This window comes from Trachymyrmex cornetzi, unplaced genomic scaffold (genome assembly GCF_001594075.2).
Source record: "Trachymyrmex cornetzi isolate Tcor2-1 unplaced genomic scaffold, Tcor1.1 scaffold16, whole genome shotgun sequence".
Lineage (NCBI taxonomy): Eukaryota > Metazoa > Arthropoda > Insecta > Hymenoptera > Formicidae > Trachymyrmex > Trachymyrmex cornetzi.
In genome coordinates this window covers 5,736,312-5,798,098 of record NW_017296201.1, presented here as the reverse complement: position 1 = coordinate 5,798,098, position 61,787 = coordinate 5,736,312, and the positions used below count along the sequence as shown (strand labels likewise).

At 32.3% G+C, this 61,787-nt stretch overlaps 2 protein-coding genes across 4 annotated transcripts; one reads left to right on the top strand and one right to left on the bottom strand.

The window, feature by feature from the left end:
- The first annotated feature begins 16,807 nt into the window (after positions 1 to 16,807).
- On the top strand, positions 16,808 to 24,509 carry LOC108758665 (UDP-glucuronosyltransferase 2B17-like). 3 transcript variants are annotated; one of them, XM_018503718.1, is made up of 6 exons: positions 16,808 to 16,853; positions 20,090 to 20,571; positions 22,883 to 23,253; positions 23,418 to 23,637; positions 23,730 to 23,949; positions 24,215 to 24,509. In XM_018503718.1, the coding sequence occupies exons 2-6, from the start codon at positions 20,094 to 20,096 to the stop codon at positions 24,507 to 24,509; spliced, it is 1,584 nt and encodes a 527-aa protein (XP_018359220.1). In that variant the 5' UTR covers positions 16,808 to 16,853; positions 20,090 to 20,093. The 3 variants fall into 3 exon arrangements, with proteins under 3 accessions (XP_018359220.1, XP_018359218.1, XP_018359219.1); XM_018503716.1 differs by lacking the exon at positions 16,808 to 16,853 and adding an exon at positions 18,094 to 18,207; XM_018503717.1 differs by lacking the exon at positions 16,808 to 16,853 and adding an exon at positions 19,545 to 19,571.
- Positions 24,510 to 31,533: 7,024 nt separating this feature from the next.
- LOC108758865 (myrosinase 1) lies at positions 31,534 to 34,701 on the bottom strand. Its single transcript, XM_018504057.1, has 7 exons — positions 34,508 to 34,701; positions 34,220 to 34,353; positions 33,736 to 34,069; positions 33,309 to 33,651; positions 32,823 to 32,973; positions 32,056 to 32,297; positions 31,534 to 31,982 (listed from the first exon to the last, which is right to left on the bottom strand). Exons 1-7 carry the CDS (start codon positions 34,659 to 34,661, stop codon positions 31,841 to 31,843), a joined length of 1,500 nt encoding a protein of 499 aa, XP_018359559.1. The 5' UTR covers positions 34,662 to 34,701; the 3' UTR covers positions 31,534 to 31,840.
- Between the last annotated feature and the right edge of the window lie 27,086 nt (positions 34,702 to 61,787).

Here is a 61,787-nt window from a genome sequence, read left to right as displayed (position 1 = left end):
TGTGTGTGTGTGTGTGTGTGTGTGTGTGTGTGTGTGTGTGTGTGTGTGTGTGTGTGTGATTAAGTCCATATCCATGATATTCTCAAATACTAATAAATTGGAAAATAATGTTATTAATAGTGATTTTAATTGGGGCGTAAAAATACCTTAACTGTAAAAAATTATTAGGTGATTACTTCCAAATTAAATTATTCCTAATCTGTCACTAATAATTAGATATATAACTAGGTATAAAATATTATCATTTTGTTGTCGATATAATTGTTATCTCGACTTTTAATTACTTGCCGTTAATTTAGAAAATCCTGTAACTATACATCATCATCAGGTATAACTATAAATTTTACGACAACTTTTAAAAACTCTATTAATATAACTTTATTAATAATACTGTATTCCCAAAATCAGATTATTAATTGGAATTATCTTCAGACGCGCGTTCATTCAAAACCCATTAAATAACACGTTGAAAATTGATTGAATTCTTTCGAATTTAATGAGATGATTCAGCTTCTAATCAATGAAGTCGTACTTTCAATACGTATACCAAATGCGAGATATCGGAAAGCCATGAGATTAATTGACAAGCGAAGCTCGCCCCGTCTCCTTCATGCCGATACATTCCTGAATTCGAATTCTGAAATACTCGCGACACACACGTATACACTGTAAATCGACGGACGGTGTGCAACGGTGTCGCGACCGGGTTCCTGTCAGCCTCTCGTATGATTTATTGCCGGCACGAACAAGCTCCTCGTAATTTACGCACCCTATTCCCCGCGTCTCTTCGTCCCCCAGCCTTCGATGTTATTTCGCGAAACGTCCAAACAGTCGCGCGGTCGTGTAACGTTGACGCGACGAAAGGAACAATTCGCCTCGCGTTCATGCCGTCGTATATCCGTTCGAGTTCGTGGTTCACGATAATTATTCCGCAAAGTTGATAATTATGACGTCTACTAGGAAACTGTCGTTCCTCTCGCAAATGATTAATAATGTTAATTTTTACATGACTGTTGAGTTTGGCACTGTTGAGATCGATTAACCGTGAACAGATATGATATCTTTAATGGACTTAATGGACATTATGCTAATATCGATGATTAAGTTCTTTATCAGCAATAACTATTATAATAATATTTATATTCGCCATATATATATCAATTATATTAATAATTAAATTTGACACATCTGATACAATAGACACGTATCTAGTTTTACTTCGAAAATGCTGTAACGGTGAAGAAAGCAACAATTCGAATTTAATGAATTTTAGGAACCATTGGCACCGGATTTCAGTATAATAGAGCTCCAAAAGTATACTCTCCTTTCCGTGATCGCCAAGGAATAGGATAAGTATCCGATAACAAAAAATCAACGATGATGATATTTTTCAGCTTCCATTACGAGATCTGGGAAACCACTTTAACTTCCGCAAATTTTTTCCGAATACTATTTACCGGAATGCTACTCATACTTGGTAAATACACACTTGTAGAATTCGCGAAGATAAACTTAGCCGTCAGAAGACACCGAATACCGTAAAGTTATAAATCGTGATAAATTGTTCTTAATGTAGGTTAACGCCAGGGTGGAAGAATTATCTGCCGAATTTACGACGAGCTTGTTGCCAAAACCGCCGTCGTAAAGAAAGAAGAATCCACCCCACTCGCCGAGAGAGGGTCGGTATCCGCGACGATAATGGACCTGTACTACCGTGGTATGGGTAGACGAGTGCAATTGAGGTGGCTAATTTAGAAAAGAGGATTGCCCCCTGAACGTTGACGTTTGTAATCTTTAACGAAGGATCACTAATACGTCGATGAACTTAGATTACAGAAGATTTTTTACGAGAAAAAAGATTGATAGAAACAAGTAATAAAATAATAATCATTAATCGTTTTATCGAATAATTTTTGTATTATTATTTCTATCGACGTAATTACTGTTGCTGTAGATGAATATTATTAAATAAAAAAAAATTATGAAAAAAAAGTATAAATCTAATTTTAATCATTTCCTACAGAGATTATATCTGAGATTATATCTCACATTTGTAAGGACAAATCATATTTGAGAATAGTCATGGGTACTTAAAATATTACATTATATTATTTATAATATAATGTAACATAAAACACATTTTGGAAAAGCTCCATACACTATATAAATATAATTAATTCAAAACCTAATTAACGCAAAAGCTTGGAGAAATCTCAATCTAAAAAGCTTCAATAATGAAATGAGCCAAATTATCTTTAAATCTGTGTGCTTAGATTTGGATTTTTTATACGCTTTTCCTTAAGATCTTTTCAAGATAATAATAACGTTATGTTTTTAGCGTTAATTTGATTATTATTCAGTCTTAGAAACATCTTGTGCAGAATAACATAGGTAGGAATAAGGTAGAAGAGAGAGATGTATTATTACTATATGTGTGTATTACTATCATATATGAATACAATTATTCATATGATGTACCGTAACTCGCATTTGTTTGTTAAGATATTTAGGTTAATGAGAAGTTAAGCTATACTATACATAGATATGCGCCTAATATACATTCCGTGTGCATTTACGTTGTATTCTACTCAGTAACGAAATGCATATTGTTACGCCATGTCAGCTTTCTGAATTACTATTCATCTTTACTGATATAGGCAGCACGTAAATCTGTTCTTGCACTATATCAAGTACATCCTAGCGGAAACTCATTTGCTTCAGGGAGATCTATTTATAATGTTATGTAACAAGATTTAACAATTTTAATTTAACAATTTAATTTTACAATTTTAATTTCTAGCTACTTATAGAAACATTCCCATCATCAAATAATTAGTCAAAATTTTTTTATTCGAATTATAATGTAAAGTTTCTCTTATTTAAAGTTGTAATAACCATATATTTTTTAATTCAACTATTTTTGTTGAGATTATCGCATCGTCATAATTCCTGCATAAATCCCAAGAATCTAGCTTTCGCGGCTTACGTAATCCAGTTTGACAATGAAATGGGGATGACTATTCACCAACGCGTCTCTCATTAAACAATCCGAGTTGGCTTCTCGTGAAATTAATTTCCAGAGCAAGATTCATCACGGCCGAATTCAATTCATCTTTTTTGCATGCATTTGTGCCCGATCACTCGCTAATTTATACCAAATGACGAAAGTGGATCTGATCAGTGACACAGCGAGAACACCGATAAAGATCGGGCAAAGACGATCTTCAGCGTAAGGTCCGTCTTTAAATTTAGAAGTGAATCCTATTTGAGTGCAATCCCTTCAATCCGCATTAGAAACGGATTATGGAGATAATTTCGCCGAGTCGTTCCTAATCAGCTTCCATTTACCACGACCTGATGAGAAATTCGCTGAATCTTTGACTTTCACGTGTCGGAAGATAGAAATCGTAAACCCTAGACGAAAATCTTCATCCTTCAAGAAATTTTCTCACGTGAACTTTCTGTTCGCTATAATTATACTAAAATTGTTAATGAAATAATACCAACTACGAATGAAAACAACACATTGGAAGAATATAGTCGGTTATATATGATAAGTACATTGTTTAACAATTCATTGACCGATATTCATAGACAGTCTTGGCATGTCATAAATCATATGGAACTGTTTTAACATCTTGAGACATTATTTAAAATGGTCCTAAAATAAGAGGATTACGGGAATATCGAAATACTAGAATACCAGCCAATGAGTCATTGAATAATGTACATAGTATGCATGTATAAATTGTATATTTCACAAATCATGATAACTCAGCAAACAACTGACATTATTTACCATCATTTTGACGTGAAATACGTCATTTTAACGTCAAAATATAAATAACTTGTAAACAGTTTGTTTGCTGAAAAGTTATTTTATTAAATGTCAAATTGTCGACTTCTCGTTTTATATAATCATAGAAAATAAGTGCTTTAATAAAATGAATGGAGCCTTTCTTCCTCTGAAACTTCCTTGCATGGCTTGTATACGCGCTTGAGCAGTTTCCGTTCGCAACATTATAAACATCGTATCGCGCGGAAACCATTACTGTGAGCAACTTGATTCTCCATAAGGTCGATATCGCTCGTTCACGGTAGAGACCCAAGCTGATCGATATTAATCGCATTCCGTCAGTGGTGACGGGTTCCTCTGATTGACGACGACAATTAATGCGGGTCGTCGGGTTATGCCTCAGATAAACCTGCCGATCCTCCGTGTGTAATGTGTGTATGTACGTGTACGTACGGTCTTGCGGAGCGTATGGACCGTATTTACGTTCGCCAATTTACATCACGCCGGAGGCGTGAGTGCACGCGAAGCTCCTCGCTACTTCATGTGCCATCACACGCGTGCAGGCACGCGTGTGCGGAACCTCCCTAAGTCGAATACGTCCAGTTGGACGAGCTGCGAACGGAATTTCCATTTCTGGTACCGTCGTTATCGCGAATCAGTCGCGCAAATCGGCCACTCGTAGTTGTACGCTGCGCCTCTCATGGCGTACGGAATCGGTTGAACGAAGAATAGATGTGAATAATTCATCGAGTTCCGACCACACTTTTGGCCATCCGCGCAGGATAACTGTTCTGTCGCACGCTTCTCTTTTGTGTTCTTTTTTGTTTTTACTTCTTTACTTTTGGAATTCATAGTTCGTTAGCGCCGGGCCAAACAGAATGCAGACGCGGCTGGCATGCATTCGCCGTTAATCGTGAATGCGCGGTAGCCGCCGTCGAGAAGAATTGCGACGCTATTGCGACGCTGCGGCAATCAGATTTAACGACGCCAGTAGCTCGACGAGGTGAAATTGACCTTTTCATAAGTTTCATAACTGGATCAATTCTTGTTCGCTCGAATAATACGATGTTTGCCGGTACTCTTCGCGAAGAATGTCGATTAGCTGTCAAATTATTTTAATGACAAACGACAGACATTTAAAGAAAGATCAAATAAAGACGAACACGATAATTGATGCAATCAGATACATACATTTCTCAACGATAAAAACTTATTACAATACTATTGATGTATTTTTTAATATTTTTATTTTGTAACCATCAAAAAGTTATTATAATTCAAATTGTAAATTTTTTCGTGTGTTATCATTTTATCTATATAAAATGATTGTATAATCGTAATTTTTCTTTCTGTCTTTTCATAACTGAATCAATTCTTATTCGGTTGTCGAATAATACGACCTTTGGTCAAAGAAGTTATACTCTGTGCAAGGAATGTCGATTAGCTGTCAAATTATTTTAATGACAAACGACAGACATTTAAAGAAAGATTTTAAATAAAGTAGAGCACGATAATTGATGCAGTCAGATACATACATTTCTCAACGATAAAAATACTTATTACAACACTATTGATGTATTTTTTAATATTTTTATTTAGTTATCATCAAAAAGTTATTATAATTCAAATTGTAAATTTTTTCGTGTGTTAACATTTATCTACATAAAATGATTGTACAATCGGTAATCTTTTCTTGCTGTCCTTTTTATAACCGAATTAATTCTTATTCAGTTGTCGAATAATACGGCCTTTAGCCGAAGAAGTTACTTTGCGCAAGAAATGTCGATTAGCTGTCAAATTATTTTAGATAACGGACTGTCATTTAAAGGAAGACTTGAATAAAGATAAGCATGATTGATGTAGTCAAGTACACATTTTTTCAATTATAAAAACGGTTATTATAACTTATCGTTTTTTTTAATATTATTTTTACTTAATATTCATCGAGAAGTTATTATAATTCAAATTGTAAACATATTCGTGTATTATAATTTATCCATATGAAATAATTGCATCGTAACCTTTTCTTGCGATATGTATATAACAATCAACATTATACTAGTAGACGATAAATAGTGTATTAATTTTATTAATAATTCTGATTAATGAGAACAAGAATCTTTTATGCATGTTAACGTCCGTTAAAAGAATAGTCTCGTATAATTGCGGATCAATGTCAAAACGTCATTAAATATTAATGACCTAGATGATTAAGCCGAAGAAAATTACAGTAAATTTGTGTGTATTTGAATGAGACCACATTAGAGCGCCATTAGCATAGCGAAGTCTAATGCTTTCCATAAGGACAGCTTCATATTTCACGCACACGCATATGAATTATTTTAATGATCCATTTTAATCACCCATCTCTCAAAAATTTCTGCCGTACTTTACTATAAAGTACTTTACTTTATATGATGCTGTAAAAATTATTTGTGACGTAATATAATAATAACAAATTTATAACTGTATGTAGAAGAACGTGTATGTGTATAATTTTCATATTCTATCAATATTTCATTCCTGCGTTTAAAAATTATTGTATTAGAAACAAAATTGCAAATAATTTAATTTCATATGATATATGCAGCGTAATTATATAAATTAACAAATTGCAATTAATATTCACAATTAATAATTTTTATATACTGGAGTAATACAAATGTAGTTTAAATAGATAAAGAAAAAGTAACTTAATTATAGTAGAATTAATCATTATCCATAATTATCTTTAAATTATTTAAAGCATCTTCTTTGTATCAAAATGTCTTCGAAGTAAATTTAAATGTAAAGATAAAATTGCGCGAATTTCTTATCGATAAGTGACTATATCGAAGTAAGAAATAGACATCTCATAATTGGAGGTCGTATAATTGGAAGTCATTAAAACTTTATACGCGGTAAAGTAATTCGCCAAGTATTACCAATTATCGATACGAATCGTTTAGTCGACATGGTTGCAATCGCTAGAAGGACGTACGAAACACGAAAGTTCGTCAAAAAGCAATTCGTTACACATCGAATTATCTTTCCCAATGCACGTAGCTATTGGCGTGGTTTGGTGCTATATACGGAACAGCTGGCGCAACCAGATACGCCGGCAAAACATTTTCACCTCGCTGAATTGTCAACGACATTGCGCGCCACGGCTTAATCCGCGTTCAGCTTTTTCCATCCGTTTCGTTTGCCCGTACGGCAGACGTATCGATTATGTTCGCCGTTTCAAAGTGGCTTCGTTTGCCGCAATCGCGAGACCGCGTGTTTTTCTCCCCAACCTAGGCGGTCCGCTATAACTGGCTTTTTTTAATGACAGTTCCGCTGAGTCGATGCCATGGTATATCGTCACGGGTCTCGTTAGCAAATTCAATGATGGCGCCTATGGTTAGCGTCATCGATCCCAAAATCTCGTTATGCTTCTCGATATGGTATCACTCAATGCGAAAAAGGCAACCACATCGCTGCGAGGTAAAATATTGTGCGGTTCTACATGGTATATTTCATACAGATAACATCGGCTTTCGTTAACCCTTTTTTTCAGGGGTCGACGACACGTCCAACTTTGATCCTTGAAAGTTAGATGAAATATAACGAACTTCATCGGCTCGTGTTCTCTTTTCAGGGAACGCGTTTATGGATATCAAATATCAAGTTGTCAGTTTCGCTTTGTTCGATGCTTAGTATATAGTGCTACACGTAAATAAATAGTTTGTATTTATTTCTTTAAAAATCATTTTTTTTAGAATTTCTTTTCCCCCCCCCCCCCCCCCCCTCCCCGGCCCAAAGGATTAGAAGAAGAAGTGATTTTCTTCCATAAGTATACGATAGCATAGATAATTTTTAATTATACACATTGTGATCATTCTTATCTATAAATAATTTCTCATCGCCAGCAAAACTATATATAACAAAATAATTTGCATTGAGATTGACGGTTTTATATATAATGAAATCGATAAGTTGGACGTTGCCGCCTGATCGGCGATCTCGGTGAAAAATCGAATGCACAAAAATCCAACTACAATCGGCCGTTATCGAGCTCTTGCACGTTAGCTCTTTGGACGGCTGATTTTAATCCGTTAAATGCCATTTCCTTGTACACGTCAGCTGCGAACCGATGAGCTTCGGAGGCATCGAATGTCCGGTGCTTCGCCAGCCATTTACCGCCGGGAGGTAGAGCTCGCTGCTCTCGAGTGCTCTCTTATGCTATTCTGTGCCGATTGCATCGAATTCGCGTTTGTGTGCGCTTATACGCAGTATGTCGCTCGTATCTGCACTAAAGTGCCAAAGCCCAAACGCTGCGAGTGCATTCGGTCGGATACGAGCGGCGAAGATGAAGGAAAAATTGGAATTGCGAAAATTTCGTTCGACCAGTTGAAAATATGCGTATCGCAAAATCATAGCGGAGCGTGTAGAATTTTCTATAACTATGTTTCGGGATATGTTCGTCGTACGCTCTTATATATAGATATCACGTTTCGTATTCACATTGCTCATCTCATTTTAAATGACTTATCATAAACGCTCGTCCATGTATGAATATGATAAGAGTTTTAATTAAAATTTTGTCTATAAAACGTGATACACATTTGTAAATGACGTTATGGCGCGTCTATACCGAGCGAGTCTTCGATGTCTCGTAGAATTACGAGAAAAGAATAAAACTGCATTTATTCGCTCATAACTCACACGGTGTACATCGCCAAGTATCCCATTCTCGCTGCGTACATGCACGTCAGATGACAATCCCGGGACGGAATGCGACGGGATAATATTTCGTAGTTTATCCACCGATGGACTCACGTTGGTTGGAAAAGCTCCGAAGGTCGTTCATTACGTTTGCGCGGACTGTTTGGACTATCCGCGAGATATTGCGTCACGCCGGCAAAAAGAGAGGTAGAGAGATAGCTAGAGAAAGAAAGAAAGAGAGAAAGAGAGAGGGAGAGAGAGAGAGAGGGAGGTAAAGAGAAAAGAAAAGGTAGATGCGAACAAAAAGGGAAAAAAGGGAATATTCGAGAGCGAATACGACCGAACACCCTCTGGATCTCCATCCGCAAAGCTCGTAAATTCTACCGTTGTACGTTCGTAAACTCGTTTCATCGTGGTCGAGGCGTGACGCTGCGTTATAATTAACATAGGCTGATGCGTGGTATAAATTACAATTATACATGATTTACAGGATGCGATAGCCGCGGTTTGGTCTCTCTGACTCCCTTCGCATCTCTTCTCCTCTTCTCATTCACCACCACACCCATGCACCTTTAAAGCTTCCTCAACCCTCAGGTGGTATCGTCGTCTATTTCCGCATACCCGGGATGACCCTCTTCAGGGTGAACTACTAAATAAACATGTCCGTACTAAACCGCAACGCGTTGCGTGTGCTGTCATATTAAAGGCGATGTTAAGAGTCTCGCTTGTAATACCTCTGCATTCTCACGTTGCACCAGCATACCACGCAGCGTTGACTGGTGCACCCTTAATGCCTTTGCGCATCGTGCATTTCTAACCCCATCATCCCACCATCTGCGAAGCATTTTGACTGCTTGCGCGACGCGAAATTCGTGCGTCACGAAACTTTAATGTATTCGCGTAACCAGAAGTTGCGTATACACGGGAAGAATGATTTACTGTATCTAAAAATAGTTTATAAAAATTTAACTAGATACAGATCTGAAAATAACTTTGCTGAACCATCAAAAAAATTGTAGGAATCTCAATGAGAAATAATGCTGGAAAAGGTTTTGACATTCTAGCAACCAGTTTAAAATTTATATAACTTTGATGGTTCAATAAAATTATTTTTAGATCTGTAGCTAGTTAAATTTTTAAATGCTTTAGCAAACAACTATCTTTTTGTGTAATATTTTTTCAAACATAAACATAGCGTATATATTTTATGTGTTATATTCAGAGAGCGAATATTCTCGAACGTGTAAAAAATATAAAAATAAACACGGGAAAGTACCTTGAACTCGAGAATATTACAGAGCTAATCAGCATTTCTCTAGAGATAGAATTTTTTTTCCTAAAAATAATTTCATTTAGAAATTTAAAGATTTTATTTTTTTTTTCCTTTCTAAATGAACAACCGACACGACAAAAATTTAAGCGAATGCACGAAAGCTCTTCCAATTTTGCGGAGAAACTCCTGACGGTCTATCCTATAATGCAAATTCGTAACTAGATCCAGATAGCCGAGTAAAGCCGAACCTAAGACACGTCGTCAGTTTCACAGCGTCGGTTTGCATGTCTGTAAATGTATGTGCCAGGCCGTACCGAGGTCGAGTCACGTGCTAGTCAACGACAGCGGGAGTCCTCTTAATTATGCCACCCAGTTCTGCACGAGACACAATATGGGAGTTGCGGTTAATAATTTCAGCTTTGCTGAAACGTACGCCAAACTTCTAGAAGAATTTAGGTGGTACCAGGAATGCCTTCAGGTTGTGTTGTTACCACGCTAAGTGTAAGTAATTGCCTCTGCATATATAGTTTCGTTGCATATTATATGTTTCTTTATCACAACCAAACTACACACAAAATATCATGGATATCACTATACGATAAAATCTAATTTTTTTTTATAAGGTATAAATCGTGTTTTTGTTTACTGAACACAAATTCGTTATCGAAATTCGATCCTCAAAATGGAATTTTGAGTAGAATAATGTCAAAAACAATTATTTTGAAGATTTTTATGATGTTGCAGTACCTACAGCAAATTTTTTCTGAATTTCGTTCATACCACGTAAAAGTATCAACTTTTAGCTTTATAATGCGGAAGTGAGTATTCGTACACCGAGGGAGTAATCGCTGAAATATTATCCCGCAGATTACATAATTTTATATGATTTCATCTGATTACAAATAATTTTTTTCACTATATATGAAGTAATTTGGTAAAATATACGATTTTATTAATTAATTTTAATATTATATAATGATTTCTCGTGATTGCATATGTAATTATCGGATTATACGTAGAGATTTCATATGAATTTTATAATGATTTCGAGGACTCTGTCCCACGATTACATTAAGTGATTACCCCTTCGTCGTACACGAGAAAAAAAATGATATCGCGTTATATATTGGAAACAAAACTTATCGTAATTTTAATTTATTCCTTCAGACTATAAGTACATGTATTGTACATAATTATGACTGTATTCTAATGTATCTTTTATTATATGAATTAGTCTAAAAATTTGCAATATGTGCACTGGAAAGTTTTACTTTCTGTGAAGTAAGACGGTCGATGTAAAAGCTTAATTTAAAGGCAGAATTTACTTTAGGCGTATGATTCTTGTAATTGTCGAAAATCGTTTTGCGAAGAAATGTCTATCTACCAGGCGCGTCTACCGATCGTTCTCGTCAATTCGCAACAGTCACGCACAGCGGTGGTGCTATCGCGGACAATATCAACGTTTTTATTATGACAGCTGGTGACCCGATCGGTAAACTCCGAGAGCGGACGTGCCATTACGCGTTTAAAGCAATTTCCGGAAATCCCTCGTGACGTTCGACAAATGGACTGGAGTCATAAATAGTTCCGCAATTCTGGGCTGAAGCACGACGAGCGACCATGCCATTCAATATCCTTCTCTCTCTCTCTCTCTCTCTCTCTCTCTCTCTCCCTCTCTCACTCGCTTTCCTCTCCCCTTCCTTGACTGTTCCGTGAAAGATTAATGTGAATTTTATTATTACGACTCTTATATGTACGACACTAACTCAGAAAAGATCACCTTCCATAACATTTCCATCGTTATTATCGAACTTATCGTCGGGTTGTCAGAATTATGAAACCTTCATAATGTCGCAAAGTTACAAAAATTCTGTAACTTCCGAAGTGCTATATATTTTTTATATAGGCATCCATCATCATCACGAATAAAACTGTCTATTCCTTATTGTAATTACAGATGGCACACACAAAGAGTCGTAATATCTATTATAATTAAAAGCGCACTTATTGCAGAAAGTGATATAAATATAAAAGAGAAAAAAGTACATATTATTTATTTAGTGCATCCTTTGCATGCTTGATTGTACGATTAATTTAAATAAATGCAAAAAGTCATAACTATAAAGAAATAAAGACATACGCGCTGCTGAAAAGTAATTTCTTGATATTAAATATGGATTCACATCAGGTAAGATTAAAATTCGATATTCGTTACTATGATAGATTTTCTGTTTCAAGTAATCTTATGAGTTTCCGATCCATTAAGGATGAAATCACACGGTGTGGAATAGGACTGCGGAATAGAGAATGTCATTGAAGCAACCAATCAGTACTATTCCGCACTTTTCCATCACGCAAGTTTTGTGTACTATGTTCACATAGCGCGTCAAAGATGCATCCAGGATGAATATCATTTAATCACTACTAACTTTATATATATGTTAATAATTTGCTTATTAAAATAAAATATAATTTATCAAATTGTAAAAATAATTATCACTGTTGTAATATTTAATATTTTACAATTAATATTTACAATCTCATAACAATTTTTTTAACTGCTTTAACGCATTTATTATCATTTTTCTGCATCATGTGAACAGGGTACGCTGAAATCGCACGTAATGCGTCATTGTTTTTTTATCTTAATATCTATATTTACGCACTTAGATTTTGTCATTTTGCTTCATTCGTCTTCTCAACATTACGTGATTCCATTATATCAATCAGCATCAAATTATTTTAACCTCTCAAAATACGACGGTTTATTACAAAAACACGGTTTAGGTGACTTTACGGTTTAGGACACAATGACGCACTCTATTCCGCAGTCCTATTCCGCACCGTGTGATTTCACTCATCTCAGATTAAATCATTGCTTAGTTTCAGCTAGGCCGGTATTCATAGTTGAATTTTATATTCAAGACCGTCTCAAGTACAGTCTTAAGAAGTCGCGAACCAATCAGAGGGCAGTATTAGTGTGTTAAGATATTACTTAAGACAGTCTTGAAATAAGAATGGACTATGAATATCGGCCCTAGAGATTCTTAAGTAAGAATATAATCAACCATATTCAGGATGGTGTTTAATTGTACTCTCTAACTTTTAGAGTAATGCCTAAATTCTAAGCAGAATCGTAAGACTCGTAACATATTCCTGTAAGACTTGTAAGAATTTTTAAATGCTTACACCTTTATATTAGGTGTTAAACTTAATTCCTACCGTTTTTCGTCTCCAAAATTGATTTGTTTCGAAGGGATATACTTTAATCAAAGTATTATTAATAAAGTATTATTAATTATTAATAAAGTAGAAAATGGAGGAAATTACTTTGATTAAGGTATTCATTCATCTTCCCTTCGAAACAAATCAATTTTGGAGACGAAAAACGGAATTAAGTTTAACACCTAATACAATACTTTTACAGGCAGCTTCTTACTAGCCATAAAATTTATAAGAAATCGTAGATATTTACGAATAATTGTACGGCTTACGATACGTACGCATAAAATTAGAATGCTAGTCATAAGTTCTTACAAGTTTTACGAGAACACGTAGATTTTGCTTAGAATTGTCCATAAATTTCACTGTGAAGAATGAAATCTCACTCTTAAAAATTGAAAAAACATTTTCAAGACTGGCTTAATTTTTATTCTTTATGTTGAGATTCTACCACGAAGAATTTAGAAAGTAAGATAGAATGAGAAATAGATTGTGCATAAGATACATGTTCCAGCAAAATATCTTGTAACGGATTTAAGAGAGATGAAAACGCGATGAAAAAGAGGGAAGGAGTAGTACGAGGCGATTAGAGTGCAGAAATATTTGAAATGTTTTAGACTTTTGATAAGAGCAGAAGCAACCGGAGCTGACCCCGGTCAAAGCGAAGAGACACAAACAATCTAAAAATACCGATCTATTTTTCTTCCCTACTACATAACTCTGACGAATAGCAAGAGAGTCCGGTCCGACAAGGTGATCTTTTGGATCTCATCATCAGCTGCAGAATCTGTAAAATTTGAGACCCCTTTCACAACGAAGAGATGAAATTGGCCGGAGAATCCAGGCTCACATTTCCATAGGGAATGAGGCGAAAATAGTCGAGAAAGCTATCGGCGGCTTTTGGACCGACTACGTCATCACTAGCGCCCATGAGAGGCATCAGCAGCTGCTCAGTCTTGAGACGTAGCCTTGTCTCTTTCTCTTTCTTTCTCCGGTGATCCGTAAATTATATATTTTCTAATTTAAAAATTTGCGGCATTCTATTAAACACTTTCGTATGTATTCAACGTAGCAATACTATCAAGACGTCTCTCGATCATCAAACGTGTAAATTTTTTATTATACTATGTATAGTAATAATTTGTATAACTTTATTTCTATTTTGCCCTGTCTTTATCGGTCTCTATTCCTGCTTCATGTCCATCATTCTCGATTCGATACGATACATATCCGGCAATGTCAAAATACCGCATTTAAAAAAATATTAATTTATGACATTCTCGTTCCAATACACCTGAATATGATAAAGTATTCTTGATGAGTAATATGTAGATCATACATTTTTAAACGCTTTAGAAGAGGGAAGTATATAAGATTTGAAGTTATTGATCTACGTAGAAATATGAAAGTGACGATTATTTTAAGAATTGTATTCAAAAACAGTATTAACTTGTTATTATCGATGAATACGAGGAACATATCTTATAAAATAAATTTTTATCTTAGAGCTACTAATTTTAATGTTTTATCAAGTCGATTTTTTCACCAAATAAAAACTCTAACTAAGAACATTTATTTTCGTAACTTTCTTATTCAAGATATTGTATACTTTATTATTTTATTTCTTTCTCTTTGTAAGATATATAACATATCAATATATATCATATTAATAATTTTAAAGTCTATCTATCAAAAAAATACATAATAAGTTTGGTTAATGTGATATAATTAATTTCATACAAACTACTATCATTTTACAATTTTATTAAAGACTTGAATTTTTTTCAGTTATAATTATCTTTAATTAACATGCTTTTGCTGGAATTGCGATACTAAACTTTATTACAAACTATTGTTCCGTGTTATAGCAACAAGAAACAGTCAGATTTCACTTTCTTGTGATGAAAAGAAAAACAAGACTTGGTCCGTGTGGTCAGATAGAGAAATAGGCACGTTGAAAAATAAAAATGACGAAGAATGAAAGAACTGAACCTCCACAGTTTCGGTTCATCTATTCAGCGAGTTTTTACAATCTGTCACGGTCCATCGAATATATACGCGGAATGTATATCATCGGTTTCAAGCGAATTTCACTTTTCACCCAAACACGGATTGATCATGACTCGAAGTCATGTAGCGATAGAAAAGTTTAAGAAAATATTCTTTTTTAACATACAATGAGTGACTGAGCGAAAAATATTTTTAGTATGACAAAATTAAAGATTATTTGTAATAGGTAAATACGCTTTATTATAAACAATCTTTAACTTTGCCACACTAAAAATATTTTCGTTTAGTCATTCATTGTATCTTGTCTTATTATGACTATGTCTTGACAGTATTTATTTTTAAAACATTTTTTTAATATTTATATAATCCAAATACATATATATACCTACATTAGACTGTGAAGGAAAAAAGAAAATATTTTTTTTAATCAGTCTCTCAGCTCAAAAGCTTCCATTTTATGCTAAAAGAACCACCCTAAATTTTTATCAAAAAATATTAAGATTTAGAGGTCGCTAGTGAACGATTCTTAAATCGAAGTTTTGATTTTTCTTAGTACATGTTTGATTTGATACAAAAATGGTTTAAACCAGATTTTTAATGTGGTATTGTATGTTTTTTGGTAGATGAACACGATGCAATAATTCATTTAGCTCTACGATGTACGCCTTAAGAAATATACAGCCCGATTAATGTGAAAAAATAACTTTCAAGTTCAAGGTTGATTTCAGCAAAGTTCCAAACGTTCAAATGGGTCATTACTCCCCTTAAATTATAGGTCTGTCCACTCAGAACAAGATCCAATTGAAATTTTCCCGGGACTTCCTACAGGGCCTTTAAAAGTTGCATTTAACTAGATTATAAATGTTTTTAAGGGGATGCTAAACCTATTACCCAACTCGATCAAGGTCAATAGTACAGACTTTTTCAATTCCAAATTCGATAATAGCGGTAACATCTTTGATTTAGTTTTTACATTACATTATATAATATATATCATTCTGTCTTACTCAAAGGTATACATCTGTCTATCTAACATATGCCAGCACCATCTATCGCAAAACTTGTAACATCTTTGATTTAGTTTTTACATTACATTATATAATATATATCATTCTGTCTTACTCAAACGTATACATCTGTCTATCTAACATATGCCAGCACCATCTATCGCAAGACCACGCAACTACTGCTACACGGAATTTCGGCTCTGTTGACAGTCCCAGTCTTCGCAAAGCACCTGTATACACGTATTTTCTATTCGGTGGAAATATTTCTATTCTAGACTTTCAGTCTTAGTTCTATATACAAACTCGGTATTGTTCGTTTCAATAATGTGGTCTCAGCTGCACGCTTATCAAGATGGACTCTAAAACTCTTATATCAAGCAAATATATATCTGAGGTGACAACTGTACGAGCCAGAAGTAAGTGAATTTTTAACGAATTTTAAACTTTTTTTCGATTTTCTCATGAAATCCAGTGCAGCTGAGGTCCTGTTTGTGAGTACTTTAATTTAAGTAATAATACTTTTGCAATCCGTACATCGAATATGGAGATTTTTCACCGAATGGAAATGTAATAAAACAGGAAGCTTTACAATCCAGTTAAATGCAACTTTTAAAGGCCCTGTAGGAGATCCCGGGAAAATTCCAATTGGATTTTGTTCTAAACAGATCTACAATTTGACATGAGTAACGACCCATTTGAAGTGCCGGCCATACCGGAAAATATAATATAAAGCAACGAATTATTGCAGCATGTGCAACAATTAGTCTGGAAATGTTATGAAGTGTACGTGCTTCAGAAATTCAACGATTGCAGCGTTGCATTGATGTAAACGGACATCACTTCGAGCACTTCTTGTGACGTAAGAATCATTGTTTTACTTCTTTATTTAATGACGAATGACCTTTTATTATAGGTCGTTAAAATCGTCTAAATACCCGCTATTACACTAAGGTTAAAAAAGTACAGCATGCTATTTAAAAAAATGAAGGTGATCTTGAAATCTCCGAAGCGCTTCCATCTGGAAAAATTATTACCAGCATATATTATGATCCCCTTGATACTGTACAGCTTTTGTAATTACAATATTTTCATATTTCTAAAAATAGCGGAGATATTCGAAATGGACGAAATTATTTTCTCACCCTGTACAATCATAAAGCATATAGAAAACTTTTACTTAAAACATCTTTTCATATATCTTATTGTTTCGACAATAATTACTTACGCATATGTGCACGGATAGAATATATACGGAAGCGTTTATAATTAATTCTCCGATCTGATTTCCTGATTCGATCTTCCCTGCTCTACGATTCTGACGAATAGCAAGAGAGTCCGACAAAGTGATCCTTTGTATCAGCCTCAGCCGTAGAATTTGTAAAATTTGTGACTCCTTTCACAAGAGAGAGGTGAAATTAGTTGGAGAATCAAGGATCACATTTCTGTAAAAAATGAGGCGAAAATAGTTGAGAAAATTATGAGCGGCTTTTAGCGGCTGACTACTCATTACTTCGAGCGCTTACGAGAGGCATCAGTAGCGTCCCTCAATCAAAGATACGCCCTCATTTTTTCTCTTTTTTTCTCTCGTCGCTCGTCCATTATTGTTTCATTTAAAAAATTTGCGGTATTGTATATCCAACACTTTCGTATGTATATATATTTAATGTAATAGTACTATCAAGATATCTCTCATCATATACGTGCAAATTTGTTATTATATTATAATTATAATTAATTATATATAATTATAATTCGAGTATAACTTTATTTCTTTTTTTACTCTATCTTTATCGGACTCTATTCCTGCTTCATATCCATCATATATCCTCGATTCGATACAATATATATTCGATATATGACGGCAATTAAAAATATCGTATTAAAAAAAAAATTAGTTAATGACGTTCTCGTTCTAATGCATCTGAATACGATAAATATTCTAACATTATTGACGTGTGACGTGTAGCTCATACATTTTTAAACGTTTTAGAAGAGGGGAGTACGATAAGATTGATTCGAAATTAAAATAATCTACGTAGAAATTTAAAAGCGACGATAATTTAAAAAATTATATTTAAGAACAGTACTGACTTGTTATTATCTTGGTACTGGTCAACGAATTACAAGGAGCGTACTTTTTTTGTAAATAAGTTTACCTTAAAACTACTGATTTTAATGTTTTATCAAATTGATTCTTTAATCAAATAAAATCTGTAAGTAAAAAACATTTATTTTTATTTCGTAACTTTCTTACGAGATATTGTATACTTTGTCATTCTATCTTTTTCTCTTTGTTAGATATATGTATATATCATATTAAATACACATCATATCAATAATTTTAAAGTTCTCTGTCGCGTCGAAGAAATAACATATAAGTTTGGTTAATGTAATGCAAACAATTTTTTGTTTTCATATGTATGGTCTAATATAATTTTTATTATTATTATTTGTAATTAATTTCATACAAACTATTATTACTATTTTAAAATTTTATTAAAGACTCGATTTTTTTAGTTATAATTATTAATTAATATGCTTTTGCTGGAATTGCACTAGTAAACTCTACTACAAATTATTATTCCGTGTTATCGCGCAACAAGAAATATCCAGATTTCACTTTCTTGCGACGAAGACTGAAAGAAATGAATCTCCACAGTTTTGGTTCATCTAATACATGAGTTTTCACAGTTTGTCACAGTCAATATTGTAATTTTTAACAAAGTTACACTCTCTTAAAAATTACTTACTTTGGAAGACATAATAGATAATTTCTTAAAAATTCAGCTACACAGTTGCGACAGAATTTTACATTTTAAGTCTTACAAATTGTTACATGCATCAATTATTGGTTAAATATTTGTAATATATTTTTGCGCGCGTTTCATATTTGCGAATTGTAAATTGAATTGTTTCTATAAGTCTGTTAGATAGTAATGAGACATTATTCATAAAGTTTGACTTTAATTATGATAGACATTCAATAATTTTCATGTAAGCACTGAGGATGACCTGAGATAGGTCGAAACGTATGATTGAATAAACATATGTATTTATAATTTATTGTTTTTTGGTGCGTGGCTCTGATATAATAATTTGTGTTTTCGAAACTTTATTTTGATCATCCGTTGTCACAAGTATACTTGTATGTTGTCAGTTCAAATTTATTTGCGTATGCGCAGTTATACAAATATACCTGGCACGTGTCAATTGCGATACATTTGGTGAGAAACAAATTTGTATTATTGATTATTAACCGACTGTCGAAATGACAAGACAAGTATTGTTTTCGAAGTTATTTTAAAAAATTTGACGATAATTTATAATATATTAACGAGTTACAAAATATTGCATAAGAAAGATTCATTGTACAGTGTAGAAGAGTGTGAACTTGAGTTCTCATTGCCACTCAGCTTTGTGAGTATGTGACTTACCTCACAAGACAGTAAACGGTTCAATTTTTGAGAGGAAAAAACGTTGGAGATATCATTTTGTCATGCAATACTCCAACCGTTGCGCTAGGGAGAAAGATTGCTGATGAAGACTCAAACCATGAGTGGAAACGTTCAAAGTTAAGGTTTATATTTTTAGTATTAAGAAAAATTGCGCTAATTGATAACCAGCGTCGACTCCTATTGCCTGTAATACATATTTTATGGTTTTATTAATTGTATTATTAATTATTTTACTAATTTGGGGGAAAAATTAATTTATGTATTTGCTATAGATCCAATAAGCATTTTTGAAGACGTAACATTACTCAGCACCTAGACATAATAAACTATTTCATATTGTACAGATTATTTATTTATTATATGCATATAAATAAATGTATAAATCCCTATTTATAGACTTATACATTTAATTGTTGTCAATAAATGCGCGCATTTATTTCTATGATTCTATAGTATATTTAATGTAAATTATGTACCAAATGCATGCATTTATCAATAAAAGCGCACTCTACACATTGGTTTTAAACTTTAAACAAATAAAAAATAGGACGATTATATAAATAAAAGAAAATATTTTGTTAAGTTGTTTCTAATGAAAATTAAGTTTGTATTAATTGTAAGTTTTACTTATTATTGACAGTAAAATGAAACCGGTTGCTGAAATTACATTTTGGATAGCGTGTTTTGTATACATTGCCACACCGATAGAAACTGCAAGGATCTTGGCGATTATTACAATACCATCTTACAGTCACAGTATTCCTTATCGACCATTATGGACCGCTTTGATCCGGAGAGGGCACGAAATCGTCGTCCTAACAACTGATCCGATGAATGATCCCAGTTTGACCAATTTGACAGAAATCAACTTCAAATCCCATTACAATATACTTTCAAGACTAGATTTCATCAAAAATATTGAGACCTATACGTGGCTAAGTACAGTAAGAGAACAATTATGGTCTGTATGTAATGAAATGACAGAAAACATTTATAAGCATCCGGAAGTACGTAAGATGTATGAACTGGATAGTGATACAAAATTCGACCTAGTAATTGCAGAAACCATAAAATCACCCGGCTTATATGCCTTAGCGCATAGATTTAATGCACCTCTTATAGGTAAGAATAATGATGTATATAAAATTGTTATAAATGTTTTATTAAAAATTTATTTTATTTTAGTGAAAATATCAAAGAGAGTAGAGATTACTTCAACTTTCAAATTTGGAATGTTTTTTATCTTCATTTTTATAAACTTACTGAGGAAAAATTAATAATAATTGTTATAGTACACTGAAAAAAAAATTATTTAATACAAGAACCATTAATTTGATTTAAGTATCATTATATTTTATTGAATAAATATTTATTTGTTCTAAATAAATGTTAACTTAGCACTATTCAAGAAATATTTACTCAGATTTAGCTAATTTTTTTTCAGTGTAATTGTAACAAAAAAAGAGAATTAGTCACAAGTACAATTTTATTAAAATATAATATTTCTTGTAACATAAGCAAAATTTGGTAAACTTTATTATTTAACAGTACAATTTTATTTAGTTACTCACATTTTGTAAATAACAATAAAAAAATTAGTTTGCAATTATAAAAGAAATTTTTTTTTATAATTTCAATAAAATGGTCTATTATGATAGAGTGAAGAATGTTTAATAGAGATTGCATACATATATGTTGTGTCTTCTCATAAAAAAGATTCTACCTGTATAAAGCGATAATATGTCCGTATTCATAGTCAGATCTTATATTTAAAGCTTTTTTAAAATCTTTAGATGCTCAGTAGCCAATAAAATAATTCGTAAAGCCCGACTATAAATATGGGCATTAAAGTTTAGAGTGCGTTCCGTTTCACGCATGATACATATGATATATTATTTCATTTTAATTAATTTTTAGCTAAAATTGCAGGAAAGGGGAGCAACCGACGATGACCTTGATCTTGACATATGCTGTCAAGGTCACGACCCTGAGCAACCACTAAAAAGTTTTAGCCGTCGCTCGTTATTCGTTAAAAAGTTATTAAAAAACAAGTTTGAAAAAATAACGTTTTATTTTTGCTTAGGGGCGCACGACCTCCACGCAAAGCAGCTTCCACCCCACTTCCCCCCTGCTTGGGGGCGCACAACTTCCACGCGAAGCGACTCTCATCCCACTTCTCCTCTGCTTGGAGGCGCACGACTTCCACGCAAAATGACTCCCATCCTACCTCCACGTTTCGCATGGAAGTCGTACGCCCTCAAACAGTGGGGGAGATGGGGTGGGAGTCACTTCGCGTGGAAGACGTGCGCTTCCCAAGCAGGGGGACAGGTGGGGTGGAAGTCGCTTCGCGTGGAAGTCATATGCCCCCAAGCAGGGGGAGGTTGGGTGGGAATTGCTTCGCGTGGAAAGTCATTACGTAAGCAAGGAAGGGTACAAGATAGTTTTTAATATTATATATATGTTATTTTTTCGAATTAATTTTTTTGTTAATAATTTTTTAACGAATAAGCGACGGTTAAAACTTGTTGCAGGTTGCTCAGGATCATAATGTTGACAACACATGTTTGCTCTCCTTTTCTGCAGTTTTACTAATTTTTAATATTCGATAAATTATAGCAAGGATAAAATGATGCATTATACGCATAAAACGGAACGCACCATAGAAACCAGTTTCGTACATTTCTCGTCATATCTTGGCCGAACATAGCGACAACCATTTTTTTTCAGGATAATTAATAACCAAACGGTCTAAATGCATATCTTTATAAAGGCAGGAAAGTTAAAACGCCTAACATAATTTCACTCTGTAGAGAGTGATATATATATATATATATATATGTATATATATATATATTATTTTTATGTAATTGTTTTGTTTCGATAATAAAATATTCTATTTTTAACCATAAAAAATCTGTAAACATTATATATTATATTATAAAACAGTTTTGTTTCGTTAAATTATTAGTTTATTTAGTAAATCAATGAATTAATATTGGCGTGGTAACCAACAGTTTAATCAGTCACAAATACCAACAAACAGTTTTTCCATCAGTAATAAAACTTCGGTTATTCATACGAAACATTTCTCTCGGTGTACATAAACTTCGTAACTAACATTCTATACAAGTTTTATGTTGGTAAAATTAATTAGAAAAATATAGTGTATCGTTATTCATTTGATTTAATGTTGAATTTAGTTCGTATTCTTCTTGCATCACTGTATACTATTATAATCTGAAAAAATAACAATTGTATTATATGTAAACAAATTGTTAGCTTAATTACTTCTCCAGTATATGTACAGCTTTTTAATGATATTATAATATTACCTTTATTTTTAATTTTCTAAACCCGAACACACCTTGTTTAAATTAATTATTCAAAAAATTTATTGTATTATCTATTATATATCTATAATATTTATTTACAGGTGTATCAACATTTGGATTGTATAATAGTGCATATTATCTACTCGGTGCACCTGTTTTGCCATCACATCCTTCGAGTTGGGAAATGGAAGATAGTGCTGATTTTAATCTGTCATTGTGGCAAAGAATTAAGAATTTTATTCGTTTATGGTACCACATATATCGTACATTAAATCATTTTTACTCTGAGCAGCAAGCCATAGCAGAAAAATATCTTGGAAAAAATATACCGGACATATGTGATATAGAAAGAAATATAAGTTTTGTTTTCCAGAATCAACAAGAAATTCTTTCATTTGTTAGACCGCATACACCAAATGTTTTGCCATTTGGAAATTTTCATATTTCAAAAAAACTCATGGTTTTACCAGAAGTAATCATTGCATTTAAACCATATATTATTGAAACTTTATTGTTTAACAAATTACATTTTTTATTCGCTTATAATTAAAATTCGGTTTCCATTTCTATATATCTATATATATATATTTTTTTTTTCGAATACAACGTATAAATAACATGATTATCATATTTCAGAATTTGAAGAAATTTATAACAGATGCACCGAATGGATTTATCTATGTGAGTTTAGGCACAAATGTTCGAATGTCATCATTACCGAAGCATGTGCAAAGCATATTTCGAGATGTATTTGCAAGCTTGCCATACAAAATTCTGTGGAAACATGACAGCGAATTACCAAATAAACCAGACAATGTCTATATTGCTAAATGGTTTCCTCAACAGAGCATTCTCGGTAAATCTATGTAGTGTCATAATTCATTCAGACTAATAAAACTATATGTTTACATATCTTTTCATTAGCAAATTCTACTTTTCGTTTTACAGCTCATCCAAATATTAAATTATTCATATATCAAGGTGGTCTTCAAAGCACAGAAGAAGCTGTTTATTATACAGTACCACTCTTAGGATTACCAGTTCTAGCTGATCAGTACGCTCAAGTTAAGAAAATGGTATCTTTAGGAGTTGCAAAACGTTTAAATATCATGGAACTATCGAGAGAAAATCTGAACGCATCTATAATTGATATTTTATATGACGAAGGGTACTGATTTTTTCATAACAATCTCTGGTGTCACGCCATTAATTATTTTCATAGATATTAAACCTAATTTAATCGATAACTAATATTAAATAATATTTAATAAGCTATCTAATTGTTATTCAACATTATTTCATATATTATACAAAATTTATTATCTATATAATTACAATCAAAATGCAATTGTAAAATAGTACATTTTCTTTCATATAATATGTATTAATTGTTAAATAATTTTTATATAACATACATTATTACTGTTTTCTAGATATAAAAAGAGAATGCTCAAAGTTAAAGAAGTTAATGAAGATAAGCCTTATGATCTTTTGGAACACGTAATTTGGTGGATTGAATTCGTCATTCGTCATAAGGGTGCTTCTCATCTTCGTACCAGTATTGCTTATGATCCTTGGTATCAAAAACACGAAATGGACGTCATAGCAATTTTATCAATTATCATATTTGTAACGTTAATTTGCATATTAATAGTTATTTATAAATTGTTAAAAATCATATTTAATCTTACAAAAATAACAGTAACAACCAAGGAAAAGATTAATTAACTTTTGATATATATAATTATATTGATAAAAAATTGAAATATTAGAAAATTATTTAAATGTTTTTATTTCATACAAATATTTTATAGATCAAGTATGAAATTTTAATGTTTATATGTCTATAAATAGTCGTAGACTGTTTCCAACAATTATAAATTTTTAGATAAAGAATTTTAAATTTTAATCAGTTATAGTTATTTATAAATTGTTAAAAATCATATTTAATCTTACAAAAATAACAGTAACAACCAAGGAAAAGATTAATTAACTTTTGATATATATAATTATATTGATAAAAAATTGAAATATTAGAAAATTATTTAAATGTTTTTATTTCATACAAATATTTTATAGATCAAGTATGAAATTTTAATGTTTATATGTCTATAAATAGTCGTAGACTGTTTCCAACAATTATAAATTTTTAGATAAAGAATTTTAAATATTAATCAGTTATATTAAAAATAATCTATAAACTTCAAGAAAATATTAAAAATTACAGAAGATGTAATAAATTATTATTCATCGTTCACCACGTTCGGTAACGTTACGAAATTGCCGCAATCGGATCGCGCAGTTTTAAATTTATATCACACACTGTCATCAATAATTGTTCGTTGAAACGTAATTCATGCTTGCTAAATAATTATATTGTCGTAGTGGAAAGTCCCTGCCTGTCTGATTTTCATATAACAATGCACAGGACAGTTATAATGGAAGAGCGATGTAAATGCATAATTAAAGGGAGCGAGAGAGACAGTGGATTGTAATAATTTTTTTAATAGGATATATTTTGTGTACGAAGGGTTATTACACATTGGTTTACTTCAAAATAGATAATGTACAGAATACTTTTTCCTTCCTTTTTTTCTGGGATTAACTTGAAAATGTCATTAAGCAAATATATTATATTTACAACTAAATTATATATCTTTACTATAAACATATATTTTATTTTATTATAATATATAATATATCGTAACATATTATATTTCACTATCTGTAAACGTTTGACAAATATTTTTTACATTATAAGCACACAGTACATTATGATATATAAATTGTATAAAACAATTGCATCCTACATACGATATAAGATAATTCGTAAATAAGGTAAAAATGGACAGTACGTATAATAAATTTTAGATATTATTTTACATACATTTAATTTTTATCATTATTAGTATTTATGTATGTGTATATATTAAATACTTATTCATATATGTATAATAATTTGCATAAAATTTTTTATTATTAATAGAATATTAAGGTCATATCATATTTGCATTAATTATACTTAAAAAGATATCTAAACATAAAAATGACGTAAGTAGCTATACACATATTCTACACTTTAGTTAGTTTAATGTTTTTAATATTTTTTCTATATTCGTAAAAAATAATGAGCAATATTTGTAGCATATTTTCTAAAAACTACATTGTGCTATATATTCGCATAATACTATTATTATATGTGAATTTGAAAAATAATATAATCTGTTGCTCTGATGACTTATGAAGCTTCATTTATTCGTAGTATATTGGTAAAGTTATATACTGTATTATAAAGTGCAAAATAAAAAATCATTTTTTAAATTGAATTTTCTCTTGTATTTTAGAATTTTAAAGAAATCTTTTATAATCTATACTCTATACAATCCATCAATAATTTTTGTGTGTGAATGTGTGCAATATGAGAAAACAAGAGAGAGAAAAGGAGAATTAATTTACCTTTTCATGAACTTTTATAAAATGTACAAACTAATATTACATTGGAACATAATAATACCAAAATAAAATTAATATATAAATATAAAGTAAACAAAACTCAGCCAAATATTGTAATAAATTATTCAAGTATTTGTAAAAACTGTAACATACAAAAGTGTAAAAATAAAATAAGTAAAAAGAAATTATGTCACAAGTAACAACAAAAATTACTTAAAATATATGAATGAAAAATATCTGTTGAGTTTTTTCATAATAATTTAAACTATATATCCAACATTACACTTGTAAAACACAATAATGTTGCGAATAATGAAAATGTATATAAAGTTTTTTTTTCAGTATAGCCTTTTTTTCCGTCTTGTTCCATTATCGGAGAGACTTCTTTTTATCATAAGGACGACATTCCCGGGAGATTATCAAAAAGTGATAGAAAAGGACATTTTCTCTTCATCGAGCGTCCTTTTGCGCTTCCTCTCTTTCCTGTACGAAACTCGCGCGTCAAGAGGCGTAATCGTTTTTGTACCCGATAACGTGTTTTATCCGCCACCTTTTCCGCGCTCCTTTCTCCCGCGATTTACCAAAGGCGGTAGCCTTTGAGAATCACGATTTCGTAGAACGATAGAAGCGTACAGTTATTTGTTAAGAGGACACGGCAAAGTCGACCCGAGGACCAAGGACAAAGGAGATCAGCGTGAAAAAAGGAGAGACGCGCGTCGCACGTTGGAAGATGCAATCTGCCATGGTATTGTTTGATGCGATTTGCCAGCAGTTATTGTTTCGTACGTCGCAGCCACGAAGTTACACAATTACGCCGACATCGTTGTACGGATTCGTCTCTCACGACGTCTTACTGGTCCCTCTCTTCCTTGGTGTTCCTCTACTATTCCCTGGAGCACAAAAGCGGTTGCAGTCGAGAGTCCGTCGTAGCATACCGACTCTGTTGGATTGTTCGGGACTCGTGGAAGATTTCTGAATAAGAGAGAGAGAGAGAGAGAGAGAGAGAGAGAGAGAGAGAGAGAATCAGGGCTTCTTATTCTCGTCACTTTTCTCGACGTTTTCGCGATATTTCCGCATTTCTCACCGAGGTGCTATCAACCTAGAATGTCGGAAGACACGAAGTGAGTAAAAATGGATAGTAAGTGGCGTATACAGAAAGTGATTCGCGGAAGTACTTCTTGATGATTAAACGCATTATGGCTGAAATCGGTTGTTTTCAAAGTAGCGTTGGAAGCACATCGTTTATCGCGAGATAGCCATTATTATTTTCTTCTCGGAAGAAAGAAAATCTTTCTGTAGTTTTCGTATCGACGCGCAAAATATTTTTACTATTTCTTTTACGACTGTTTAGTGTTCTTTTATAAGGCACTCATAAATTTAAAATATATCATAAAATATTCTGTTACTGTGAAATGGTATATTTATTATTTCCCTGATTTAAAAGGCATATCGAAGACAAGTTATTTCTTTTCAATATAAAAAAATCAATTCCTAAACATGAGAAAATCAATAGAAAAATTCTATCCAACACTTTCGTATAAGATCTAGTTATTCCTTTGGAAACGAAAGCAAAAGATACAAGAAAAAATGAATTTTAGCCAATGTAAGTATATGTATAAGCGTATGAGTATAGATGTACAGGATGATAAAAAAGTTTGACTACAAACTTTACCATTTTGAATATTAATTACTATATATATATATATATATATATATTTTTTTTTAGTATTTAATAAAGTATAACTGACACTCCATATTTATTTCTTCAATATGTAATAATTAAATTATTAACACAAAACTTTGCTATACATTGTTAAATTTATAGTATCTTTAACCTTAAGTCGTCACTGCTCTTATTAAATATATTGTTATTTTATATTAAAACGATGGTTAAATTTGACTCTGTATAGTGTCAAATTTAACTATTTTATTTTAATATAAAATAATGATATATTTAGTAGAAGCAGTGGTGATTTAAATTAGGTTAAATTTGACACACTATAAATTTAACAATGTAATTTTTAGTCACCCTGTATAGAGTACTTGTACACGTAATGCGTAAATGTATGAGTGTCCGCAGTGTATTGAGCTTGGATCCGTGGGTTTGCTAAGCTCAACTGTGCGGATTAGTCATCCCTGTGGGAAAGCTATCTCCTAAGCCCTTCATCGTTGCCATTTTCTCCTTTGTTGAAATCCATTCGAGGGATCAAATATCATTTGAACCGTTCATTTTAACCGAACCAATAAAATTAATCGTGAAAACGGCACTTCCGTATCGTCCCACCATCACAAATTTGTTCGACTCTCCGCACGGCGCGCAGCTAATCTCACCCATGGGATTCCAAGGCACGGATTTTCGGTCTACGTGCATATATTGTGCATATACAATATTTACATTAGAATGTAAACGATCTTCAAGCAGCCTTAGTTGTTGGCGCGTATCCATATTCTCGTCTAGACACCTCTTAGTACTTCGTCGAAATCGTTGAGTCGGCTCGCGCGGCCTGTTTAATATATACGAATACATAATTATCGAGTTACGGACTATGCACACGCAGACAGGTCCGCGTGTGTTTACACGGTATAATTTGATGTGCTGCGAGTTGTCCAAATTGTACCAATTATGCGTAAATTATTGTGTATGAGGATGAAGGGCAGTATACACATCACGCGGGTGCAATTAACACCCGCAGAACCGATAGCGAATAACCAAAGATGCCTAGGAATGCTGACGAATCAGTTCAGTTATTACTAGTAACATGTACACTCGATATTGGCGCCAACGTTATCTGCGTTTAACATCGAGATCGATATCATTGAGATAAACATTGAGATAAAAATACAAAGACAAACTTAAATATTAATAGAACGTATTATTTTTTTTTTTTAATTGCGTATACACCGAATATATAACATATATACCGAATAAATTGCGTATATACCAAATAATATATATAAGAATAAATCAGTGCTACAGCGATCGAAGATTTATTCTTACGTATCGCGCTTGCCTTTCGTTAGCGGGCTTTGAGTACGTTCTCCACGGAACATCGATGAACGTGATACGAGTGCACGTACAACGAGGCTCCTGGGTAATTACACGAGATTCTGCTTGCCGAAGCGCGATCTGTTATTTCCGTCCCTCCTTTTTTTTATTAGCCGACGGTGTGCATAGAAAGCTGTATAAACGAGATAGGCACCAGAAAGCATTCGCAGCATCACCCTCTCGCCGTCTCGACCCACTCGCTTTTGTTTAACGCCTTATCTCACCTACTAGCAATACGATCTATCCAGCGCAAGAGAGTAAATCTAGCATCGGATTAAACGAAGATGGACCGTTATTCTTTCTTGAATTATTACACGTTCCTCCTGCTACTCGTCGTCCTTTGGTTACTGTTTCACATTTTGAGCTACAAGAAATATATATTTTCCTCTTTATATTTATATATATATATATGTATATATAATATAAAATATTATAATTTATATATATATACATATATATATATAATATACTTACACGAATTACATGAAATTGTAGTAATAAAAAACTTTACGAATAATTTAATGAATTTGATTAGTAAAATTGACAATTGTTTAGATTTAATAAATTTACTTTGATTGCTCAGTTTATACAACATTTTTCATAATATTTAAGATAAAAATTTGTTATAATATATAAAATTTTTGTACTTATCGCAGAAATCGTTCAGAATGCGTTCCACTGAAATTCAGTAGATTGAGAAGGTGCGTGTGAATAAAAATAATAAACTGTATGCCATAATGAGTTACTTCGTTCCACTGAAAGTGCACTCGTTACTTTGCCAAGGTTTTCGCTTTGAACACGGTGAAAGATATTTCCCGAGAGTAATGGCATGCGATTACTTCTTTTTGAAAACCAGTACCTATTTCGTATATATATTATAAAAAATATTACTTGTGACATTTCAATCATTTCTATGACTATATGTATGATCGTGTACTATGACTATATGTATATTTCGTCATTTTTATTATACAATTTGGCATATAATTTAACATACAAATAATTTTGAAAATATTTTGAATAATCTAGATATAGTATAAAATAGTTAAGGTGACTCTTACAAATTCAATAACAATATAACGATAAATGAGCAAATAAGAGTCGATTTTTAAAAAAATGTGAACGTATAAATATTATTAATAAAAGTTAAATACGTACATAATAGAATCTAGAAATATTATTACATGTTTCAGCTCTTATATTGAGTCATCTTCAGATATTATCCTCCTCTCGCTTTACATTAGTTACCATCGTCAAAGAGATAAAAAACATGACGTAATGTGTTCCAATTTATGTAGCGATCTTGATGACTGTTACATGGAAGATGTCCGATACTCACAAACCATCAGATGGTCGATTATTACGGAATTTCATGATGTTCTGATGTTTCAGAAAGACAAAATTTATTCGCCAATAAATAGATAAATAATTTGATAATTCTTTAGAAAAATTGTTTTTTTTATATTTAGTAAAAAGTAAGTAAACAACATCATCTCGATGAAATAATATTTGAGACATAATAGTTTTGTATCGTATCTTAATCCTTAGTATCCATGATGATTTTTTGGTCTTTTACTCACGACGAATTATTCTTGTTCCAGATTGATTTTTACCACAAGTATATAAAAATTATTAAGTAACTCTAAGATATACTTTAAAAAGTATTTACAAAATTATATATATTACAAATTGTATATAAATGTTACAATTAATAATGTAAATATTACTTATAAAATTCAAAGAAAAAAATACGCATGTCACGACAGTCGTGTATATTAAAGATTATTAATAGTGATTTTTTTTTTCAGAGATGAGCAAATAAAAATACACAATAAATAAGAAATAATGTCTATACTGGTCAAAGCTAGATCCTGAGTGCTTTAAATTACAATTTTATGTGAATTTATTTACCACGTTTGTGGTCTCACGAATTGCGCGCTAAATTGATTTTCCGGAATTAGAAACGCATTGAATTACCATAGTAATATCACAAATTAAATTGATTAGCAATTTAATAATTTGATACTCAATTGGCATCTTTTTAAGAAAATTTTAATGTATTGAAAATCTGTAATTAACTTTAAAGTCTGTAATTAAAATAAAAATAAACACATATTATAAAATATATATATTATTACAGATATATTTGTAACGTATATATATAGTATATATATATATGTATAAAATGGTTCTGTTTGAGTTTGACTGAGGTAGAGACTGGAGGATATAGGCTTCGTAATGATTAAACTCGTCTTGATGAATAAAAAATGTCATGAGATTTATTATGTACGATATACTTTCTCTGGTAGAACGTGATTGTCTGGCTACGAAGGCGCAGTTCCACACGCTCTCTCAGTACACACTGCTATCAATCTAAATTGCACTGCGGAGCTAAAGCGCGCCAAATACAAACGCTAACCGAAAAGTGTGATGGAAAATCCTTTAGAATCAGACAAAATGTATAAATAGTTAGTCGAAGAATGTTTCAAACAAATAGTGGAATATTTATTCAAGTAATATTTTCATCTACTAAACAACATGTCCGTTTAAAAATACGATTTCAAACCATCTTTACTGTGATTTGCTCATCAATCAAAAGTTTTCCAGTCTTAATGACATTTTTAAACCAGTTCATTGATCGTTTTGGAGTTCTCGTTCGATTGGGATCCGCAAAGTTCACATATACCAGTCCAAACCGTTCTCTGTAGAACAAAATTTTATAAATGTGTTTTTTCTTAAAGAGCGCTCATAAAAACGTATGAAATAATAACTCACGTATAACCACTCTGCCATTCATAATTATCTAATAAACTCCAAACAGCATATCCTTTCACGTTACATCCATATTTCTGAATGGCGGTTAACATTTCTTTCATATAAGACTCCAAGTAGGATATTCTTGAATAATCAGTAGTACAACATTTGTCAGAGAAACCATTTTCCGTAATAAAGATAGTTGGGTTATCATATTCACGTGAAATCTTCTTAATAAGCTCTCGAAATCCAACAGGAACAACCTTAAAAATTTATAACATTTCTGCACACTCTGCATATTGACTTAAATAATATTTTATTCGCATTGAATTTACTTTCAATTTAAAAATTATACTAATTTTCTAATTACATTGTATTTAAGAAAAAGACGACATATTCAACTCAATTCATAATAAGCAAAATATTCATTACTTCGTAAAGCGTAATATTACATTTAGCAATAGTCAATTACTAATTTCTCCATAATCGATCATAATTTTACCAGTTCTGTTCGATTTAGCCGAATATGCATATTTTCTGAAATACACTCGATTCTGATTTCCAATTTATGGCGTTGAGTACAAGTTATGAATAATTCACGGAATGAATTATTCATAATAATAAGTTAAACTATCTGTACGACTTAATTGTGCCTGATGCGTTATCAGGGTCAAATTAATGAATTTCTGGGAAGTCCTATACAAACAGAAGTTTTGTGCACGCGAAAATTGATATCCGCTAATTTGATACACGCAATTAATATGCATCTTCTATACTAGCTAACTAACTCTGAGCCAATCCGAAGCACTTTTTGGCCATGATGGATCCACGCTTGCTTTTACACCAGAATAATCGTACCACGCGTGACCTTCTTTTCGTGGTACTGTTTCCACAAGTCTCGAAGTATAATGGTTTAATGCAAAGAAATCCGATGTACCTCTTTAAAAAACAAAAGAGATAATAAGAACTGAGAAATATTATCTGATATTAATTCATAATTGCTCAACAAACAAGCTGACCTTATACTTGTGACGTCAAAATGACGCCTTTAATATCATTTTGACGTAAAAATGATGACAAATAACGTTAGCTTGTTTGCTAGATAATTATAGTAACGGTATCGTATATTTTTGTGTTACAGATTTCTTACTTAATATAAAAAATACAAATAAACTCTCGAGAAAGTCAAAATATAAACAGAGAACAGGCTACTGAGAGTTATATCGCTGTAATTCGTGCGAGCAAAAGATTTTATATTCTGTTTATATTCTTACTTAATATACTGCACCCATTCTGGTGAAAATTCAGGCAAAAGTGATCTCGGAAAACCATCCAATTTACTATTTTCAGCTATATGCTTTTTCATAATTTCTGGGTAATCACCATCCTTTGAAAACACGGGATGGGCCACCCATCCGCAATTAAATTGAAAAGATGCATCTACTGCTTCAGTATCAGAAGGAGTTTTGGGTAATGAGCCTGAACAAGATACAACTATACCAATTTGACCTTTTTGCTGGTCTCGAAATTCTGTGTCATAGATATGATAAATCTTAGCGTGCGCTTTTAGAATATTATGCATGCACAGATATTTGCCGGGAGCGCCTAATTTCTTTCCTAAAATCATATTCTATTTTAAAAAGACTATTAAATTTCGCGAGATAGTTCTCGTTAAATAACAAACAGATATAAAGAAGATACCTGGTGCTTTCCTATTGTCAGCGTACCCCTGATTACAAATAACGGCAGGTTCATTGATAGTCATAAAGTATTTAACTTTGGGACCGAGTTCTTTGAATATAATTCTTGCGTAATCAGATATCCAATCAACCATCATTTCATTGGTCCAACCACCCATGCTTTCAAAGACAGTTGGATGATCCCAATGAAATAAAGTAACAAATGGTTCGATACCATTGGCCAATAATTCGTTAGTAAGATTTTTGTAATAATCGAGTCCATCTTGATTAATCACATTGGCGTAACCAGTCGGTAAGACACGTGGCCAACTGATAGAAAATCGATAAAAGTTGACCTACAATATTATGACATGATTAAATGTAATGATTTGTAACTATTAAAATATTGTATAATAAATATGTATTATGTAATCTATTATAAAATATTATGATATTCAATATATATTTCACACATCGTCAGGAGTTTTTAATATATTTATACGTACTCCCATGTTCTTTAATAACTGTACGTCTTCTTTATACTTATGATAGGAATCACAAGCCACGTCGCCATTGCTACCGTCAACTATTAAATCTGGATGTTCGTGCGCAAATTTGTCCCAAACACTCTCGCCTTTACCTTTTTAAATGTGTAAGTACACCATAATAAATTAATTATAAAATTGATGAAAACGCCTGTACAATATTCCATAAATCTTATTTGTATACTTAAGATCTCTTAATACTTCAATAATTAAAAGATATTAAATTTTAAATAGAAACTCTTTACATACCTCCTTCATTCCAACCTCCTTCTATTTGATAAGCGGATGAAGCAGCACCAAATAGAAAATCTTCAGGAAAAGATAATAATCTATTGTCAGCAAAGCTATGCGTGACAATAAAAATAAAGCTGAAAGCGACCCTGACAAATGAGTAGCTTGCCATTGCGATGACGACTGAGCATCAGTAGCGACCGCTGAGTATTATCAGCTGTACCCACACTCTCTCTATATAGTCTCTCTCTATATATTCTTCTAAAAATAGCAATCGTTCTCTTAACTTTTGCTCCCCCTACACACTGTGTAACTTCTTTATTTTATATACACAAACACCTATCATATTATTTTCGATTAATGCACATTTGTGCAAACGTAATTATATCTAATTATATCTTATTATCAACTTTTAAATAAACATTAAATACAAAAACAGTAGCAATTGTAATACTTTTTTAGGTTTTTCCATTATCCATAACATATGCTAACATATATGTATAATATTCGAATGATTTAAAAAAATTATATTTGAAAATAATATTTATAAAACAATAATATAATTACAATATTAATTACAGATTTGTATCAAATTACACAGACAATAATTAAAATAAAAATTGTGTGGATATAAAACATAGTGCCTCAAAAATAAAAACTTATTATATAATAGCTACATCCGTCAACATCTACTAACGGAGTAAATAATTATTAACAAAAAATATTTATTATCTTAATGGCCGATAAACTATCCGTTTTGAATTTTTAATTAGTTTTAATTAATAAATTAGTTTTCCTTAATACAAATTTTAATTAATTCAAACAGATTAAATTTATATAGGTTGACCGAGATTTATAATCTTATCATGTAATAATATAAGATTAAATATATGTGTTAATTTATAAAATTTCAATTATCAATTTGTTTAATCAATAAAAATTGATATTTAAGGAAAACTTTCTTCTATTTTTTATCTATTTGGGTTAATAAACAAGATCTATATGTGTGTGATGTTAACGGAAATTCGAAGTTCAAAATTTTATGCGATAAACATATTTACGATGTTATATAACGTGTTATTATTTTTCACGTATTAGTATCTAAGATAAATATTTCTTTCATACTTTCACACATTGTAAAAAAAGAACTCTTATATAAGACTTACGAAGACATGTTAAATTTCAAAGATTTACTATGCATTTCTTTCAGATATACTGTAATTGCATAGTGAAATTTGGGAACCATGGACATATGTTCAACTAGGAAATATGAAATAGTAACCGTTTTGAGAAAGAAAAGAGACAATATGAAATCTTTCGAAATCTTGTTAGATACTTCTCGTTTAACGTAATTGGCTGAATTCTGTTAAACGGCTCTGTCAAACGAAGAGGTAACCACATTTCCGCATATTGGGCTTCTCCAACTGCGCGAAACCGGTGTAATCGAAAAATATGATTCACGTCAAAGCTAGATATTTTTCGTTCATTATTCTATTTCGTTGTATTCATAAAACTATTAGGTACATTCCAGACTTTCAAACGTTCCATAACTCAATAAATATGTTGTTAATTATAAAAGAACATATTTATTCATAGGAATTAACATAATGCATAATATAATAGATAGTAAATATACCCGAGCAGAACAAGTCATGATAACGTCAAAATAACATAAAAATGAATCGGAAATGATTGAAAATTGACTTTTAATGATCATTTTGAAATCATTTTGACATTATTTTGATTTCATAATGACTTGTTGTTCTGCTTAGGTAATATCCCTCTCTTTCTTTCTCCCTTTCTCTCTCTCTCTCTCTCTCTCTCTCTCTCTCGCAGGAATAAAAAATAATTCTGTAATTAAAGGCCGCAGCACACACTCTTGCATAACGTATAATGCATAGTGCATAAAGAAATCAACCAATCAAAATTTTTCTTTTTCATGGAATGGGAGGAAAGGAAAGATTCTGATTAGTTGATTCGCTTATGCACTATACGTTATGCGTTATGCAAAAATCTGTGCTGCGGTCTTTAGTTTTTAATATTGCATCTAAAGTATGAATGTATCTAATTATCGACACAAGTTAAATACATAATTGATCAAATTTCCTACTTTTAAGTGTTTAAAAAATATAGGTCTTACAATAAGAAAATAATTTTGATTACAATTATCGATACAGATATTACGCTCACAATTTCGAATGATACTGCCAATCGTATACATGACTAGATTTTTATCAAGTTCATCAAGTGTTTACATTATATATATATCGCTTTAATTTATATCTATCGTTTTATCAAGCTTTAATTATATAATATAAGATATATTGTTTTGATTAGCCGTATCAATCGTAACAGATCATATCAGTATTTTAATTGAACTATTTGAATACGAATGAAAGTCTCGTATATAATTATTTCACATTAGCTGTAACAAATATAAATGTAAGTTAAACGAGAAATAAAAATTGTCATTCATACATAAGTATCGTAATTTATAGTGAAAGATATGTGGGAAAATCACCGATATTGACATACCATTTTGTTTTTAAACAATATTTCTTAAACAAAAGATAAAAATAAAACTTTAAAAACATAAGTACAAACTAAAAAGTGTCTTCCATCAGATCGTATAAACAGTTTTTATAATACTGTTTATAACTGTTTCCAATTTTGCAATAATTAATTTTTTCCTAAGGTAAGCAAAATGAGCGTCTGACAAAATGAGCTTCAAACTGACTAAAGAGAAATATATAAAATACCAAAACGTAACTTGTATTTCTATCACTTCACGGTTTATTTTATTATAAAAGACACTCTCTTAAAAACTAAGAAACAAGTTACAATTCTTTGTCGAACAAGAACAAGACAGCGCTATAGTTTGTGCACATTTTATATCTTTCTTTATCTTTATTGTAATAAAAAAATATTCAAATAGTAAATATTCAAATAATAAATATTATTTCATTATAGCTATATCCATTATCATGATGTTTATCAAGTTTGTTCGTTTTTTTCATTTACACTATTTTACAGTATAAATAAATCACCGAAGATGTTAACAAATTATTGTATATGTTTGCTTAATATAAAAAATATTGTTTATTAAAAATGAAAAATTATTTACGTAACTTGCCGATAAATAAATAACAAAAATATTTTTAGTATTTTGTAAAAATTTAGTATTCTGTTTGCATCAACTGATATTTATGCAAGGAATTAATTAGCGAAATTCGTCAGATTATATTAAAAAACAGGAATTATCTTAAATAATACAATAATTACACAATAACTTCCAAGAAGAATTTGTTCATCTTTTTTATATAATCCGATTCTATGTAATTTTTTGTAAATCATAGCATCCCAGATAACTGCACATATGTTCGAAAACGAGATATAACACATTTATTTTTTAAAAAGACGTCTTAAAGACGTCTTTGAGATGTCTTATGTCTTGATCTTGGACTTTTTGTTGTCTGGGATTTTGCTTTGCGTTAAATTAAAAAGACAAAAATGTATGTACAGGACGAGAAGTAATACACTCATTATCAGTTTCTAAGAGAACTATCTTATCATATTAAAATATTTTTGCTGCCTACTCCGAAAAGAAATTTACTCGCCGGTAGGAAATACGCATTTTGACAGGTAATCTCCGCGAAACATTTGGTTCTGAGGGTAAGGTCGGGTTATATAACCTAAACAGAAAAATACGCTGGAAGCATGAAAACTTTGTTGCTGGGAGCAGATAACGTTTCTTCTCTCATTCCTTCTCTTCTTCCAAGCATCCTGGATGTTGCCGATACAAAGTAAGGCGCGCGTCCGACGTAGCGTACGATACGCGGTTTTACGATACTTCGCAAAGAAAGTGGATCAGAAAATCCTGTATGCGTATGCATTTCGGCGTGTTGTACAATCCGGTCGTAAGGCGCGACAGTAATTTAAAAGAATAGATATAACACAACATCCGTTTGTTCTTTTTCTCAGGATTCTTCTTTCATGATAGAAAATCGAACCAAATGGCATGCCAAACAGTCCACGCTTATAAATTCTAATTTTCACTCAGACCGAATATAAAAGTTCTCGGCTCTTGCGATTTTTACAGAAATGGGTTTCTCGCCAATTTCTATTTTCGTTTTTCGCAAAAAAATCTGCAATGTAATCTTATTCCTGCTATGAATCATTTTGTTTCGTGACTAATAGCTCTTTAATTCATTCTTTCATGACCGAAGAAAAAGGAGAAAAGGAAAAAGATGAAGATGAAGCTTTGCGAATTCTTATTCTTCTATACAACGAATGCGTTTTCTGTCGTAAGGCAGTGTAGCAAAGCGTACAGAAACTAGAGTCTGATATTCAATTTTAAAAGATATTTTCTCTGGAAATGTGAGACCATCTGTCATAGAAGTTCCAACGCAAAATTTCATTTATCTACTCTTACTCCCATTATGATCAATTTGGAGTTATACAGATCCATTGTTTACTCTCATATTACTTGCGCTGCCTTTTACTGTCCCATCCATTTGAGGTTTTCTCTTAGATTTATAGGTATATTTTCAAGAAAAGCAAGTAAATCTCAGTACGTGCATATTTCAAGCTTTGATAACAGGGATCGAACTTTCGGAAATAGAGCATAGTGTTACCATTCTACGTGGATAACTGATCAATCTTTAAAGATAACATTAAACCGAGCTTTATATATCAATTATCTGACATTCGAAGCAACGTCAGAGTCGCTTTATTGCTGCAATTCTTTTCATAAAGATATTGCAACATGTATCGCTTTTAAGTTCGTATACGTGTTATGCAATTTCTTAGTTTAGAGTCTCTCAATCGTGTTTAGGGATTAATCAGCATCTATCTATATAGTGCTAAGTTCTTGCTAACACGATGATGTTTAGATCCATAATTATGGAATTATGGTATACGTAAATATACATATATATGTGTATATATATTGCTAAAGAAATTAGGGAATCACAATTTTTTGATGAATTTTTATCTATGTTTAAATTATTCAACGAATAATTAACATAAAAAGAAATTAAAAAAAAGTTTTAAAAAATAAAATCTTTACGTATTTTCAATCAATTTTAATTGAAATTTTAAATACTCAAAGATGTGATTAGTTTCGAAGGACATGTTTAAGGTATCAAAATTGAAATTTGCGGTTTTCTCGTGTAATAAAATTAGCGTATAATAAAAATTGACAAGTATGGTAATAAATATCATCTTAAAGGGCGTAATTTGCCCTTTCAAAAAAAAAAATCTTACTCTATATCGATTATTTGGCGAGATATCGCAATATTAAATCTTAAGTATATCGAAAGTTGAACATTTCATACATACAAATAAATAGACGCAATTTGTTCACGCCATAAATCTCTATCTACTGTAAACAAGCGACGAGCAGTACTTTTGGTCCTTTACTCTTTAATTAGATCGTCTGCGAAGTTCCGGTTAAATTCACATTACGGCACAACGAACGAACGTTACTGGCGTGGGGTAGTAGTCGAGACTAACTTGCATAATTCAGGTCGCCAAGGTAAACGATTACGATGCTACGGCGTCTTCGCAAGTCCGCCAGTAGCTCGCATTGTCAAAATATACTCTGGTATGTTAACGGGAAATTACACAAGTTAAATCGCTCGTGTTTACCTCGGACGAAAATTTCAGGTTCATTAATGGTCTTCTTGTGTTTGCTTATCCTAAATGGCATGCGCATTTTTCGTATCACAATTTATATTAGTGTATTTTAATAAATATATTGAACATTTTTTACAAAACATATATTAGGCCAGACGCTAAATATTTTAGAGTAGAAGTAATTCAAACTAAAGTTTTTTTTCATAAATTAATTATTTTAAGTGTCATTAAGAAATTCTGAAGTTTTTCCCCTCCAACGATAATCGCGTACCCCCCTCCAAAGGGAGAGAAGAGGTGAAAAATCAGTTTTTTGCTGATTTATTGGTTTTTCTTCAATTTTACGGAGAAAATGGTTCTGTATAAAATTAAAGCTTATAAAATTCTCTACAAAAAAAAATTTATACATATTTTTCGTCAGGTAAATATTTCTTCAAGTAATGGCCTTCTAAAGTTAGGTTAAATAACTTGATCATTAAATTCTCCGAATATTCATTAGGGTAACTCCGACAAACACGCCGCGCTGGGATTTATGCCGCAAAAGTCAGAAAAAATAGAAGAAGTGAAGGTAATTTTCCCGCAACTATTTTGTTACATGCCTTTATGTTATATTAGTGTTATGATTTCAGTTTCTTCTAATCCATCATATCAAAATACAGATGTTAGCTCCTGATATGTACATAAACAGTCACTAACACATTGCCAAAAGAATAAATAGACTAGCGACATACCTGTTTCGCGCGAAGGGACAGTCACATAATATAATGAATATTCGGAGAATTGAATGGTCAAATTATTTAACTCAACTTTAGAAGGTCATTATTTGAAGAAATATTTATCTGACGAAAAATATGTATAAAACCTTTTTTATAGAGAATTTTATAGGCTTAAATTTTGTACAGAACCATTTTTTCCGTAAAATTGAAGAAAAACCGATAAATCGGCAAAAAACTAATTTCATCCCTTCTCTGATTTTGGAAGGGGGTACGCGGCTTTCGCTGGAGAGAGAAAACTTCAGAATTTATTAATAACATCTCAAATAACTTTTTTATGAAAAAAAAACCATTAGTCTGAATTATTTCCAAATTTCCGCCTAAATTTTGTCTTGGCGCTTTGTCTATATCGTTTCCTTTATTTTAAAGAAACATAACTAAAAATATATGATTTTCAAATTAAATTAACTTAACTTTACAGTCCTTCAAATAGCCTTTCTGTCGTTATTAACGTTTTCAAAGAGATCATAATATCTCCTGCAATAGTAGAAAATATAACTTCGTTAGATCATCAAAATAATTACGTAGAAGTCTCAAGCATGATGAGTAATGCTGCAAAAAGTTTTGACATTCTAGCAACCAATTTGAACGTCCCATATAATTATTTTAATGGTCCAACAAAATTATTTTCAGATCTGTATCTAGCTAAATTTTGTAGATGTTTCAGCAAAACTTTTCATTTAAATGTGATTAAGGTAAATTATTGGTTAAATATTTTGAATTACGTCATATTTGATAAATTATTCCAGATTTGTTATAATTCTGTAGAATCAAAATTATCACAACTAAAAAAAGAATTGCTTTTTGAAAGTTGTGAAATGAAAAGATATGATTAATGACAGATGAGAATGTTTTTAAGATATTCTTATTGTCGATATTACTTTATTAATAATAATTTTTGTAAAATTAAAAAATATTTCTTCTTTTTTTAAAAAACTTACCTTTATGAGTTGTGTCACTTTTGAAGTAAAAGAGCAATATAAAAATTATCGTAAATAAATTAAAACAAATATTTCTTGCCACATGTTTTTAATCAATATTCCGCGAAATGTTTATTTTATCCTTAATCACCTTAACAAACAAGTTTTAATTCTACTTTAATCTAAATTCAGTAATAAAATCAATAAAACCAAACCTACGTAAATTTGTTGCATTAAGTTTTCATTACGTCAAAGTATTTTATCGTGTTCTAAATTGTGAATTACTGTTTTCATAAATTCTTGATATGATATCGTTCATTCAAAATGGCAGTTATTGAAATTTCGAGATTCGTTGCTTATGAATACCTAGCATGTATTCACCACGTTTGTATAACCACAGAGCCAATAATGGCGTCATGAGTTTATTACTTGCATAAATTAAGCGGCCTGGATAATAACCTTCTCGTTATGCCGTCTACAGTTCCTCCGATAACCGCACTCTCGAATACAAAGCGGATATAACTGTGGCCTAACAAACCATGACGCTTCGCTGCTGTCCCGACGATTAGCAGATAAACGGACATTAATGTCCGTCTTTGTTCAAGGAAGTTTTGACGTTCCCACAATAGTTGGAAACGTCACTTCAGCCAATCTGAGCTAATGGAAATCGCGCGTATCACGAAGTTATGTTTCACAGAACGGTACATGAGATAGTCTGTATGAGTATACACTGCTACTTTTTGATGGATGGGTTGCAGCTAGATTGATCGATTGTTACTTGAAAATCTTGATAGCTCCGATTTTTTTTTAATTCTGAGTGATTGAATAACGCAGAATTCAAGTGATAAACGAAACTGTAAGTATAAAATTACAAATCAAGTTAAAATAGAACGATTTCAATGTCGAAACATTCATAATTTCCTATATAGTTGCAGACACATGATTGAAATATAATTGAAATTGGAAACTTTTTAGTACAATATATTAAGTTTCGGAGGTTTAAAAAGTATGCAACACAAAATTTATTGCTCATTACTTTTAGAACAAATTGAATTTTAATTTCGATTAAAATATACATGTAATCTCAAATATGTAATATATATTTTATTGTAACGACGACGATTGTACGAAATTTTCAGTAAGAATTTCAATTTCATTGAATAATCTATAATTATTAAAAGGAAAACGTGATAATCGTTAAATACCTTACACGAGATAGATACGAGAAGTTCATATTAAATTTCAAATAGAGACATTTTCAGTATGATTCATCGATGTATTTAACACATGGTACCAGGCTGTTACTGCATTACGAAAATCGCTCCGTCTGCACGCTCCGCGTCAAAGGAGGATCTACCACGAGTATTAACCGCCTTAATACTAATGCGAATATCATACATGACAAGGCGAACAGAACTGCCGGTGCGGAAGGAGACAGCGGTGGGCCGCAGCGCAGCGCGGCACAATAAACTATTCTCTGGGAGGCAAAACACGAGCCCTGGCGCCAGTATAACCGAAGCCCAACGTGCTGCTTCATTATGCGCTGCGACGTGGCAAAGTGCCAAGGCCTTTGATAAAGGGGGTGGCCATGTCGTGCCCGGGCGAGCCCACTCTATATCCCTCCGCCTTTCCGCCCTTTCGCCATAACACGGGGACGGCATGCACCCTCTGACGCACGTCTCCCATCTATCGCTTCTTCCATCTCTTCTTACTCGGACAGCACGCTGTCCTCTTCTATTTAATACATATATACTGATTATCTAATTCTGCTTTTTATATTTTCCTTTGTACTTATTCATGTTTATATTAGACTAGCGATTTGGTGATCGTAAAAACATTCGAGTTTATGATCGAAAAATTAAGATTGTAAATTATAACCAATATCCGAATAATGCAAGAGATATCTGATGGATTTACGTTGATCTTTAAAATTATATCGCGTTGGTTAAATCGCTAGACTGGCCTCGATTTGCTTCGTTTTTCGCTGTATAGGGGTGTACGAGCATCGGAAGACCTCTGCCGCGGTTAATTACACGATGCTTGCATGCATGATGATCAGCTTCTTAGATTAGCAAGGGGCAACTCCTACACACCGCGGGAAGTCAACCATGAATCAGGCGAGCGCCTATGGCGTCTGACACGTTGCGCGTCTCGAGTTCTTCACCCTTAAAGTTACCGGACTAGAAGTCGAAGGCTGTAACTTGTTGCCGGAACTTCGTGAGCGCGGCTGCCGCAAGAAAGCCGAATTATACGGAGCTGCGTGTTACGGAACTCGAGCTATGCCGAAGGAAATGAAATAATTATATCTTTTCAAACCGAGTTTCAATTATACAGATAATATCAATATCCTGCCAACGAGACATTCTAGAGTTTCTCTCGTTTTAAACCATTGATACAGCGAGAATCAGCGTGGCGGTGCGGTGCAGCGGTGCAGCGACAGCCGGTATACCAAAGTAGATATGCAGAAAATACTATTTTCTCTGTATATAATTTTAACTTTCCGTAATATTATCGTTCTCAAGAATTTGCTTTCACAAGAAATGTGTGTGGCCATAGTCTAAAATATTACTCCTCTTCAAGAAAATGTTATCTGGTTTAAAAAAAGAACCCTTATGAATGTATGCTATATCAACTTTGAAAATTTAAATGTTTGCAGTCTAATTCCGATAAATGGAATTTTATTTTTGTCGCTGTGTACTCGTTTCGTATTACACGCGCGTTATGCTAGAGAATTTTGCACATTTCCCATTCGTATTTAAAATACTTTCAGCAGGTATGGATAAAGTTATACGGTGAATGATGCTTACATCCAATTACGGTAACCAGCGTTTTCAATAAAAGCCTTCACGGTACTTTCTGTTTGCGCATTCCGCGCCAGCTAACGAGCCGTTGGTTTGCCACTTAAACTTTTCCATTGTGTGTTCTCTCTCTCATTTTCCCAGCCGCGAGGAATTTTCGGTATTCGCTGAGAGATCTAGTATAATTGCACGGATTACGCGAGAAGACCGAGAGCACCGGATAACCACGGATTACACGACGGTCCGCATGACGCACGAATCAACCAAATCGTGATTTTCGTAAAATTGCTTCCTCGATTTAACAACGCCAGTTTCGAGAGCTGCGGCATCCCTTGTAAACCGACAGCGGCGTGCAGAGCATCGGCGATCATATTTGGGTACCGGTCTGTACTACATCCACGAGGTCACCGTTGACCACACACTCGATTAATTAATCTAGTCAATTACTTAACAAATATAAATAAGCTAAAATATTAGGTAAACCGCAATCGCGCGAGCGTTTAGTACAACCTTATAGTAAAATAGTAGTTCTTCTTAGGAAATAATGCACTCAGAAAAAAGTTTTGTTGATATATGACCAACAAAAAGTTTTTCGTTGTCCTAACCAAAATTTAGTTATGCTAACAAAATTTTTTGTTAGAATAACATAAAAGTTTTTGTTAGTCACATATTCTAACAAAAACTTTGTTGTCCTAACCAAAAATTTGATTAGAATAACCAAATTTTGGTTAGAACAATGAAAAACTTTTTGTTGGTCATATATCAACAAAACTTTTTTCTCAGTGTGGATAAATGCATTCGTTACAACACGTCTTCTTTTGCACATTCTCTCTCTCTCTCTCTCTCTCATATATCTACTATTAGCAATTAACCCTCGAACCACATGTATGAAAAATAATCATTTTTGTACTTTAATAAAATAAAAAACTGTTTTTTTCTTCAAAAATCAAAGTTACAATTTTTATATCGAAACTGAATTATTTTCTTTTTCTGGTGTAGAAAGTAATTTCCATAATTTTTCTAAACATTTTTTCTAATGTTTGCATAGCAGGATAATTTAATAGAGACCTTAAAGAATATGTGTGAATTTTTACAGAATGTTCCGAGTACTTTAAGAGCCTTAAAATCGGGTCACGAATGACCCATGTGTGTCGTCCAAAAAGGTACCGAAAATAAGTGTGTGGTTCGAGGGTTAATACTGAAATATAATTATCCTGCAGACTTAATACAATCGATTGTTCATACATAACGTAATTAAAAGATTTTGGATAATATATAAATTTAAAAGTGAATATATTTCATAAGAATAAGTCAGAAAGTTGAATTATTAATGAGATGTAATATTATTGTAATTTGATTATTCTTCATTAATTTATTACTAATAATATTCTTTTAAAAAATTGCTCATTGCTGTATATATGTACATAAATATATATTTATATATGTAGAAAGACTTGGACAAGTTGTACTAATTTTTAAAAATATACATATTTCTTTATTTATAACATATATATTTATTTCTTTTAATGCATATGACGCAACAACTATTTAGATTTATCCTACTATTTGCAAAAAGGTGTAATTTTAGGTTGTTTATGAATAAAATATCAAAATACAAATTAGTACATCTTGCCCCGATTTAGAACAAAATGAAACAGAGCTAGGGAAAGTTATAACATGTTCTAAAAACAAATTATCTGTTCTAAAATAGAAATTCACTGTTTTAAAAACACAAATTTAGTACTTTAAAAACGAATTATCTGTTCTAAAACAGAAATAATTTTCTTTTATATTATTTTTGTTTTTAAAGCAGTAAATTAATTTGCTTTTAAAATAGTGAATTTGTGTTTCAAAACAGATAATTTGTTTTTAAAGCAGTGAATTTATGTTTGTAAAGCAGTGAATAATATCTATTACAATAAAAAAATACTTACAACGCATGCGCACGTGGCCATAGAGCATAAAAATGTAACCGCAGTGCGTGTTCGTATCGTAGTATTTCCTGGCTGTGACAAATTTCCTAACCTGAATCATCAACTTTAACTTAAAATATTCCGGTTTACTTTTTTTTGTCAAATTTTTATTTTTAAGCGTAAACGCGTTGATCAGTGTATTGTTATCAAAATTTCAAGTGAGCGGGCTTTTCTTAACATTTACCTTGAGGTTAATTGTATGGTGTTACAATGTACTCTAGCGATATCGTACTTCTAAACTGATGTTATCAAAATTCATATGAATATATTTGAAACCACTTAAAAATATCAAAAAAGACGTGCACATAATCTGAGAAAACGTATTTTAGATTAAAAATAATTAAAATACGATAGAAAGCATTTTTAAAAGTTTAAAGCAAAAAAGTATAAAATCATAAATTGACACTTACGTGGCTTGTTTGAACACAGTACATATAACTTCTTTTACATGCGGTGCACGCACAATTGATGACATGAGGTAGACGCAGGCCTCGACTATTTTTGTTCTGCATATGATCATCTTATCTTTGACTACTTAAAAAATATATGCATTGTTACAACTTACTTCCGTTGCAATTGATTTCAGTTTCCCCTATACATATACAGCAATAAGTAATTTTTTAAAAGAACATATTAAGTAATAAATTAATTATACAAATTAAAATTTTTAATTATTGCAATAATAATTACATTAATAATATAGAAAAGAAATAATATTAAATTAAAACTTTTGCAAGCGCTTTTTTTGTATAATTCAGTATGCTACTGCAAACTCTTCAATTACGACATGCAGATTGGCGATTTTTATATTGCTGTTTTCACAAAGAAGCGGTACAAGGAGATATATATTTTCGGTTTCAGAACGACTGAAATGACAGTGAATACAGTGAGCAAGTTCATTTCGAGACTTCTACGTGCCGGCATCGAGTTACTCGAGGCGCTTAAGAATGCGATGTTGTTAATAAATGGCGGTTCATCTTACACGGAGTGAATGGCATTATTTCCTATCTCGGAGAATAGATAATTTTATCCGTGATATGCTTATCCGCTTTCATCTCTCGTCGCGAAATTAATCTTTTCGGAATTATGTCGACTATAAATATATATAGGTATATATCTTATAAGAACTATTTAAAAAGCGTACCTTAAGGATTGACAAACGTGAATTTAAATTAAAATATTATATAAAATTAAATATAAAACTAATCGTTCTAATATAAATGAAAGAAAGATTTAGAGATCCAAAAAAGATATTACTATTATAAACATAAACTACTATAAATATATGTATCACAAAACAGTTTATACCTCAGATAAAAAGGTATATTATATTATATGTAATCAAAACTTCGATAATTTTTTAGTTATAAAATGTAATATTAATTGAACAGAGATATCTACTATAATTATTATTATATTTGCGCTTTTCTTTTGTAATACATATATTCGTACTTAATATTGTTTTCATTTTAGTCGGATTTTTAGAAAACATCAAAAGCTTTAAACGGAATAAGTTGTCTTTTTTTTCGTAACCACTGTTGGAAGCGGATGATCCTTCTCGTGATGAAGTAAGAAGATTTCATGCTACACAAAGAAGAGTTTTTCCACGTCCTACCTCCTTGATAAGATCGCCACAAAGGACAAGCCGGAACAAGATATCCGATCTTGATATTACAACACTTCGAAAGAGTATATTTATAAGACTCATTGTCCGTTTTATCTTCGATGTTATTTTGCTGATTTTTATACCTATCTATTTCTTTGTTCTTGGAATTTTCCCTCCGGAAATTTTAAATAATTACGCTAAATAACGGTATAAATATATAATGGTATGCCGGAAGATCGCATATATAAATCAGAGTTACATATATATAAACTGGATAACGATAAATTCTCATTGTACATTAAACAGAAGTTGTTTAACGTGATAAAAATATCAGTGAAAATGGAATTTTGTATATGTATAAGCAACTAACGTGAAAATCTTGATATTTTTTCTGCAGCATCATAAATTGTAAAAAAAAAAAAGGAAAAATCATCGATAAAATATCACGAAATGTCTACTATTCAGCAAGTATTAAACTAAAATGATTTTCAATCCAAAGCTATAATTGATACAACTTCAAGAGTGTTAAAATTTGATATTTTGCATATTTTATCTTTAGATGATACAAATATCGATAAAGTTTCCAACGTCATCGTCGAACGCTCGACCGGAATTTCAGTTGGTCGCTACAGTGACATCGTATGCGAGAGCATTTACACCACTATTATACTCACTCACGTTTAGGAATGCTATTTGAAAGTTCGCGAAGGGTAGCCGCCGGTAACGTCGACCGAATTTCAAATGCTGCAAACGTCACGGATGCGAGTCATGCGAACTCCCTGAAATTCATAATTATGTTTATATGTGGATCATTAACAAAACGATATTTTCACAAGCTCAAATTATTCAGTACATCGTAATCTTCTACTTTTTATTTAAAAGTATTCCTTCGCAAACTATTATTATGTATAATAAATTCTATATTTAATAAAAACGTAAGAATGCAATTATTTATCGAAACTTTTTAATAAAAATGAGTTTAAAAAATGAGTTTAAAATGTAATTAAAAACAAATTTAATTTTAACTGTTACGTACAAATAATTTAACTCTCTGAAAAAAAACTCGAATAACTAATTTCATTAAAAAGAATTATTCTAAAACAAAATCTAAATTTATAAAATACAAAGTTTACCTTGATTTGTATACAATAGAAAAAGTATACCTTATAATTATTTCGTTCCGCGAAGAAAATTTGTAATTTTTTTAGATTTAATTAATTTTTGATTATGTATTATATAGTTGTTGTGAAAAACTTAACATCTTAACTTTTCAATGATAGTATTTTTATATTAACATTGCTAACAAATACGAAAAAGTGAAATGTTTGTATTTGCGTATTTCCCATTTTATACCACTCATCTAGTTCAGTTGGATTTCCGGCAGATGCAGAAGAAAACTAATGTACATGGCGCGGAGACAGCAAGAAACGTTAGTTACGCTCTATGTGCGTCGAACCAATTTCAGAGATGTTTCGATGTAAAGGGGAAGAATAGCACGGGGATGGACTGAATTTATATCCCTGCATCCAATTTCTACGACGGTGTATAGTCTGCGGACCGTAGTAGACTTCGGCTATCGTAGCTTCGTACGGTTCGATGCATGGCATGCGGCGCGAACAGCGGCGCAGCAACTATTGCAGCGGGTGGCACGACGTCACGTTGGTGGTCGTTTTACAAAGCGATATATATCGCTCTTGGGTATACTTTTATTCCGCAAATATTCATAAATCCACGGAAAGAATAAAAGGCCTGCTTATTCCGCTCGCCTTTTGTTGTCGACGGCACGGCGGCGAGCCGTTGAAAGCAAACGTCGCAGTTAAATGGCTGGACGTAATTTTCCCGTTGTTCTCTTGGTCGGAAGAAACGACATTTTTGCCGATCCTGCGTGCTTTCTCATGTTAACGAGCTTCGAACTCGTTTCGTACTTCGTTCCGTCTGTAACCGCGAAACCCTCGTCGCTACCCTTCCACTGGAAACGCGAGAAAGTTCGTGAGAAAGAAAAGCGTTAAAGTTTGTCCCACGAAAAACGACGAATACGTATCAATCGTGTGACTCGTGGATTGATTTATATTTTATGTGATTGTTGCTTTATTCAATTTTATCATATACACGTACGTTCCCCATTTTCATTTAACGTCCAAAACAAAATCTTTAATTTATTTAAAACAAATCGAATAATATATCACTTTTCATTTGATGCACAATTTAATTCGATTTAATCAGGAGGCATTTCGCGTTTATAATGAAAAAGAGCGATGTTTGCAATGAAACGCGAAACGATAAGACATGCTTGCTCGTTTTGCGATATAATTCGTGCACGAAATGAAATAGATTTCCCGTGAGAGCGTTACAACATAGGCAGTTCCAACCTTCGTTCGGTGAGTATCGCGTGGCAATCAGTGTGTTAAAAATAGCCCTCGCTTTTGGACAATGCTACGCTGATTCTGTTTTTCTGCGCTTTAAATGTAAATCCACTTTAATTCGATATTTCTTCCGCGTGTCATAAGATGTCGTGTCGGCATGCAAATAAGTATACATGATTTTGCAATTACGGCAATAAATACCGCAAATACAATAGCTGTATACGCATTTGAAAATCTACCTATATATGCTCGCTGATAATGAACGAAATTGCACGCGTGTGAGATACTTCCGATAATATAATCGAGCGCACTCGTGCTGAAGAACACCGGCTACTTGTCCAAGCCCTCTCCAACTGCCGGATAATTACCCCGGGGACATTCGAGAAGCGGCTACGTTTACGATAATGCACAATGTAATTCTCATTACACTGGCGCGTTCGCCGGCAGGATTCGAGATACGTGCTCTCGCGGAGGAGAGACGACATTATTGCATCCCGCAGGACCTTCCCCAAAATAGGTCAGGAACGCCCTGTGGCTTGTGCTCAAACGCGATAACAGCCACTTAAGCATTGTTCCCGGTACGATCGAAGGTACCACCCGAATCGTCCACAATCTCGACGGAACGATCTCTCGGGAGACGACCACAGGGCGTTATATCGATCGATGGCGGCGAAAAAGTGAATCGAGTGCGCTCTTTGAAGCGACGTGCTGGAGAATCGAGTTGAAAGGCTTGTTGCGGTATTATCGAGTTTTAGTAGGACCGGGTTTGCATGAGCGGTGCATGAAAACGAGTCGCCGTGATAACTAAGGGGCTTTCGAGTGCCATGGACACGTCAAGAGCGAACGCGATCGCGGTTTTTCAATAAAGAGCCCGTCAGATAATCAACCGGGTCGACGATTTCCCTGACGCTAATCGTAAATTCGCCCGTTCATCATAAAACATAAATTCTCGAGACGCTTTCAAGCGTGCTAAATTATATAAAAGCGTTCGTAGAGAGATGGAATTACGGCAGAATTTTTCCAAAATATATGTAAATATACAATTTACTTATTACAATAATGCAATAAATACTCATACCACATTATCCTTTTGCTGAATGAAATTTATGCGACAGAACAATAGTATGTAACAATTAAAATAAATCTCACACAACATTTAAACATTAGCCATTCTACAGTTAATGCACAGCTATATGTAATGTACGAAAGTAAAGAGAACCGTAAAGCCATTTAAAACATAGACAACCGGAATAAATATGACAAAAGTGGAGCGTCATTAGCATGGCACACTAAGTGCTAGATTTGAAAACGAGGGATCCCGAATTCAGATCTCTTCAATAGATTCCGTTAATTTTTCCGTCGACCCTACAATAATTGATTCTTTGATTCGAAATAAACCTCATAACAAAGCATAAATAATAATTAAAAATATTGATCTCTTTCATTATACGAATAACAACTACTTTCGTACTCCAATTACCAAGTCATTTTATTATTATTATTATTGATATTAAATTTACAATAGATATCCTAGTTTATACCTGTATCATATTACATATTAATGACTATATTATTAGTAAATTTAGATTCTGAATTAAAACGTGATGTAGAAAGAACTAATCCAGATTCCAGACGCACCTAACTTTTCTAGAGATATACGGGCTTCCTGCGAAACGAAGCACAAGTAAGTGCACTCTAATGGGAATAAGAGTGAGAAACTTTTCTCCCTTTTCAAAGTATGAGAGATTGTATCAGGAGAAATGCCAATGCTTTATTTTTCTACGTTATTGCGAGCAACACGGAAGCGAGTCTCGACGGAATAAGGATCTTAGAGGATCTTTCGTGTGGGACAAAGAAAACGATCGATCGTTCCTGCCCAGAACTGTGGCTACCGTGGAGTCTGGCCTTGATCATAGCAATAGAGAAACCCAATATAAGTTGCCAATAAGACGGCAGTTGCCGCTGTTCCTACCCACAAATTAAAACTATCCCCTTTCGTGAATCTTCCTCTACCTTTATTTCTTTTCGACGGTGCAGTCGTCAGTAATATTTGACGGTTGAAACAAGAACGGCAATATTTTCTTAATAACAGGAAATTAAGTAGACACAATTACGTGAATGGTTTCAATTGCAAAATGAAATGGTTGAATCGTGCGCATCTAACGTTTCCAATTTATTGCCGTAATAAATGTTATTTTATTTTAACTGTAAATTAAACAGTAATGTTGTAATTGCAATTAAAGAAATTCTTTTAATTTTTAAACGCTTTTTCTCGAAATTAAAAAATTTTTCCATAATGTTAAATGCTATTTTTGCATAATTCAAACAAGAATTTGATTGCATCTAAGTTTCAAACACGAGACGAATTCATGCTATTACATATATGTCTCATCACGCAATCTGGTTGAATCGTGTAGAACGAAATTTGCATTTCGAAATGCGTCAATGTGTGGTAGTGATATTCGTGCGAATACCGACTCTTGTGATAATAAGATAAAGCCGTGTATGTCTCGTTCAAGCTAGTATATTGTATTGACAGCGCTGACAAGCTTTTATATAAACCGATCATGCACTTTCAGAATAGCATTCAAATAGGATTATTGAGATTATTAATATCTAGCTTTGTCTCCATACGTTATTTACCAATGGATTTTTTTAATCTCGCACCTCCCAATCCAGAAAGAATGATTTTGCTGCAATATCTAAAAATTTAGTCAGATACAGGTAAAAATAATTTTATTGGACTATCAAAACATTCATGTAGAAAACTCAAGCATGATGAGCAATACTACAAAAAATTTTAATATTTTAGCAACTAGCTTAAATATCCTACATAATTATTTGATAATCCAACAAAATTATTTTTGGACCAGTATCTAGCTAAATTTTTAGATGTTTCAATAAAATCGTTTTTTCTGTGTATTTTCTAAAACTCGATGCAACGTATGTATATCCGTTTGATTGTTGTACACATTCGGCTATAAATCAATAAATCGATAAAAATAAATTCTTTTCACTAATATTTCACAGCTTTGTGCTTGACAAAAATAATGAATGAAAACGTAGTTTTTACTTTCCGCTCGTACCGTCGCTTGGCATATTACTATTATATACTTGATGATATTATAATGTTTTACTATTTCAAAATATACTTCTCTCGAAAAGCAAATTACACTTTAATCAATTACTGTTTATTATTTATATTTAATGTATTCATTGTGATAAATTTTTAATATGATATTATTCATCATTTCATCCATTAATATCTACGACTTGTTAAATAGAAGTATCACGTACATTGAATATGTTATAGCATATATAAAGAAGGTATATGAATATAATCGCTACCCGTTAAGTGCGCTTCCATGTTTCACATCCTCTTATGTATATCTCATAAGAATATTTCTCGTTGATGCAACTAGGAAACCAGAAGCTGCATAGATAATTTATAACTTAATATGCTCAAGTTAAGAAAGATGTATGACAATTTCCTTTATTTTTAATAAGTGCGGGATTTTAGTAATACACTAGTAATGTACTTTATGTGGAACAATGTGTCGTTTATCTAGATCAACGTGAAACCTCGTCTTTTTTAATGCTGAGCAAATTTTTATGCGAGCATCGCTAAAAAATTTTAAAGTCCCTATATATTTCTATTTCATATAAAATTGTCGGAAAATCATAATCATTTTTGCATGCAAATATTTTCAGCAACATTGATATCTTTTTGCATATAAAAATTTGATTTTGATGACGCAATTTATTTGTAAAATTTTTTAATTTGCATTATTAAATATTTTAATAATTATTCTATTTAAAAATCACATAATTTTAATAAAATAAAATTAGTGCAAAATTAATTAAATAACGAAGATAAATTTTGCATTTTTACAGTTTTGTTTAGTAAAATTCCAGCTATATTTAATTGAATCTTCCACATATGTTTATTAAATAAGAATGTAAACTAATCAAATAATCCAAAAAAATAAAACATACAACAATGATTTTGTAGTATTCTGTACATCTGTATTTTACATGTTGGTTACATTTTAACCCGAGTTATCCTCGCAACGACGATATGCAGAAACACCGTACGTTAACGTGACAGATCATAGCAAAAGTTATATGTATACGTTGATGCGAGGATTTCGTGCTCGACATCACACGCGATGTATTATATGCATATCCAAGTTTGCATTGGCGTTATTGCTCGGAGATTTGAGTATCTCATGTTTACACAGGTATACTACGTACGTTGCAATCTGTGCAGATAAAAAAATCATGCAAGATTTAAGATGTGCCAACGTTGTGTTAAAGTTGATAAAAAGTTACTCAGGAATTGCATGTTTAATTTTATGTTTGCTATCAAATGGTTATAAAAAATTGGATATCGGCCAATAAATTTGATCACATTTAAAGTGTAAATACGCACGGCGGTCCAGGAAAAATATGCTAAACACTGACGAATAATGACAAGCACGAATACTTTCTGTTTATACATTTCTTTAGGCGATGTACGTGGTTGGACTTGTCCCTACGTGTTAGCCAACCTTGCCTCTCGTGGTTCGATAAAACTTGGCGTTTTGCATAAAAAGCACGAACGATATTTGGCGCTGAATATCAGCAAGGTGAATACCTGGCGATATACGTGCAAGAAATCTTGACTGATGCCGGAAGTGGCAATTCGAATACCAAATAGTGAGAAGTTGCGTTTGGTGTCGCGAATCAGAGGAGTGCAAGTGGTGAGACTCGCAGTGGAAGTAAAGCGGAGCACGCGGAAACGAACAAGAGCGCAAGAAACGCGCTTACTCGAAATTAGGAACTTTCCACTCGGAAATATTTGCACTGCTTATTATTTATTGATAAAGAAACGGCGCATTGTTGCGTAAGGAGAAACTCGTTCAAACTTTCTCATGAATTTCCACTTTTGTGATTGTCGCTTCGCGAACGCGCCGAGTTGGAATTTTGCCGGAGAATATAGATCTCGTTTCATCGATTTTTTATGCTTTGATTTATATTTCAGCGCGCTTGCTGTCTGTACACTTGCCAATAAACGGGTTCAACAGCGTCGACGAGAAATCGTATTGTCGTTTCCATTAAGAACTTTAAAAATGAGTTATTAATTTCATTTGCTGGGACTGTTCGTTGTTACAAATGATATATCCGTACAATATTTTTCGCATCGTGACAATCTTTCTTTTCCAATTTACTACTAATAACTAGTAATTAAGAACAATTAAGAAGATAATAAAGCAAACTTTATTTGCGTTACCTCCATTAATCTATTAAGGCCCATGGCTGGTAAGGTTAGTAAAAAAAAAAAACAATTGGAAATAGGACATGAAAAAAGGTTTCTGACATAAAAAATTAATTATACAACTAAGTGTTATGAACAAATTATTAAATATTAACTATTGAAGGAAACTAATTATGCTAATCAATTCTGCAGGAAAAGTTATAAAAGAAATCATATAATTTTTTCTTATATCGTTCTTCGTTTATGCAAAAAAATAATAAACATTATGAATTATTGAAACTCGTTCCTCTTTATAAATCAATCAGTAAAGTGAGCCAAAAAAGCAATTGTAAAAAATTATATATGTTTTTTTTGTAATTTTTCCCACAGAATTAATTAACGTAATCCGTCATATTTATTGATGTATAGCATACATATTTATTAATTTATAACAATTCGCAAAATTGATTTTTGTAATGTGCTTTTTATGTGAGAAATGTTTTTTCATACTTTAGTCCTATTTTTAAGTATTGTTTTATTGCTTACTGCTTTAACTGTGGCCGTTAAGAATGTATATTGGGTGTATAATCTCTGTAAAAAGAATGAATTGGAATTGGAAATTTATACTTTCCATATGAAAATCAATGTTATATGTATACATACGAAACAGTTCAATAAATCAATATTTATATATTCATAGCAACAGAATTTTATAGTTTAAATGAAATTTTCTTATTTTGTTTTAATTATAATATATTTTGAAGACATATCTACTATTTATTAAAATAATTTTTCATCTAAATTCTAAATCGCTGACAATCTTTTTGTATTATTTTCAAATACAATATAGAAAAATCTGCATTTTTCCCATAATTTTTTATTTTATTAAAAAATACGCGCAACATGTGTGTACATGCTTAATGCATGAGTTGAATAAAAATTCAAAATGTTCCAGTTTAGACTATATCTTTTACGACCAAGGTCATACCGACCAAAGACGGTGTTTGCGATCTTAAACAAGTGAAACTTGTTATATTTCGCGAAAGGTCGCTCTACAGGTGCACTAACGACGATATGTGCATACATACAACGCGCGTCGTCGATGCGCTGGGCCCGCTATATAAACAAAAGAAAGAACAGTCATAAAGAATCGGGGTCTCGTGGGCACACGGTAACGCAGGAAACAAGATACTCTACGTTTACATAATGCATGAGAAAGAATATTTACTGCTCCATCGGCGTATACATGTACCTACATGTTGCATCGTACACTTTCAAAGCTACTAGTACGTCACTGCAGCGCGGACTATTCGGCGCAATATCTGAAGCTAAAGTTGACGCTTTACGACGAATTTACTACTATAGCTACAACTACACTCTTAACATTAGTGACGTATGCTATGTTCTAGCGATACTAACTTTATGCAATATAACGCAATGTAACGCAAATTGTGTACGGCTATTTTGAAACGGACAAACCAATCCAACATTCTGATGAAGGAAATAGGACACGTTCGTGACGGTTCGTATTTAGCAAATTACAATAAATGATTTTTTAGCTCGATATACAAGGATTCGCACTTGATATCATGATTGATTCGACGAGTTGCTACAAATAACTTGATGAAAGTATATTCTCATAAATCTTTGCAAGAAATTTCCCGCGTAATACACCTAACTTTTCTCTAAAAACAATGATCGAAATAATATTTTTTATCTCGCAAAAATCCAGGCAACAAATGGAACATGACTGATAAGCTGTCATAAGATCGTGGGTTTTTCATAAGCTGTCTTGCTGCGAATAAAAGACAAAGCCAGAGGCATAGAGGAGATTTACGTCAATCCAGTTCACCAGCCGACACGAGAGGCGAGTAATCAAATTTTCCCCTAAGATGGTGGCAAACACGTCGACGTATTTGCTGAACACTTGACAGAACCTCTCAAACTCGATGGTTTTCTACGATTATACGTCCATAATGCTTATGCGCTAACAGCAGTCTGATTGCATGAAAAAGGAAGAAACTGTGCAGACTCGGAATTTGTTGCACAACATCAGGTAAGAATAAACAACATCTTTAACTTCTTTACGAAGACTAATTGTGCTATCTGTTCTTGCTCAAATGTACAATAATTATATAGAATGCTGCTATAAAGGAACCTACGATATCATGAGAATTCTCAATCCACTCTAATTTCGTACGAGAATGATGCATGTTTAATAACTCATTTTCATAATTTTCATTTGCATTTATACTCCCTTATTATTCTAGGCGCAAAGTTTCCCTAGCATAATGACGTTTACATGATTATTCCACGAGCCGCCATGTCAACGCATGTTGCTTCTGTGCATTGAAGCGGTTTCTGCTAAAGTTTCGCGAGAATTTTGATAATTAATATTCATTACGAGAATCATACAGGCGTGGAACAGAATATGATGCATTTTCCAAAAGTTAGAAACGCGTATGATATATTGCGATAAAACTATATGCTGATAAATAATTGTTTAAGTTTTCTTTTTTTTCTTTTTAGTATAAAAGAATGTTTCAATCTCTCAGTTTTATTTGATTTATTTCTATGTAGTTTAAAAAAAATTTACCACTTATATAGTCCTAATTTTGCTACTTCCAGGAAGTGATCTATTATAAGTTCCACTAATTATCTAATTAACTTTATTTAATTAATTACCTAATAATTAAATAAGTTTCTTTAAATAAATGAACGTTATGATCAGTTTTATATTTGCTTTATCTCTCTATATAGATTTTTAAAAATATACCCCTTATATGGTCCTCATTCTGCTAATCATAGAAAGTGATCAATAATTAATAAAATAGAATTTAAGATTCCATCTATTGGTGTAGATTGAATAGGTATGCTGAACAGGAACGCAGCAAAATAACTTGGGAAAAACGAATACATCTTCAATCGTTTCTAATAGAACATCTGCGCTTTTTATCTCGTTTTACATAGTGATATCGACGTCACTACAAGAGGGAATCTTTTCAAGCATCTTTCCTCCTCGTTTTCGTTCTATCGCGGCACCGGCTGTTTATGTTTTCACAGCGGCGTGTTCAACCGAGAACTAGCCCTCATTTACTTTGGAAATGAAGGTGTTACAATGAGGTGGGCGGAAGGCGCGGCAGCGTGCTTTTATTGGTACGCCTTACAGAGCCATTTTGCATCTTCCCTCCTAGCAGTCGTCACCTACTTTCTCCCTATTTACGCGTAGAATTCCACCTTTTTCTGCAGTTTTTCATTCTTCCCTCTCCCCACGTTCCTCGTCCTTTCTTTCCTTACCTTCTGTGAGAACGTACGATTCCTCCTGTTCGTTCGAGCATCGAGCAAATTACTTTCTGAGTGGCTCCGTCGAGTCGTATCTCGTCTCACTCACGTCCATTCTTTTCCCTTTTCTACACCCATGTCCCAGTTCCTTCAGGAATCTGGATGGATATCGACCATTATTAATCTTTACAATTCGAGGGGCAATCCTTCCAAGAGTTTTCATCCTACAGTTATTAAATGGGCGTTCTTAATCGTGTCGGATACAAAAGATAGAATATTGGAAGTATTTTTTTTATTTCCGTCATCTGACAAACAGAGTATTACTCAGCAAGTTTTCACGCGATATTGGAACTTACTTCCTTATTGAAGAAAATAAATAACATCGTTATGATCTTTCATTGTAATATACGTAAATAGAATCTTTTACATTACACAATCCAAAGTCTGTAAGAGAATATGTAGAGTATGCTAGAGAATTTAATATATGTTATTGTATTAATTCCATTTCGTTTAAACAAGATTCGTCGGATAATTATATGATATGAGCTATGTGAATTTAGGTCTTTGATGTTCGAATAAATTTATAATATCTACCGCACATAAAGTCCTGAATTATATAATACTAATATAGTGCATTGGCGTTTATGACGATTGGTATGACACCGCTATTAATAAATGTCCAAATAATTCATCGATATATTCAATATATGAATGTAGTGAAACGTTTTTATATGAAATAGAAATTGATTTTTAACCTTCACATATTCCTATTCTTTTACTATCTTACCTTTTACATATTTGGAGCGCACGAGTACAAGCACAAATTTACGAAAACTGATGAATATAAAATCGAATTTTTTCCGCGGACGCGATCTTCTGTGTCTAGTACATCGTGCAAAAGAACACGATGAATATATGGATGCGGAAGTAATACCCGATAGCGATCAACTTTCATCCATGTATCCCGTTTTTGTTGCTGCCGTAATAATAGCCGTAGCAACAGCGAGAGCACCTCAAGGGAAGTATCGATCGTTTCTCATGGCCTTGGGGAACATGGAAGATTTCTTTGTAAAAGTTTGGCGCGAGAAACGTTTACTCTTTGTTTAACAAACTTATAGCTTAGTAAACACAAATGCGTTGAAACAATACACAGATCGCTAAGAATATGTAATTATTATAATTACATGTTTGATACCTTCGGGATATTCTAACATGATTGTAATTGGGAATTCTAACATTTAAACGATTATGATAAAAAACGCAACATATATTTGCATATGATGCTGAAAAATAAATTGTTATTATATTCAAATTTATCTCGGAACATCGAGCAATCCAAACGTTGGATGTACATAAATTTACTTATCTAATATTCAGAATATAAAAACAAATTTACAATTCATATTCAATTTAATGATTTTTTGTTTATGTTTCAGCGCCAAATGAATAGCAAAATGGATATCAAGGTGTCAAGGTAGAACTTTTATCGACAGCATCAAATAAGAAATAATGGACAATCCAACAGAACTGCAATAAATAGTGATATTAAGTTCGTATACTTCAAGCCTTACATAATAAATATCTTCAATTTAATCTTATTTTAAAAGTACACAATATTGATCTGATAACGTTTGAAATCAATCTTTTAATGTCATGTAACTTAATTATCAATAATCAAAACTAATAAAAACTTATATAAAAATGGATATTTTAAAATTATTAAAAATAATTACATTATATATATATATACATATATAAGAAGTATTAACAAATCGATATACATCAATATCATCAATATAAAATTATTTGTGTTTATATTTATCTTCTTCGACATATCTATTAAGCGACTTATTTGAGATATTATATTGTGCTAATCAGTACCTGATAAAATCGTTTCAATGCTATATTAAGATAAATTATTTCGCGTTTGTCGGCAGTTGTTTTTCTCGCTATTTAAATTTAATATTATCTACGAACAAAAAATATAGATACGATGCTATTTTCAACGCTAAAACGATCACTTTGGCATATACCATAAGCGTTACTCCGAACTCGCATGTGGTATACAGACCACCATTCAAGGCAGACGTCTTAATGTATTCGGCGCCTACAGTATCGACATATACGTTGTCAATATACAGGCTGTGTATCGCGTATTTATCCTCAAAAAGTGATTCTTGAGCAAAGAAGTTGCTTCCTTCTTAATACTTTTTGTATTAAGAATGTGTTAGATATTTTATATTTTCTGCATTTCTTTAAATATCTTAATCAATAAACTCCAAAATAAAATTTTGTGAAAATAAAATGCATTTCAAAGTAATTAAAACTCATCCTTTTTATATCCGTCACGAATATCTCTATATTTGCGGTTTTTATACAAATATCTCCATACATTTTATTTTGTCTTTTAATGATTTTTTTCTTCCAAAAACTATAGGAACTATAAAAATGATTGAAATGTTTATATTGAAACAATACGCATAAACTATTCGTTAGATAAAAATCCATCTTCTATTTACAGGAAGTAGTTAATTTTTAATATAGCGCCTGTACGTATGTATAGGCTTTTGTCTCGTCAGGGTATAAGGTCAAGTCAATGCAATTTATGTACCTAGGTCTATATCGCGCATCGGGACAATTGACATTCAGACGTTGTCTCTTCAAACAGTGCAACGATATAAATAGCGAAGCTATCATCGAATTTCTGAGAGCT

Bases quoted from the DNA above. Each gene is read 5' to 3' on its own strand.
- LOC108758865 (XM_018504057.1), bottom strand. From the start codon at position 34,661: ATGGCAAGCTACTCATTTGTCAGGGTCGCTTTCAGCTTTATTTTTATT. The intron at 32,298-32,822 runs GTTAGTTAGCTA...TAAATTTTTAAG, and splicing joins GTGCTTCGGATTGGCTCAGA to GTTGTTCCTGTTGGATTTCG. The intron at 31,983-32,055 runs GTGAGTTATTAT...TTTGTTCTACAG, and splicing joins GAATGGCAGAGTGGTTATAC to AGAACGGTTTGGACTGGTAT.
- LOC108758665 (XM_018503718.1), top strand. From the start codon at position 20,094: ATGAAACCGGTTGCTGAAATTACATTTTGGATAGCGTGTTTTGTATAC. The intron at 23,638-23,729 runs GTAAATCTATGT...TTCGTTTTACAG, and splicing joins TCCTCAACAGAGCATTCTCG to CTCATCCAAATATTAAATTA. The intron at 23,950-24,214 runs GTACTGATTTTT...ACTGTTTTCTAG, and splicing joins GATATTTTATATGACGAAGG to ATATAAAAAGAGAATGCTCA.